The sequence below is a fragment of the Anabrus simplex genome, chromosome 6, assembly GCF_040414725.1.
Source record: "Anabrus simplex isolate iqAnaSimp1 chromosome 6, ASM4041472v1, whole genome shotgun sequence".
Lineage (NCBI taxonomy): Eukaryota > Metazoa > Arthropoda > Insecta > Orthoptera > Tettigoniidae > Anabrus > Anabrus simplex.
Genome location: NC_090270.1, coordinates 97,797,684 through 97,869,772, shown reverse-complemented (window position 1 = coordinate 97,869,772; position 72,089 = coordinate 97,797,684).

Genomic DNA, 72,089 nt, shown 5'->3' with positions numbered 1-72,089 from the left:
TGATCCTGTTACACTTTTGACCCTGTATCGTTCTATGATACGCTCTATGATTGATTATGGGAGATTTTTTGCATGAATGCTCGTGCGTACGTCACGAAGAAACTCGACACCATACAATTTCGGACGATCCCCATCTGTTTGGGTGCTATGAGATCCACACCAACAAATGCTGTGTTAATAGAAGCTGGAGAATTATATTTGCAAATGCGCCGAGAAATGATAGGCAAGAAATTTCTGCTACAAGGTTCTGCTTTTTCCCAGAATCTCCATCTTATTGCACATCAAAGATTGACCATTATCGAGGAGAGACATGGAAGACTCTCACGATACAAGCCACAGATTCTGTTACGCTGCTACAACGAACTGAAGATGATTTTCCCACTAACTCTCACAACACAAACCATGCCCGGATTTGAAGCCAGCTTTCAATGTTCTTCACATCGACTGCCGATATACTATCTACCAAGATATCTGACCACAGAAGCTCATACACAGAACTACATTCTGGATCTGATTCGCTCCATGTGGCCCAATAGTACGTCTATCTTCACGGATGGTTCCAAATTCGAAGACTTGGTAGGCTATGCATATTACTGTCAACAAACGGGAGAATGTGGTAGCTTTAAACGACCGCGCGAAACCTCTATTTATACAGCGGAAATTTTTGCTACAAATGCCGTACTTCGTTTTTGCCAAAACAAGCGATTCGATTCCGCTCTCATCGTTACGGACTCCCAAACTGTTATGAAGAAATTACAAAATCTCCAGTGTAATCTCCCAACGCATGGTTACTTGTATGACATTGCGGAGCGAGCTTTTAACATCTACTCTTCAGGTCGCTCCATAGCATTTCTGTGGGTCAAAGGACATAGTGAAATATTTGGCAATGAAAAAGCTGATGTACTAGCCAAACGTGGTGCATCGGAAGGTCCACTTACAGCTCTGTAACTCCCATGGATGGACTTCATTCCCACTATTCGACAACAAATTCGTCACAAATGGTCTACGGAATGGGAAACACCTCAACTGAATAAAGGTAAAGCTTACGCTCTCGTACAACCCAACATCCTTCCTAAGCCATGGTGTTACTTTTTATGTTTCATCGGTCACGTGGTCCTACGGTTTCAGTAATCCGAATGAGGCTCAATAATGGATCATTCCCTTCACATCTACATCACATAGGGGTTTTGGATTCACAGCGCTGTCGATGTCAGTATGCGGAGGATGGAGATCTCAACCACATTTTTTTTAGGTGTGGCCTTTATGATTGATGCTTCTCGTAGCCGCTTTCTATCTGAACTATCTGATCTATAAGTACCGTTCCCGACAATTGCTGCTTTGGTGTTGCATGGTGAAAACAATTCAGTTCGCAATGCTGTGATGTACTTGAGAAACGCGGATACAAGAATTTGACTCTATACTCTTCGCATTGTTGCCAGTGTTTTGTTTGTCCTCCCCCTCTTCTCCCGGAAGAGATATTCATTGCAGTGTTCAGTACTTGAAGAATGTGGTCGATTTGGTTTTCATTTGTTATATGTACTTTGCACTGACAATTTATATTTTTTTGTATGTGTACTGTGAATGTTCCTTTTTTTTTTTTTTTGCTAGTTGTTTTACGTCGCACCGACACAGATAGGTCTTATGGCGACGATGGGACAGGAGAGGCCTACGAATGGGAAGGAAGCGCCGTGGCCTTAATTAAGGTACAGTCCCAGCATTTGCCTGGTGTGAAAATGGGAAACCACGGAAAACCCTCTTCAGGGCTGCCGACAGTGGTGTTCGAACGCACAATCCCCCGGATGCGAGCTCAAAGCTGCGTGCTCCTAACCGCACGGCCAACTCGTCCGGTGGCTGATATTAGAGACCTATCAATGTCTTATGATTCACCGGCATTTAATTCTGGAGAGAATAACACAAAACTGAAGCAAATCGGTCCAGTAAAAGGGATGGACGGATTTACCAAAACTGTTTTTACTAAACTCTTTTAATGTATATAGATGGTCCCGGATGCAAACGTTTTCAGACTTCCTCCAAATTTAAAAAAATGCCTGCTTTCCGGATATGCTATCATAGTAATATATATACACTGACTGACAGAGCAAATGCAACACCAAGAAGGAGTGGTCAGAACTTTATGCCAATTGCAGGGTAGACTGACGTCACTGAGGTATGCTCATGATGTGAAATGCGCCGCTGTGCTGCGCACGTAGCGAACGATAAATGGGACACGGCGTTGGCGAATGGCCCACTTCGTACCGTGATTTCTCAGCCGACAGTCATTGTAGAACGTGTTGTCGTGTGCCACAAGACACGTGTATAGCTAAGAATGCCAGGCCGCCGTCAACGGAGGCATTTCCAGCAGACATACGACTTTACGAGGGGTATGCTGATCGGGCTGAGAAGGGCAGGTTGGTCGCTTCGTCAAATCGCAGCCGATACCCATAGGGATGTATCCACGGTGCAGCGCCTGTGACGAAGATGGTTGGCGCAGGGACCTGTGGCACGTGCGAGGGGTCCAGGCGCAGCCCGAGTGACGTCAGCACGCGAGGATCGGCGCATCCGCCGCCAAGCGGTGGCAGCCCCGCACGCCACGTCAACCGCCATTCTTCAGCATGTGCAAGACACCCTGGCTGTTCCAATATCGACCAGAACAATTTCCCGTCGATTGGTTGAAGGAGGCCTGCACTTACGGCGGCCGCTCAGAAGACTACCATTGACTCCACAGCATAGACGTGCATGCCTGGCATGCTGCCGGGCTAGAGCGACTTGGATGAGGGAATGGCGGAACGTCGTGTTCTCCGATGAGTCACGCTTCTGTTCTGTCAGTGATAGTCACCGCAGACGAGTGTGGCCTCGGCGTGGAGAAAGGTCAAATCCGGCAGTAACTGTGGAGCGCCCTACCGCTAGACAACGCGGCATCATGGTTTGGGGCGCTATTGCGTATGATTCCACGTCACCTCTAGTGCGTATTCAAGGCACGTTAAATGCCCACCGCTACGTGCAGCATGTGCTGCGGCCGGTGGCACTCCCGTACCTTCAGTTGCTGCCCAATGCTCTGTTTCAGCAGGATAATGCCCGCCCACACACTGCTCGCATCTCCCAACAGGCTCTACGAGGTGTACAGATGCTTCCGTGGCCTGCGTACTCTCCGGATCTCTCACCAATCGAACACGTGTGGGATCTCATTGGACGCCGTTTGCAAACTCTGCCCCAGCCTCGTACGGACGACCAACTGTGGCAAATGGTTGACAGAGAATGGAGAACCATCCCTCGGGACACCATCCGCACTCTTATTGACTCTGTACCTCGACGTGTTTCTGCGTGCATCGCCGCTCGCGGTGGTCCTACATCCTACTGAGTCGATGCCGTGCGCATTGTGTAACCTGCATATCGGTTTGAAATAAACATCAGTTATTCATCCGTGCCGTCTCTGTTTTTTCCCCAACTTTCATCCCTTTCGAACCACTCCTCCTTGGTGTTGCATTGTCACTGTCAGTCAGTGTATATAACCTATAATACTCTAGAAGAAATCAGATTTCTAGTGGTCAAAGAATTTACTGAAATCTATCGAGTACCCGCGATTACCCTCCATATACAAACTCTCGTAATTATTATATCTTTTTATAATACTATTCATATATTGGGAATACAAAACGAAAACATGTACAGTATATCATTTCAAGTATTTAGGATGTGCATTCTCCCAGAATGGTAGTATTATAAGTGAGACTGAATCAAGGTGCAGCAAAGCCAATGTAGTGAACTCACAGTTGCGATCAACAGTATTCTGTAAGAAGGAAGTCAGCTCCCGGAAGAAACTAACATTGCTGTACGGCAGTGAATTCTGGATGTACTGAGGAATCTTGTTATTAATAAGTTAGAAGTAACAGACACGAAAGTAGGGAGAATTATCGCTGGTACAAATAGGCAGGACAATGGCAAGACAGTACTCTAAATGAGAGGATAAAGGCTAAGTTAGGAATAAACTCGATCGATGAAGCTGTACATATAAGCCGGCTTCGGTGACGCCGTCATTTTAGTCGAATAGAGGGGGGTTGATTACCGTGGAGAATAATGGACTCTGTCATGGCGGGTAAGAGAAATAGATGGATACTAGTACGAAGATGGTCACACTCAGTTTCAAATTATTTAAAGATAAGAAGTGTGGATCTAAACTAGGCCACAAAGCTAGTTACAAATAGGGGATTGTGGAGGCGTTTAGTAAATTCACAGAGGCTTGCAGACTGAAAGCTGAAAGGCGTAACAGTCTATAATAAAGATGTATGTGTATAATATTAGTATTTATTTATTTATTTATTTATTTATTTATTTATTTATTTATTTATTTATTTATTTATTTATTTATTTATTTATTTATTTATTTATTTATTTATTTATTTATTTATTTATTTATTTATTTATTTATTTATTTATTTATTTATTTATTTATTTATTTATTTATTTATTTATTTATTTATTTATTTATTTATTTATTTATTTATTTATTTATTTATTTATTTATTTATTTATTTATTTATTTATTTATTTATTTATTTATTTATTTATTTATTTATTTATTTATTTATTTATTTATTTATTTATTTATTTATTTATTTATTTATTTATTTATTTATTTATTTATTTATTTATTTATTTATTTATTTATTTATTTATTTATTTATTTATTTATTTATTTATTTATTTATTTATTTATTTATTTATTTATTTATTTATTTATTTATTTATTTATTTATTTATTTATTTATTTATTTATTTATTTATTTATTTATTTATTTATTTATTTATTTATTTATTTATTTATTTATTTATTTATTTATTTATTTATTTATTTATTTATTTATTTATTTATTTATTTATTTATTTATTTATTTATTTATTTATTTATTTATTTATTTATTTATTTATTTATTTATTTATTTATTTATTTATTTATTTATTTATTTATTTATTTATTTATTTATTTATTTATTTATTTATTTATTTATTTATTTATTTATTTATTTATTTATTTATTTATTTATTTATTTATTTATTTATTTATTTATTTATTTATTTATTTATTTATTTATTTATTTATTTATTTATTTATTTATTTATTTATTTATTTATTTATTTATTTATTTATTTATTTATACCGTGCTGCTGATGGCTTAAATCAATTTCTGTCTTACTCATTAAATGTCTTTTGAGTTATATTCAGGTAAAAACAGGCATGTTTAATTATTTCATTCCTGAGATTCTCTTTGTTATATCCCCTTATTCTATCAAGATCATAGCTTTCTTTTCTATTCTCTTTTCTATTCTCCTACTTTTCTCCGTGGACAATAAGCAAACATTGTGATGATTTATTTAAGAATTACAAGGAAGTTTTCCAGCCCTGATGTTGCAGCTTCATAAAATGCTACTTATGTACAAACCACATAATTAGAAGGCTATCAGATTGTTCTTAGACACGCTGGTGATCAAAGATGTTCGAAGCCCCAAAATAAATCATAACGAAAGTGGTGATTCCTACTGTATTCCTTGTTGATGTTATATTATACTTAAAAGACTGTTTCCTGTTTCGGCAGATGCCATTAAAATGTGTTTTTCCATTATTTAGAATACAGGTATATTCATGACATTAACCGAACTTGGTACTGTCTTTGTACATTCTCTGTCTATTTAATTAATATCCTCAATTTAGAAAATATATGTACCGATATTTATTTTTATGTTTTATTATGTTGTTCCTCATTCATTAGCAAATTTGTGTAATTGTTCTGCTTTTGTTTGTAAACAGACGCAAGCCTACACCCGCACCGAACACTGCAGCAAACACAGGCAAGAAAAAGCTCCTGTCTTCTGTCCGTGGATGGCTGTTGTACAAATCTGCTCTTGATCTTTGGGATGACGTAAATAATCAGCAGGCGAACACTTTGGCTGCCCCTGGGAAAAAGGGTCCAGATGTGTCCGGGAGGCCATTAGCAATCAGACAGGCGTCTAGTGTTGGGCATCTTGCCACTTTGGGTCGGTTTAGCGTCGCCAAGGACCCTAAAGCAACATCACAAGAAGAAGTTGCACCAAGACCATTACCAAGACATACTGATGATAGCAGTGTGAGTGGCACAATGGTAAAAAGAAGCAAATCTCTTTGGAGATTTAAGAGAAATCGTGATGGCATTCTGGAAGGTATGGCTTTATGGCAACATCGTTCTTTGGTAGACGTACACCAGGCAGTGGAATTGGAAGCCATGAGGAAAAGAGATAATAATAGCAGTAAAACAGCTAGCACAAGCACAAAAGGTACGTTAGTAGCAGCAAAAGATGAAGAGGATTTTAGAAATAGCTCACCCGAACAGGAAAAGAAAATGCATCGCAGCTCATCTCAGAATCTCGCAGATTACGAAGAACCAGATAAACCAAAACTAAAGCGAACGCGAGATATCAATGATGACGGTCTTCTACTCCAGCAATCTCTATCGTCTGGTGCTGAGAGTGGTGACACTGACAGCAGTGATACAGAGTCTTGTATTGTGGTTGACGACCATATAGGATCATCCCCTCTCCAGCAGATCAATGGCAGTGACTCCTCCCACCAGAAACAGCAGCAGAAACTTGCTCGAGAGGTCGTTGATGAACATATGCAGTCTCTTTCACTGCTGCAAAAGCAACAGCTTCTAAATGGTACAAGTACGCTCCTACCTAGAACTACGTTGGATGAAAATGTTCGACCCTCATCTCTACAGAAACATAAATCTCTACCCAGAGCCAACGTCAGTGACCGTATCAGAAAACAGAGGAGTGCCACAGACGATGATATACCTCGCACATCTTCCCTGCAAAAAAAGCAGCAGTTATTATCTAGAGCAGTGCTGGATGAGAATATGCGATCATCGCTACAGAATCACCACCATCAGGTAACTAGACCGATGTTGGATGAGAACTATCACTCTACGACACTTCCGCAGTCGTCTGTTGATGATGAGGTTGAAGAGGACAGTCCTCCAAGTTTGCTACCCAGGACAAGACTGCTGAAGTCTCCAGTCACTAAACAAAAGCAGAGGCTAGAGAAGGAAGCCAAGGACAATAATGGCCTGCTTTATTACGGTCGTTCATTGCAGAAACGTTTAAGTAAACCAGACCGAGGATCTCGCTTCGACCAAAAGTCGCAGACGACTGGTAATATGTGTGGGCCATGGTATGATCTTTGGGGAATGGATTCTTCGGTAGTAAAATGATCAAATATTCCTCTGAAATACCCTTCTGAGGAACATCATTTCCCCCCATTTGAATATGTCATCATTGCTTTGAATGTTGCAATGTGTACATACTTATCCCAGAAAAGGAACTGAAAATGTTGGTCTGTATGCTGAGGCAAATCTCTTAATTTCAGTTATTCTGATCGATTCTGAGCAAAATGTTTGTGGAATATATGAAAATAATCAACAGAAATCATATGACTGATGGAAGGCTCTTTTTATCGTACAGTTCTTAACTACTTCTGTTTTAATTTAGTTATTAGCTACAATTAAATTACAAAGCATGGCTTTGGATAGTATCACAAGGAATCTCCTAATATTGCTATCTCTACAAAGGTGGTGGCTGCATACAGGGGGAGCATGACAAAATCTTATGCGTGTTTAACAACAAATTATATTGCACCTATTAATTCTCTACTTCAGGTTCTTCCAGGTGGCAGGTGGTGTGGAACTATGCAATTGTTACGAATATGTAACTGTTAATCTCTTTCCTTTTCAGGGTCTATGGTGCATCTCATCTTCCATAATATTGTCAGTATAGTAGACTTCCTTTAATCGGGCATGTCTAGGACTTGAAGAATGCCGGATTATCAAGAATGTCCAATGAATGAAAATGAATGAAAACCTACAACCTGTTTTCCAGTTATTGACCGGGTCAGGGATGTAATGAATGAAGCAGATATAGGCTGTTAGTACGCTGGGGTCGCCACTCCCAAAGTGATTTATTAATGAATGATAGATGCTATGAAATGAGAAGGGAGAGTGTTGCTGGAATGAAAGATGACAGGGAAAACCGGAGTACCCGGAGAAAAACCTATCCCGCCTCCACTTTATCCAGCTCAAATCTCACATGGAGTGACCGGGATTTAAACCACGGTATCCAGCGGTGAGAGGCCGACGCGCTGCCGTCTGAGCCACGGAGGCTTGTCCAGTTAATATCAGTACTAAAACAGCGTTAAAAAGAGCCGAATTCACGAACAGTAAACCTAGTTTTCTTCCCCTTAACACAAAATATCTAATGATGATTAATAGTAAAGTGAAAGTTTCTTAATTAAATTCTTACTAAATCCATAAATATTGCCTTATTTAAATAATACATTTGTCTAAGGAAGTATATTTCAATAAATCTATTATTTTTCGGTAACAAATTATGCAACATTCTAGCATTGAGGTATAGGTTCAGTGATTTTAATGATTATTCAGATGAATATTATGGCACTAGATCGATAAAAGCAGACGCCATAGTAGATGGTCAGAATTGAACTATGATAACAACCGAAGCAGATGAAGCTGACCGATTAATATGTGATCACGCATATCTGTTTGCTGTTTAAACCAGGTTCAAAGTCGTGCCAGAATATTGAGTTAAAGTGCCTGATTATTGGGAGTTTACTCTACCTTGTTTTGAATTATATTTTCCAAACTCCACTTGCAAAAGCGGCTCTAACTAAAGTATATTTTATGACAGTGATACTAATTTTCAAATATTTTCTGCATAAAATTGTGTATCCTCTTTGTTAAGATTGTTTGTTTCATTTTCTCTATACCAGCCAGCAAAAGCAAAGTCTAAAGAAAGAGTTCTAGGAAAATACTTCTGTAAAACTCATTACAGAAGCGTTCATTTTCTGAGAAATTCTTAATCACATATCTTAACAGCTTTGCAACTTAGTTGATGTAAAGTGTTAACGCAACTCTTCTATTTGACGAGATTCATTATCGAATCGCTTAACACATCGACTGAATATTTTTACATTGATTGTAATAGAGTTTGCTTTTGAACGAAAAGAGGAAAAATTAAAAATTAAAATAATCACCCGGGAAAATGTTGAAACGATTTAGTAAAGTGTACAAATATATCTTTAAAATAAACTCGTGTTTAATGTATGTGGAAAATCAGAATTGAATTATATCTAGTATGTCATGATTTACCACATAATTCACCACTCCTTTCAACATTTCTCATACTGTAGATCTGCTTGTTGGCACCGCATAGCATTAATCCTCATTTCTTATGCATATTTTCTTATGTCCTTTGTGTAACTTAGTATAAGGCTTACTAACAACTAAGAACTTGGCTTGCTGATTGCAGGGCTAACGTGTTCGCCACTGTTAAGCTACGCAAGACGAAGACGAATGACCGTTCCGCACCCTTCATATCGTAAAGCTTGGTGGTGGGATGACGCTCTGGTGGAGGGGAAGGGGCTGTTGTCTTTCTAAATACAACGCTTTCCATTTCTTCCAAGAACTGTATAAACATAAATGTGTCAAGTACTTTGAAGAGATATTTGGAGATATGCGTATAAATTCTGTATTCATGAGCTTACTGTATTCATTTTATGCTGCATATTATTACCAGGCTCGTTGCGTCCACTTCTCAACTTCTCAACCCATTTAGTGCCCAGTGAAATGTACACTAATTTGTGTACTTATTTTTAATGTCTCGCCTGAGTTTGCAGCTTTGGAAATATTTTATGTGTGTCTAGGCTTCTTTGGTCCTGCCAGGTCATATAGGAATTAGAATAATAGTTGAACAACAGCTTGAACGTGTACCGGTACTGCATAAATCAATCACAATCTTACATATTTCCTAAGTAACTACATGTGTTTAACATTCTACGAGAGCGAATCAAGAAGTAAGTTCAACATCCAAGTGATGGCCATTTACGAAACTACCTAGGCAACACGGCTATGAAAACATACAATGTAAGTTCACTTTTCCACAGAGTCCCCTGTAAACATTTCTCGGAACGGCCAACCAACCTTTCGATTCCGGATGCTTAAAAATCGCCTCCAGCGCTATGTAACCACTTGGAAACAGCTGCTTTCACCTCCTCATCGCTTCGGAATCGTCGTCCACTGAGATCACTTTTCAGCTCACCGAACACGATAATGCAAAACCTCACACGGACTGCCAAACGTCCGAACTGCTGCAGCCATTCAAATGAGAGATATGGCAACATCCTCCATACAGCCCAGACTTAGTGCCGTGCGATTATCATGTGTTCGGTAAGCTGAAAAGGGATCTCTGTGAATGACGATTTCGAAACGATGAGGTGAAATCATCTGTCTACAGGTGGTTACATAGAGCTGGAGGCGATTTTTAAGCATCCGGAATCGAAAAGTTGGTTGACCGTTCCGAGAAATGTTTGCAGTCTCTTGGGGACTCTGTGGAAAAGTGAATTTGCATTGTATGTTTTCATAGTCGTGTTGCCTATGTGTAGGTTTCATAAATGGCCGTAACTTGGAAGTGTAACTTACCGTTTGATTCGCCCTCGTAGACCAGATACCCATTTTCTTTCTAGAACGTACGCATTTTATACAACATTTAGCCATAAGTCTTTCAGAGCAACTGGTATGTGAAGACGCACGTTTCCTAAGGATTATTAAAAAAATGTCTTATTTTTTCCATTCAAGAGGCCATATGCAAATATATTCGAAAATATATTGTTTAACTTAGGAAGATATTTCGGCCAAATAGGGTTCATTACTTCATTTCAAATTGTCTAGTCTTACTTTACAAACCCATGCAGTTTAATATCCGTATCCACCGAAGTCAGGTAAAGAGTGAGTGAATGAGTGAGTGAGTGTCTCTTGTTAGTATACCAGGCGGCCCGCGAGCGCCTTACTTTCTACTTACAATTGTCCCGCATGCACTAGTGATGTATGGGATGCCTAATCACTTGTTTTCGAAGGGGTGCTACAACGTGCTGTATTGTGAATGTTGTGAAACAAATAGCATTTTACTGGACACGTTCCATAACAGGGTGCATTTGTAAATACGCCAAAGGTGCAGAAAAAAAGAAAATTTTATAACTTATTAATTTATGCAGGCATTTCACTCTATAAAATAGTCGTTTTTTATGAAACAAAAATTAATAGTGTTCGGCGAAAAACATGTGTAGAAGGCATACGTCTGTTTGGAGCTTCTGCTGCATTCTCATCAGATTCTCCACAGATTAAAATGATGTCTGTGTATTCGTCGTTGCTGAACACACTAGCCATTGCCAATATGCAGACAGCAAATTTAATGCTGCTGTACACTAGTACATGCAACAGCCTAGTACTATGCTGTCGTAAACGAGGTTTCATAATCCAAGTGTATGCATTAGACGGGTAGCGCTGAGGAACATGCTGCCAGCGACCGTCCGGTTGTTATCTCTTATTATTCTGGCGTAAGCTGCGTGCTGGCAGTAGTGTCCCTGTAAAAATCTGTTAGGGACATTTACAAGTAGAAAGTACGGCGCTTGCGAGCAGCCTGGTATATGTAGCTCCAAATATCTCTTAAGTCTAATATTTATAGGGAAGAAAATATTCCACAGTCTGTAAGGGATCTAACGCAGTTTATCTCCTACAATAGAGACCTCCAGTTTTTTCATGTTTGTTCTTCCAGCGAAAGGGTACCACTATGTTACACATGTTGGCTGCTTATTTGAAGTAAGTAATATGGAAAGCCATACTGTTTAACTTCATCATGCTTCTACCTATAACAGGAGATGGTTGATCATTACTACTGATAAGAGGAAAATCACTGTAACATGGAGCAATGGCAGTTACCTTACCTTCCTCCATGGTAGAGAAATTTACCGAATGCAAACTAGACTTATTGGTGCTAGTGTACCTTTGGTGTACACTACGGTACTATGTATTATAATATTTGTATGCAAATTTGCAGCATTTGTTGTTGAAAATTATCCTATATTCACTGTAAATTTATGTAATAATATTTTTGAGAAGTTCCATTGAATTTGAAGTTCATGAGGTAATTCTCATAACAATAAGCAAGTCAAAATGTATATGACTTGCTTTGAATTTTTGTAAGATACGTGAATTCTTTTCGAAAGAGTTTTCATATTATTATTTACACATTTCAGAATATACCATATATTTTTAAGTAATACACTGGGCAGTTATTAAGGCACTCAAAATATATTGATTATATCATTAAAAGGAACAAATTTAAAAATGTGTAAATAGTTAAATTATTACTAACTATAATATAAACGATAATGTTGAGGAACATTTATACAGCTATTGTTAGCGTGTTAATATTGCAACTAAGCAATACCTCATCTTGATGAACAGGGTGTTTACAAATTGAGTAAAATCTTTGTTCAAAAGTAAATATTCTCGCTTGAAGTTTTTTATATCCTTTTATGCGGGATATCTGCACTGTACAATTCTTTTAGAATGATCATGTGTTTACATTTGCCTTTACCCTAAACAAAAATATTCAAATGTCTGTCTGCTAGGCCAATCAATTCTCTCAAATAATACGCATGGTTTCAAGTTTCGAAAATCATTGTACATTAAGTCTGTCAGCAAATGCTCTTATTTTTTTTTATTTTCTAAAGAGTAATATTAAAAGCAAATAATTTTAAAAATTAGTTTTTTTAGCTAATGTGTGAAACTTTCTGTTCCCTTTTTGGGGTAAGAGTTCGTTTATAAACTTATTTCTTCTCTGGCAAGTTCGAATACCCAGTATGCATGGTTTCTGAATCAAATTTGTCCTTAAAATTGGAGAATGATAATTCTTAAATTATTGCATACTGCGCTGGAACCACACATATTCTACATTTACATAAACGAAAATAGTTGGATTTATACTAAATGTTAAATCTTAGTTTATTGTCAATAATATAAACAAAATCGTAATACTATACCTTAGTCTGGCAACTATCGTACATTTAATTACATTAAGCAGGGAGATGAGAGTGGCAGCTTGTAAATTTTCTTATAATACATGTTCCACATGCAAACTTCAGTTTTCTACCTACAGTACTTCTAGATGTTAACACCTGTTCGTTACAAAAGTTCTTCTCAACGTGAATACAAGAAAAATAAAATGTGCGTTTGTGTTTCTTAAGTAACATCATTATATATTCCGATTGATATCTCTGTCCTGCCACAGCCTATCTTTACCTTTTAACAGCAAATATTTCACATATTAAACATTTTGTGGACATTTACTATTATTTGAAGTATTTATTAGTACATAAATACATCTCATCAAAAGAGAGAAGTTTATAACTTCAGGATATCACCAGATGGTTTCAGTGTGATGCATTTCTTTAAGAATCAGAAAAAAATTGCAACTTGCGAGAGACTGAAGTCTTTTGGTTTTGGTAAGTTCTGGATGCACAACATATAAAAATATTTTCTTAAAAAGTCCTTGAATTTCTTCAAAAGTTGTAATTTTAAGACCTATGCATATATATTGCATATATTGGACTCTGATCTTAAAGGATCTGTCAGTGAATTTCAGAACTTCGATAGTTTTGATCTTAAGTTTAATAATATTTCATACCTTAATTACTCATCGGCATGTTCAGTATCAATTTAGATCTGACTAGTTTAATTCGCTCTAATGTTACTACGGTTTTGAATATGGCATTACGAAGTCGTCTATAGCTTCTCATGAATTCCTTATCTTAAACATCGAAACTTCCTTGAAATAAAGTTCATACGCAAATGTTCATGTTCTGAGCTTCTGAATCTGTTTTTTATCTCTAAATGGATTTGAAAAATATTCTAATTTTTAATTTCTCTTATAAATAAATTCTAATCATACATTCTCCCATAAATGTTATGTATTCCAAAACCTAGAGCAAACTGTAACGCCGTACTTTTGAGGATATTATCACCAATTCTCAAGAAATTATCATAATAATTGTTCACAAGAGGCAAGATGTATCTAAGAAAATACTGCAGAACGAATACAAGCGTGTGCTGGGACTTAAAATACCACACTCTGTTCCTTTAATGACATTTAAAATAAGTAACTAAATTAATTTAGGGATAGTTGATAGCTCAGGCATGATTGTGAATAAGATAAAGGGGCAATTACTTCTATCATTGTATATATATTTCAGCCATAAATCACCTTAATCAAACTTTAGGTAAGTGAGCGACAAAATATCAATTCTTAGCACGTTATACATTTCTGTACATAAGAATAGCATGAAACTTAAATATACATCCATTTAAAGTCTCCAATATTTATGATATTTTCCTATGCAACTATTATACATACTCGTTCATAAACTTCCATCTTTCATACTCGTGTCCTCCTGTATTCAATCCTGTTCTTATTCGACTAGAAACATTCACTGATAAGAACTGATTTCGCTGAAGTTCCACTTAGTAACAGAATGTAACTTCAAAGCGTGAATGAATCTACTAAAGTATCGGTCCAACAAGTATCATACATACTTAACTGTTGCCTCGACTACAATACCGTAATTATTATTTTTTCACTAAATGAGCAAACACGCAATTGAAAATAAACAAGAGCTTTCCCAGTTTTATGTGACTGTTATATCTGGTAACATCTGCTCTCACATAGAGTTCGTGGCCGGTCCAGTTCATTCGTGGCTAAATGCAGCTATGATAATGTTAAACATCACTATCGCTAATGTGCGCTTCTGTTACGTAGTCTCAACAGTTTTACGATTTATTTGTTCTGTTTACCATAACATGAAAATAATAATGAGAAAATATTTTTGAAAATACCCAAGGTTTTCTCTGACATTTTCTGCCTATTTCCTATCTCTTCTACTGAATTTTGTGATATTGGTTGCTAACTAAGAAAATTCCGTCTCAGTAGCGTCAATGGTCCGTTACGAAAATCGTTTGAGTACGAAATGTCAACGTTGTAGCATCTCTTAAAACAAAAAATATTTAAAGAGGCTGTAAAAGCAGAGCACTGATACTTCAGATTTCTTATTTCCTTAAACATTTCTTACTTATATATTCATCAATTGATTTGCTCCGTATGAAGAGAAAGTGTTAAAGAGAAATATATTTAAAAGTTCGATCCAGTCATGTAACAATATATTTTCTGCATAAGCATATGCAGTCGCACCATACACCACATAGTATGAACTTCCTACATATTGTTACACAGTCCCCGAACATATGTAAGCAACTATTTTAACGGTGAAACAAAACATTTAACTCGGCAAGAAAGAAATTCGATTGAATTACCTGGTACCGCTTGATTACTTCATAATCAATTCCTAATCATCTTCCACCTAAATACATCTTTAGTTATCCAAAAATAAGTAGTAATCTTGAAGTTGGCATTCTCCCATTGAGCGCTGAGGTGTGAGCCTATATTACTCTAAATCCATACACCTCTTGGAGACGTTGCTGGCAACGTCCTCTTACATCACCAACCGTCAATCTTTGCCAACACTTGCGTTACATTTGACACTTGAAAAGCGTAAGAAAACTCCCCTCGACTTATCCCGGGCATTTCTGGGGTCGCTGGATCCACCCAGGCTCATTTTGGTTTCGAACAGTGGTGTAAAGCCGGATGCACTTCCTGGCACCACGTGATTTTTGAAATGAAAATCTCAACGCAGGATCAACCAGGATTCGAACTTCAGCTTTCTGTATGGAAATCTAACACGTAAGCCGTTGTGATCATCACACCCCATAGCAATAGAAAGGTATCAAATTTAAGAATGGCAGGAGTGCTGGTACGTGGTTGAAATGGTACGTGCAGCTCACCTCCAATGGGGGTGTGCTTGAAAAGAGCTGCATCACCTCGGGATGAGGACACGAGTTTACTTTTACTTTATATTATATTATATTATATTATATTATATTATATTATATTATATTATATTATATTATATTATATTATATTATATTATATTATATTATATTATAACTCGTAATTCATTTTCTTGAGACATTTCTTTGGCATTTGCAACCGATCCGATCTTTACAATCAGATAGTCTAAAGCCCATACACTTTCATTTATTTTTCTTCCTCTATTTAAGGCCCATGTTAACTAAGTTTTCTTTTTTAAAATACGCAATAGTGAATATTCCTCCATGTAGGGTTGGCGTTAGGAAAGGCTCTCTATTTTTGAGTCCAACCCTTCGTAAGGGTGTAGTGGGATCACTCGACAAGCTTTTTGTGATCTGCCGCCAGGAGTCTCTGCTTTGAGCATGGTGACTTGCTTTCTGTCAGCTCATCCTGGTCAAGCTCTTGATCCGGTCCATCCGTCGTAACGTTGCACGTCCTCTAGGTCTCCGCCCGTCGACTTTTCCCTCTATGATAAGTATTTCGATTTCCTACTGTCTTCTGGCAATATGACCAAAATATCTGAGTTTTTTGGTTGATAAGGGTCGACAGTCTTGTTCTGATACAGAGCTGTTGCATGATCGATTCATTAGTACGGTGTGCTGTTCATGGTATTCGCAGTAATCTCCTATAGCATTTCCAGAGTATTAATCCTGCGGCAATCCGCAATCTTCATCATAGTAGTTTCTGCTGTATAGGTCGCGATAGGGAAGATCAGAGTTCGAATGAGGATGAGCTTTGTCTTGGAAGTAATGGAGGTGTCCTTCCAGATGCGAGTAAGTTTTGCTGTTGAATTTCTCGCAGTCGCAATGCGCTTATGGATCTCAGGTTCACAGTCTCCGGTATTTGTGATAATGATACTCGAAGCGACTGACAACCTCATAATCAGCAATTCTTGTTATGGCATGCCTGTTGTTATTAACACGATCTACAGTCATCACTTTGGTCTTTTGATTGTTGATTTCAAGACCATATTCTCTGCTTCGCTCGTCTAAACTCCGTATGATGGCTTCTAATTCATGATCATCTGTTGCTATTATCATAGTGTCATCCGAATTTCTGAGATTGTTAATTTTCCTGCCACAAACTGTGATGCCGTCACTCCAATCCTCGACAATCTCCTTCATAATGTACTCAGTCTATACATTAAAAAGGTGGTGGAAGGGGGGGGGAGAGAATGCAACCCGTCGCACTCCAGCAGTAGTAGAAAGGATGTCTGAGAAGTTGTTCACTGTCACAGTGTTCGAAGAGTACAATTGTTGAATCAGATTCACTAAATGTCTCGGCGTCCCCATCTCAATGAAAGGCATCCAACCGTAAAACTGGGCTAAATTTATACAATTTACCGAACCCATGTAATTCAGAAAAGGCCAGGAGGAATAATAAGATAAGAAGAAGACAACTTGATGGTAAATCTGATTTGAGCTCATATATCAGAATTAATATAAACACATAGCGGGGCTGAGTGACTGGCCTTCTGACCCCTACTTGGCAGGTTCGATCCTGGTTCAGTCCTGCGGCATTTTAAGGTTCTCGATCAAATACGTCAGCCTAGTGTCGGTAAATTTACTGACACGTTAAGGAATTCCTGCGCGGCTAAATTCTGTTACCTCGTCGTCTCCGAAAACCGTTAAAAGCAGTTAGTGGCATGCAATAACAAATAACATTACTATCAGAATTAATGCATTTCAAATGATTAAATATATTTTAAAATTCGGTAATTTATTTCAATAATAAAGACATAGGCATAAACTTTAATAATTTATTTTCAGGGAATATGAAATTATATTCTGGAAAAGAGTAACTGTGAATGATAGTCGGCTATTGTGTAAAAGTGATGGAAACATAGAATTTAATGGCATATAAGGCTGAGTGTCATAATAATGGATTAATCAGTAAGTTACCTCAGTAGTTCCAGCCGGAATCGTGGTCTATTCATGAGCTGCACAGACAAGCAGCAATTATGGCATGACTACAAAAATGTGTGCATCATCTAAGTTGATCAAATTTGCTCGTGCTCGAAGTTTGAAAACAATATGATAAGAAGAAGACGTTTATTCTGAGGAGGATTTTCAAACAACTGCATTCTTGTGTCATATGTTTGAGGTTTTACTGTTTCGTTTTTACATGGATTTATTAATCTAAGAGAAACATTTTTCTCTATTATACTCCACATTTTACTTCTTGGTGTCGTATACAATCAACAGTTGCTCTGCAACTGAACATATCACCCTAGGGCAATCAAATAAAAAGAATCCTGACGTTCAGATTTCAATTCGAACAGTTTCTGGTAATTTTTCCTCCAGAATTAATATCAGGCTAAACTGTGAAGGGAAGAAATAATTTTCGTTTTTTGAAAATTTTAATAAAACTTAAATTACACATATTTGTTCCTAATTGTTATTTCGGGTGGTTTTACTGTTCAAAGTTTTTGTGATATTATTGTGATGATAGTCTATTCAGCCCCTCGTAAGAAACATGTTATCATTCCACAATCTGCTGATAAGGTGTAATCTCCACAGATCTACTCATTGTTCGTTCAGTTTGCAGTATGTTTGCAGTATTTTCTGAGTCAGCACAAACTTATCTCCAACGTTTACGTGTCTAATTTGTCTTCTGCACGAACAATGTTTCAAAACACATTTTCAGTTTCGGAACAAGAGCCCATTAAATAAAAAAATATTTTTGAAGGGATCATTTTATTCACGAAAGGAACTCAAAATGTATTTATTCTCAACAAAAGAAAGACATCCGGCCACAAGCAAACTCTAAATTATTGTAACTACAATATATAAGCATTGAGAACAGTGCACAGTTTCACGTGAACTTTATTGCTCAAAATATTTCAGCATTAAGCTCCATAAGTATTAGTAACTCCTCAACCGTAACATAGTCTCTTTTAATTCAACAGTACACAAAAAATCTGACTATTTCAGCATTCATGATCGGTTAAAACTACTATTACGTACTTCGACCGGGCTAGACCGATTCGTTGTTATTTGTACTCTTAATGAAATTTGCTCACATTTTAATGCATTACAGTATGTACATAGGCATATTCCAGCTAGACAGTGAATATAAAGAGTAGTAAGTCTCATGTTACGGGATTGTTTCCAGTACAAATAATTTAATATTCGTGGCTGGGAAATAGTCAGGAAAGTCTGGACGTTTATTGCAAAGATATGAAATCACAACTAACTGTAATTTCAAACTGCAGTTTCTGGTGGGAGGAAAAACATTCAAGTAATTTACGTCTATACTAAAACAGATTATCTTGATCCATTTTGCGAAGCATTTGTAATCTCAACGTACACCTAACGAGTTTGTTTGCAATAAAACCAGGAAAATATTCAACTATTACTTGGTCATGTTCTTAATTGCCATTATTTTCATGTGTTAATTTTTCTATTCATTATCATTTTCAACCCTGTCCGGCTCCATGGCTAAATGGTTAGCGTGCTGGCCTTTTGGTCACAGGGGTCCCGAGTTCAATTCTCGGCAAGTTCAGGAATTTTAACCATAATTGGTTAATTTCGCTGGCACTGGAGCCATCTTCATCACGACGCGCAGGTCGCCTTCGGGAGTCAAATCAAAAGACCTGCATCTGGCGAGCCGAACTTGTCCTCGGACACTCCCAGTACTAAAATCCATACGCCATTTCATTTTTTCATTTACAACCCCACACAATACTGTAGTAATAATAAGCAATAAATATCAATCGGTCAGTGTAGAAACGAACTAAAGCCATTTCTGTCTCCTTTTTTTCACTTCGATATGTTAAGCTGACCAGAGCACATCTTGCTTTGGTCAAAGAAAGATTCTTTATACAAGAAACATTATAAATCATCGCTTTATTCTGAGGATAAAGGAGCTAAGTTGACGGAGAACTGTGATACTTGCAGGCATCGATTATTAAATTTAACTTTGTACCTCGGGTTGATTGATTTTTAGGCATCGATTATTAAATTTAACTTCGTACCTCGGGTTGATTGATTTTGAGTTACTAATATACTTTAGTTTCTCTCAAAAGAATTCCTATGTTATGTCAAAGCGATACTGTTTGATTAAGTGACTGATTAGTAAAATATCTTTTCTGCACCGACCGATTCAATTACAATAAGATGAAGGAAGGTAGTTAATAGTAAAGTATGCAATAACACCACTATATTTACACCGGACGTTTACTGATATAGCGCCTTCAGAAAATATAAATTTAAGGTATGTATGGTTCCTTATAATCTGTAGGCCATTCCTTATTGCCCTCTCGACTTCAGATCCCAGCCTGAACGAAAGCCACCGCTCTGTCACCTCGGTGTCTCCGAGGCTGCTGACATCACGAGACTGGTGTGGTGCTCCATAAACTTTTGATCAAAGCTGTACATCGTTCAGAGTAGATCTTCCCTTGTACGATCAAACTGAATGTGTGTGCGCTTTGCTGTTTGCTTTTCGATAGCTGAAATTCCATCATTGTGCTGTAGTAATTTCATTGCGATGAAACAAATTACAAAGCTCCTTTAACTCATTAAATAGAGCGCAATATAAAGCGTCTTGCATTCCTCTGCAGTATTTTCGCAAAGTTTTTTTTTTAAATTAAGCTTTTGTTTATGTATTATATAAAATAAACAGGATACATTTTCATTACGTGAATTTGTTTAAAAGCATTTGATAGGCAATCCCTTCAATCCCTGGAGTTCTTTCAGACAGAAAGCGGAATTAGTTCAAATAGCTCTTTCAAAATAATTGGTAATCATTTTTGAGAGTTTACAAATGTTTTTTAATCAACATGTATGAATTCTTTGGTAAAAAATCATCAAGGCTGAGGTTGCGATTCATAACCAATATGCTGCGATTCTTTTTGACGCGGAAATGAATAAATATATATATATATTTTCTAAGTTCCATTTTGTGTAGTTATCGATGTTCGAAATAGAACGTTGTTGTTGCTGTTGCTACTAGCAATGGTGATATATTTATTAGACATAAATTAACACTCTCATCTCTTAATAATGCTTGAGTTCTCTTCACAGAGCTGAAATGTCAAGTTTCTTCTACTTTTGGACAAAGAATAGATTCACTTTGATGTAGGAAAGTTTGAACTACCTCATTATGCAAAATATTTATGACTCTTATATGAAGGAAGACAACGACAGATTTAAATGGTTTTCATTACACTACAAATGTTAATATTATTAATTACACCATTCTCTTGGTTCTTGTATTTCTACATCATCCACTTTCTTACAGCTAAACAGGAACAGTAATCTCCTATACAGAAAACAGCGTGAACCGAGCATGTGAGTGTTCTAGCGTTGGTCGTACTGATAAGTGACTTTTTTTTAATTCGTCGATATCTCGAGCCGTTGTATTTTTTATCGGCTACTGAATTTATCCAATCACATCTCTTCGCGGGCGAATTTAAATGGGCTTTACGAGGCGATGTTGCTAAATCAGCACGTGGCTTGGTCGATCTTGAGAGAAATGAGCATCAAACACTAACACATCGTGGGTTTCAACCAATCCCACCGTAGCGTGCTTGATGTACGTTGGCCCTCTCAGCGGGGAGGTATTTGTTCAAGACCCTCCCCTGGAGAGTTTATTTCTATTTGTGCTCTCAAGCCGGTCATAATCAACGTACAGATTAAGCCACACCGCCTCGGAAAGCCCATCTGAAATTGCCCGCGAGGTGTTCTGATTGGCTAAATTAAGCAGCTGATAAAATACAACGGTGCGGGATATCGACGTAATTTTTTCAAATTCTTTATCAGTATGACCAACCATCTAACGCTCTAGCCGATTCACGTTGTTTTCGACCACCCTGTATATTCGAGTAGTTTCTCTCTTACCCTATATAACGATGTGTCACAACTTAATTCAAATTCTTTCCTGCTCAGTACCCGAGGTATTTCAACAGAACCTGTGAAGATCCTCAGAACGATCTTTTAACGCGTAAAACTCATCATCTGTGTTCGATATGTGCATTCGAACGATATAATTTATTATGTTCATAAATCTTAACTGACATTGCACAAACTTATGCCACATCCATAGCACTTACAAATACTATTTATAAGCATAAACACTATTATTTTGTATTTTAAGAAATGCAAGCTTTCTCTTTCGAATTAGTTATCAATCATAAAAAGTGAGATGAAGTGGTTTACTTTTTTAATTTCCTTGTTCACTTAATACAAGGGTTATCCCTGTAAACTTGATTGGGTATTGCAAAGTTATACAATCCCTAAAAATAAATTGTAGATATTACATAGTACTAATGCAGTGTATATAATAATAATAATGGTTTCATTTTTCTGACTTGATAACATGCATTGATTCATTTGAATATTTCATCTTTCAGTCAGTAAGTAGGCCTATATTCATGATAAATCATTTATAGAAAATACAAAAACTATTTTGTTAAAATATGCATTATAAATTGAAATCATATAAATGTATAAAAATGTACTTATATGAAACATTGTACGATATGTATGTATATATAAATATATAACTGTGTATATTTTTGTTTAAAGGTTCAAAGGGTTATTATTACTATAAATATTATAATCTAAAGAAAAACGTAATTTGTCAGATAGTTCAAAAATAAACTTCAAATAAAATAAATTATGTTTTAAAATCTGTAATAATTAATTTGAATCCTGAAATAGAACGAGTTTTAAATATGTGCATCTTCAACTGTTAAGATAATGAGACATTTTAGAATTCATCGATATGAAGTAAGAACATGACATTCCAATTTTCTTTTCGCGTGTGAAAATTTTCCTTGTAAAAGTTACACCTCTAAGTTCTTGAATGTAATCTATAAGGAAGAAGAAGAAGAATTGTACAAGTGTGCAAGATGGGGTATACCTTTTGAGCGACACACAGTTTTAATGAGTTTCATTTGAGTGAAGGTCCTTTTGAGCAATTTGCGGGTTTTAGCGCAGTAATTTTTGTACGGACTGTACTTTCAGCCGATAGTAAACTGCAGTGACGTAACTCGGAATGGTAAGCAACTCACCCGACAATTTTTAACTGTTTCTCCAGAGCACCTGTGCAGTAGACACACAAGTTTGGTCTTGGTAGTTCTTGATGTTTGATCATGGAATTCTTAAAGGAGGCACGAACAGGGTAAGGACATAATTAACAAAGATGTATCTCATTATCTTGAAGTACATAATCCGATTGATGCGTCAACTAATTGGAGATGAGTTAAAGTTTAAAAAAGCTAAAGAAAATTATTTCTATTTTAATCATGATGTTATTTCAGGAGCACAGTTAACAATATTTTAAAACAAAAGTCAAAACCCTGAAATAAAAGAAAATTATCATTGTCATGCCCCAACGGAAGGACACTGAATAGATAACTCTGAGTGTTTCATGGAAAATAAAGGGTGAATAAAATACGTTCCAATAAGCATCAAAATTCATCAAAGTAACACTCCATGGACAATCAGGACATTTATACAACTTTAGTGCCATTAGATTAGTTCGACAAAGACTCAAACCTCTGCCCGGTATACCACAAGTATACAATATTGTTTATCAACATTTGAAACAAACTTAATGTATTTCAACGTAACAAACATCTATTTTGACCAGTGCGAGTTCTAAATCTCTAAAAATGAAAATGGGAACGTTAAATTTATCATTTACGTACAGTCCGTAGAAGAAAATAATTTTCAATAGTAATATTTCATCACTGAAAAGGAACTTCTAACTTGGCTCAAAAGATACTATTTTCACTCAAAAGTTACGTCCCCGTGCTAGGCAGTCGGTGAGAATATAGAGTGATATATTAGATAAGGTAAGGTACTATAAAATGTTCATTATTTTGTATTAAGAAGATATGATTGAAAATATTTTATAACATTATTTTATGGCAAGCAAGTAGATAATCTAAGCTCTATGTACTGTAAGACTGTAAAACCAATATGACTTGAATAATATAGGGCGTTATATAGAGTTCCAGATTTCAGTCCATTTAAACTGTACGATATGAATTTTTGACTACACCATGAAAAGAGTGTATAGAATGTTCTCCGCAGGCTGTTATGAATGCTACTACAGTATATTATAAATGCTGGTATTTGGCGATTCTTCCGGCCATTTGTTTTCAGTGTATCAATAAAGTAAATTGTTAATTATCTTGGTTTTAACTGTTTATTTGTTTATTTATTTATTCCTGACTTACATTTGTGGCGAAGTTAGGGCTCACGGCCTTCTCTTACACTTAACCACTATAAACAATAAAATTGAAATATTTAAACATAAAAGTAAGACATAGAAATTCTAAAAAGAAATAATATTACGGACAGATAATTCTAAGACTAAGTTAAACCTACATATCAGTACAGAAATTAGTGTGACAATAATAATAATAATAATAATAATAATAATAATAATAATAATAAATGAAGAAAACCCATTCACTCAACATACACACAATGACTCACACAACTCAGTTTTATGTTTCCAGGAAAAACTTTCGGCAGGCAGATTTGAATTTATGAGACGAAGTAAAGTGCCGAATGTCCATTGGGAGTATATTCCAGAGTCTCGATGCAGTAACCACAAAGGAATGATTCTAGGAATTCGTTAGACTTAGTGGAATTTCAAGTAGGGAACCAGAACGGGTACTAATTTCATGAAATGAGGAAAGGAAACGAAAATTAGAAGAGAGGTAAGTAGGAGTGTTCGTCGAGAGCACTTGGTAAACAAGTGTTATTAAGTGAAAAGCTTGTTCAGCATTTAGATTGACTAGTACCGTATCACAATAGTCTAAAATTGGGAATAGTAGTGCTTGGATTAATTTTAGGGTTTTGTGGAAAAGAATTCTTGTGACGTTTCAGGGGATAGAGAGCTGCATGAACCTTTCTACATGCATTTGTTACGTGTTCATTCCAGGTCAGATTCTGATATTTTTTGCTAGGGGCATTACGTCGCACCGACACAGATAGGTTTTTTTTTTGCTATGGGCTTTACGTCGCACCGACACAGAAAGGTCTTATGGCGACGATGGGATAGGAAAGGCCTAGGAGTTGGAAGGAAGCGGCCGTGGCCTTAATTAAGGTACAGCCCCAGCATTTGCCTGGTGTGAAAATGGGAAACCACGGAAAACCATTTTCAGGGCTGCCGATAGTGGGATTCGAACCTACTATCTCTCGGATGCAAGCTCACAGCCGCGCGCCTCTACGCGCACGGCCAACTCGCCCGGTAGATTCTGATTTATGGAGATTCCAAGATTAGTTACATTTTTAAGGTATGGTATAGTAATGTCATTGATTATGATTGGAGGAGGATTGATATTGCTTATTACATGTAATAATTTAGAGTTTCCTATGATAATACTTTGTGTTTTACGAGGATTTAAGAGTAAGTGGTTGTTTTAGCATAGGCGGTAAGCCTTTCGATATCCGAATTAATATGCTGAACTGTTTCATGTAAATTGTTTGTAGTGGTGTGTTTGTATATCTGCAAATCATCTCATTTTATGTTAAAAATGAGAATATGTAGTATTCTCAACCAATCCCTGCTAGTAATATTGCTAGTGCTCTCCTATCAAAACATGGTGGTTCATCTTCCTCCAGGCCCTCACAGTTGTTTATTACCACCAGATATCATAGAGTATGTCTTATAAGTAATGTTCACCATACAATTTGATGTGTTTAATTTAATTGAATTATTCATATGATTTAGCTGGAGCAGAAGAAATAGGATGGAATTTTATTAGACTTTCTCTCTCGAGAGGTTGCTAGCTGACAGAGTATAATCATAAATTCCACAAATTTTAAGTAAACGTTTCATCGTCAATTACCGTCGTAAATACTTAATACCTGTATAACTGATTTTGCATTAATGATATTGAGCATTCCAATGTAGTTGTAACTATATATGATATTAAATTATGACTAATTTTGAGCAGCTTAAAAGTAACAGAAGTTGTACACTTGATCGCTACGTAGTACATAGAAATAAATTGTAAGATAACAGTAAAGTAAAAAACAATTCAAATAAGTGGAAAAGATGTAAGGAATGATCTAACAAAACATAAACGTAAACAAACATACCAATCTACAGTTTTTCCAACACTATAAGAGCAACCAAAAGAGAGATTGAAGAAGGGAGATTATTACACTTCATTTAAATTCTACCAAACTGCTCAAAAACAAGTCAGATGAAAGAAGTACTAATATCAACAACAACTGAATAAAATCAGCTTAGGTAATTTCTGGTCATAACGTGCAACCTGAATTGTACTCGTAACTAACATCAACATTTCTAAACATGACGACTTACATTCATTCACTTTCCTGATTAGAATGATAACAGCATGTACTGTATTTTGAAAGTGCTCTAATATTCAGTGCTAAAAATACGACTCGTTACACACAAGCTTCTCATTCAAATGGTTTACGGAGAAGTATATATTTTATTTTGTCAAATTTCCAAATCGCTAGGTACAGAAATGAAAAACACTTCAAAATATGAAATGGAATAAGATATGAGATTTGACAAACAGAATTAAAATGCTTACACAGTAATAATCTTCAGAGCATTAAATATATACATCATCACGTACTGGAGCAATTTACGGGCAACTCTTGAGCTGAGACGAATAAGTTTGGATGGTGTCTTTAAAAGTAGGAAAGGTCACAATATGAAGATAAAGTTGGAATTCAAGAGGACAAATTGGGTCAAATATTCGTTTATAGGAAGGGGAGTTAGGAATTGGAATAACCTACCAAGGGAGATGTTCAATAAATTTCCAATTTCTTTGCAATCATTTAAGAAAAGGCTAGGAAAACAACAGATAGGGAATCTGCCACATGGGCGACTGTCCTAAATGCAGATCAGTAGTGATTGAGTGATTGACTTCTCATACCGTAAATATAAGGTGGCTTCCTTCAAGATGTGTACATCCTAATGTCGTACAGAACTGGTAAGCAAAATAACTACCAAGAAGTTAACTTTAGTGCCTTGAACTCTGGCTCGAAAGCACATGGTAAGTAGGATGACCCATCATCCAAGGACAAGATAAAGTAAGGTAGGTGAGAACAACGCCAGTCTTTACGTAGTAGAAATGACCATCCACGTGGCTACAACGTCTGCTATATGTCCTTGTACCGTACGAAGTCAAAATTAAACTACCCCGGAAACAAATGTTTATCGAGTGGACATCGGACCATGATTCTGACGTCAAACTGCTCTTTAATGAGAAAATATAAAAGAAAAGCATTCTTTATCAAGACCTACTTTATTATGTAAAAAATTATAATTAATAAATAAATAAATAAATAGAAGAAAGACGCCTTTACATTTAAATAACACTTCAGAGTGAAGCTTGAGGTAGAATTTTGTGTTAAGACGTTTTCATTGTAGATAGAGTATTTAGCGTTTACTCTGCAAACTCCTGAGACTGAACTAATTCTACCTAGTGTATTTGCTCCTATTCGCAGTCTGCACTAGGGGTTCACCTATCATTTTGTTCATTTGACCTTTCAGTTGTTAAGATTCAAGTAACGAGCAAGTGGCGGATAGTATAGCTGTAAATTTGTAATTGTGAGATGGTAGGTTCTAAACCCACTATCTGCAGTCTTGAATAAGATGGTACATGGTTTCCCAATTTTGCACCCCCTGTGGGTAGGGGACATAGACAAAGAATACACCCACGGTATCCTCTGCCTGTCTTAAGTGGCGACTAAAAGGGGCAACCAAGGGACGATTGAAGTAGAACCATGAAACTACTTGTGATTAGTACCATCACGCAGGGAATACCATGGGTCGCCTTTACTTGTAGTAGTACCACAATGTTAAGTACACAATAGGTTTGTGATTAGTAGCAGCAGAGAGTGGTTCACTGTCGGTTTCAAGTACCTGTGATTTGCAACATTATGTGAGAAACACCACGGGTCTGGGCGTTTCCCGTGATTAGTACCACTATAAGAGCGGCACCGTGGTTCCCCCTTCCCCTCTGATGGATGATGAAACTGAGTGAGTTTACTGCATGCTACGAGTCGTGGAGTGGTAAACTTGCATTCGGGAGATGGAAGGTTTGAATATCACCGCAAGCAAATAATTTTTAAATATTACAAAATGAAAGAAAATACGTAATCACTTCCTCTCGTCTTCCTCCTCCTCCTCAATAACCGCAGAAATGAATGCATTATGAGGTATCCTTCGCATGCCTGCATGAAACGATATGGATTGCCAAATGGATTCCGAACTACAAACATCTGACTCTCTATGCTGGGTTTGAACACCATATCGTGTGTTCTAAAAGTCAAAATTCTGCCACTGGTCCATAGAAGGAGCTTACTGAACAATGATATGGTGAGCCGACATATTTGCCCGTTCCTCAAAAGTCTTCACTTGTCGTGATCGGACACGCAATCTCTAAAGTACAGATACTGGATTTTGTTTAATTTTAATTCGTGGAGCCGATAATATGGCGCTACGGCCTTCATAAAAAGAATTAACAATATCACCACCTTCTCTTTAAAAATGCTGATGATGCTTGTTGTTTTAAGGGACCTAACATCAAAGGTCATCGGCCCGTCTCTTTAAAAATAAGCTTACGCTTTTACATAGGCTATACACAGGCATTACAGCGAACATTTCTGTGCCAACCGAATTACAAGGCTCTATTTACCTATATGCCCTCAACGAAAAAGTGAAACCCGTACTATGCTACATCATCGCTCCTAATGAAAGTAGATGCCTTTACATATCCTTTCCATTTAACAGAAGGCTATAGAAAAACGCGCTCTGGCAGATAAGATCGTGATATTGCGTATTCTTACTGGTAAAAGGGTGTGTTTTTTACTAAAGGTTCCACTTTTAAGGGAAACAGATTTTGACATACGACACACGGTTTAGTCAACACAGGGGGATCTATAACGGCCATCTGTGCGAGCTATCTTCTGAAGGCAATATCCCATTTCCGTGCTCTGCTCCTACATCGCACGCAGCCCGCACAACAGACAAAGAATACGAAACAGAGCCGTCCGTTTCACAGTATTTATTCTACACTCCTTCCCATTCTAGACTTTTATTATCAAGCCCTCTTTCGTAGCTTGAGGAGCGTGTCGTCCTCGACGCTGGTGATGGTGGAAAGTTTAAAGCCTCTAATGTCATTCTACAAACCGGCTACAAAAGTTCAGTGCCTCTTAGTGTTGTGCTGAACTAAAAGATTCAGTCCACGACTGACCGCTTTATTCTGTTCTAAGCAAATGTTATGGCATCGTCATTAAGCTGCTGAAAAGTACTAGAATTGCTCATTATTACTAAAGAGAGTCCAACAACCCTTTCTATCCTGTTTTAATATTCTTCTACTGTCAATCGCACGCCCTCGTGTAGATGCGGCCTCGAAGTATGTCCCATATATACAGGTCTCCCTTATAAATCCGCCAACGGCTGTAGCCGTGTTGAAACACCGGATCCCGTGAGATCTCTGAAGTTAAGCAACATTGGGCGTGGTCAGGAGTTGGATGGGTTGCCACGCGCTGTTGGTGGGGGTAAGGGAATGGAGGAGTGGAGGAGTGGAAAGGAACTGGCCACCCTACCGTACGTAAACTCCGGCTCAGGAACACCTCTGCGGAGGTTCGGACCTGCCTTCGGGCAGAACCCTTACCTTACCTTATAAACCCAGACCGTCTAGCGGCGTTTTTACTCTCGGAGACCTGAGCATCTGTACGGGAGGCGCATGTATAGTATTTAACCTAGTAAAAAAAGTGCACGTGTTTGACCTAGCATCAATAGCCAGTCTGAATCTCACCGGTTAACATGGTGAGAGAGTTATCATTGCAACACTGTATTTTCGTAGGTAAAATTTATTTTCAGTACGAATTGGCTCGAGGGGTACGCGACGCATTTGTTCAGCAATTTTCTGGTGAAGTTCCACCTTCATGAGCACCGATTCACGTGATTGTAAATAACTTCAAAACTACTGGCTCAGTTCTCAATAGAAACATGCGCGCACACGAACAGTTTTAACAGAGGAAAAGCTAGATGACATTGGTGTGAATCTTGAACGGTCACGGAATAAATCACTCCCAAAATTAACACAGCAAGTAGTGGTTTCGGTTTCTTCTGCACACCGAGCTACGAAGCTGTTACACATCAAACCGTACAGGTTTACGGTGGCCCATTGTTTAAAAACCTGCTGATCCACCCACAAGAGTGAGATATTGTGAGTGGTATCTTATAAGGGCTTCTGATAAGTTCACCTGCATACACTCCAGCGTAAGTGTGTAGGGTCTGAAACATCCCACTCTGATGAGTCTAACGTCAGACCTAAGACGAAACGCTGGTTAACAGAGCAAACGCCTGAAAACCCTTACATCTGATAAGTAAGATTGTATACAAGCTTAAAGCAGGGCGGCCGTGCGCGACGTAAGTTGGGCTGAAGTAGCTGCTGTAGCACAGAGTATAAGCACCGTGTGCTCGATCTGGGTTTATTAGAGAGACACTCTGTAGATAAGACCCAGGTTTTCGGCCGGATACCCTTCTTGACGTAAATCCTATGTCGAGGGATGTATTCACTATTGTGTGTTTATGTAGCGGTTGGTTGTGTGAGTGTTGTAGGCCTATGTATATTAATAGAAGTGTGTTAACACGAACACAAACACCCAGTTCCCGAGCTAGAGGAATTAGCCTACATAGTTAAAATCCCCGACCCGACCGTGAATCGAAACCGGGACTCTCCAAACCGAAGGCCAGTACGCTGACCATTCATTTAAGGAGCTGGACAATTCCAACACTTAGTCCAGGATTAAAATGCTAGGAATGACTTGGAATCGAACCTGAGGACTTCGTGTAAGAGGCAGGCACGTTCCCCATACACTCCGTCGGTATTAAATGGGCTGAAGTTAAAAATGCGATTAACAGTGATTAAGAAATCAGCGAAATGCCTAATCGATGGTGAAATATGCTGACCCTCAGCTTCAAAATCGTTAACTTCAGAAAATCCCTACTTTAATTCTATACTACTACAGGTGTTGGAATAAGAATCGTATAGGTGTATAAGGAAATCATTGGAGAGAAATTGACAAAACATGTTTTTGCCAGAGATTCAGCAAATAACTGTGAATATGTATCTGTTAATCCAAAATGTGTCACAAATAGATTTACACTCTGCACCATCGATATACGTGAGCCACACGCTCAGAGAATACGGACAAGAAAATCAGGGCCTGGCTGAGAGCTCAAGCGGTCACGAAAGAGTTACAACTCCATGAAAAGACCAAATGAAAATAAATAGTAAAAGTTTTACATCTAAAGTGCATGAGAATGGCTCAAGATAGAGATTTGTGCCGTGAAATAAGAGATAACATTGCAAAGTCCATAATACACTGGCTGGAAAGAAAACTGCAACACCGTGATTGAATACGTTATCCTTAGCCCTTTAAATTGCGGTCACGAGCTCATCATCAGGCAGCTTCCCAATTGTAATCACGTAGGCTAAGTAAACCTCGAATCAGCCCACAGATCCAGGTAACAATCCATGACTTGGCAGGGAATAGAACCGGAAGCCCCTGTGGTGCGAGACTGGCCATTCATAATTCAACCGAGGGGGTATTATAGCTTCATTACATTACACGAACAATAATACAGATCAAACCAAGTACTGTAAGTGCTTACTGTCACATTAATATACAGTGTAGGTCTACCCTCTCGGACAGCCGCACACACTTGCATTCGCGCATGAGACGAATATCAGCCTGCGCTGTAGTATTCCAAGCCTTTCCCGCCTGTTGTCACAATTGTGCAAGGTTGGTAGTGAACGTACAGATAAAACCAGACGTCGTCCCATCATATCCCATACATGTTCAGTGGGAGAGAGATCTGGCGATCGTGCTGGCCAGGGCAGCTGTTGAACACCACGAAGAGCATGTCTCGTAGAAGCAGCAGTACATGGGACCCCACCTGGCTGCCATGATTGTTAAGGCGTCGAGTCTATATGGTCTCACCCTGGTTAGCTGGTTCGAGCCCCGTTGGTTTATTTATTTATTTATTTATTTATTTATTTATTTATTTATTTATTTATTTATTTATTTATGTATTTATTTATTTATTTATTTATTGTTTGTTTATTTATTTCGTACCACGAACAGAAATATTTTTCCAATTACCGGTGGATTAGTCACTATACATTAATTATTAAAGATAACAAATATCATAAAGAGCTTAATATCTAAAAATAAAAATATACAACATTATTAATAAGTAAAGTAGCAAACGGAATTTACAGCACATTAATATTTTCTCAAGTTCGAAGTGGACTTATGACCTAAAATACTTCATAGCTAAAAAATTAATAAAATCAAAGTAGAAATACAGAAACATAGAATAAATTAAGAATTAGTAATCTTAAACTGACACCAGTTAAAGCAACTGACATACACTGACTGACAGAGCAAATGCAACACCAAGAAGGAGTGGTCAGAACTTTATGCCAATTGCAGGGTAGACTGACGTCACTGAGGCATGCACATGATGTGAAATGCGCCGCTGTGCTGCGCAGGTAGCGAACGATAAATGGGACACGGCGTTGGCGAATGGCCCACTTCGTACCGTGATTTCTCAGCCGACAGTCATTGTAGAACGTGTTGTCGTGTGCCACAGGACACGCGTATAGCTAAGAATGCCAGGCCGCCGTCAACGGAGGCATTTCCAGCAGACAGACGACTTTACGAGGGGTATGGTGATCGGGCTGAGAAGGGCAGGTTGGTCGCTTCGTCAAATCGCAGCCGATACCCATAGGGATGTGTCCACGGTGCAGCGCCTGTGGCGAAGATGGTTGGCGCAGGGACATGTGGCACGTGCGAGGGGTCCAGGCGCAGCCCGAGTGACGTCAGCACGCGAGGATCGGCGCATCCGCCGCCAAGCGGTGGCAGCCCCGCACGCCACGTCAACCGCCATTCTTCAGCATGTGCAAGACACCCTGGCTGTTCCAATATCGACCAGAACAATTTCCCGTCGATTGGTTGAAGGAGGCCTGCACTCCCGGCGTCCGCTCAGAAGACTACCATTGACTCCACAGCATAGACGTGCACGCCTGGCATGGTGCCGGGCTAGAGCGACTTGGATGAGAGAATGGCGGAACGTCGTGTTCTCCGATGAGTCACGCTTCTGTTCTGTCAGTGATAGTCACCGCAGACGAGTGTGGCGTCGGCGTGGAGAAAGGTCAAATCCGGCAGTAACTGTGGAGCACCCTACAGCTAGACAACGCGGCATCATGGTTTGGGGCGCTATTGCGTATGATTCCACGTCACCTCTAGTGCGTATTCAAGGCACGTTAAATGCCCACCGCTACGTGCAGCATGTGCTGCGGCCGGTGGCACTCCCGTACCTTCAGGGGCCGCCCAATGCTCTGTTTCAACAGGATAATGCCCGCCCACACACTGCTCGCATCTCCCAACAGGCTCTACGAGGTGTACAGATGCTTCCGTGGCCAGCGTACTCTCCGGATCTCTCACCAATCGAACACGTGTGGGATCTCATTGGACGCCGTTGGCAAACTCTGCCCCAGCCTCGTACGGACGACCAACTGTGGCAAATGGTTGACAGACAATGGAGAACCATCCCTCAGGACACCATCCGCACTCTTATTGACTCTGTATCTCGACGTGTTTCTGCGTGCATCGCCGCTCGCGGTGGTCCTACATCCTACTGAGTCGATGCCGTGCGCATTGTGTAACCTGTATATCGGTTTGAAATAAACATCAATTATTCGTCCGTGCCGTCTCTGTTTTTCCCCAACTTTCATCCCTTTCGAACCACTCCTCCTTGGTGTTGCATTGTCACTGTCAGTCAGTGTATAAAAAGAAAATCATGGGAAGTAAGAAATGAAATATTTGTGTTTGGCAAAAGATGAGTTGTGGCAATCAGTATGAACAACACATTAAATCTTAAGTACAAATACACGCTGTTAATGACAATTTGTTTGCAGTTTTCCTTACATCTTGCTTATCTATATTTAAATTAAATGAAATAAAACACTAATATGAAACACAAACTAACCGGCATAGTGGGACCATTACTTTAACTGTGTGCATTCTTCAATAATTGTACATAATATTCGTATCTAACAGCAAAGTCTAAATCAAGATCAGGAAATTTATGAACTGTAACGCTATATGTAGTGCACATTCTGAACAGTGGTGAGCTTCTGTAAAATACTGTTTTAGAAATCGGAAGAAACAAGTGATGCCTGTGTCTGAAACTTCCTTTCCGGGTATTGAACGAGAATGTTTGTAGAAAGTAACTGTTATCTACCACATTATTGATAATTCTATGGGGGTATTTTGATCATTTATTATATGTCTATTTAATAATGAAGTGAAGTTAAATTCTTTCAGAAGATCTTTATAGTGAATTATTCCACTAGGGACAAACATGTTATATTTTCAAAATTAAAGATAACTTAAGGAACGTTTTTGAACGTTCTTCACGTTGTTTTGATAAGATTTAAAAAGGGGAGACCAAATAACCGACTAAAGTTTGAACCTCACAAGTGTGTTGAACAAACGTTTGAGGGCTTGGATATTATTCAGGTCTATGGTGTGTCAGATTGAAAAGCCAAGTTTTTGTAGGCATCATTAATTGCGTAATAAATGTGTGGGTTAAACGACAAAGTGTTTCTGATGCGTACTCCTGCGTAACCTGCGTCAGTAATTCATTGTTGATAGAGTACACGTGTTTGTTTAGGAGATTTTCCGTGTGTGATTTTTAAGAAGCAACATTTCTTTAGATTGAAATATAAATTATTTTCTTTACTCCATTCGTTTAATTGATTGAAGTCGCTTTGTAGTTTGTCGATGTCTCCATCACATTTTATTTCTTTGTAAAGCTTTACATCATCCTCATATAAAAGACACTTAGAAAACTTAATCTTAGATAGGAGATCGTTGACATCAGAATGTTCGCCAGCAGGGTAGGAGAGGTGATCGTATACAATTTCCAGTCACTAGATTGCGTGTCAAAAGCCTGGGTTCAATTCCAGACCTCTCTGCAGTGTTCGTACGGAGTAGAGCATATGGCCCTGTTGATGATGATTTATCCGTCTGTTGGGACTTTTAGCCTTTAGAAGGCCCATTGGTGGTGTTCAAAAGGAATCTGCTAGATGCCGACACTGGGTTTCATCCTCTCCTTACCTCATTATTATCACCATCGTCACCACACTCAGGTGCGCAAGTTGCTCATGGGCATCAGCTAGAAAGACCTGCACTAGGCCTCTTCGGGGGCAACGTGACATCAATCAAGCAGTACGTAGACGAGCAATATCCTACTGAAACAGTACATCGCCTTCCTGTTACAGTAGTGACAGCAGGACGGGTCGAAAAATGCCCCCAATGTAGCGACCACTGTTTAACAGATCCTGTACAAACACCAAAGGTAGACGGGAATTGTAGCTTATTGCGCCCCGTACCAAGATGCCAGGAGCTGGGCTCGAATGTCGGGGGTGAATACGTACTCTCGACGTGGACGTTGTACACTAAACGTCCATCACCTGCATGAAGGCAGAGTCTTCCCTCATCGTAATAATAATAATAATAATAATAATAATAATAATAATAATAATGTTATTGGCTTCACGTCCCACTAACTGCTTCTACGGTTTACGGAGACGCCGAGGTGCCGGAACTTAGTCCCACAGGAGTTCTTTCACGTGCCAGTAAATCTGCTGACACAAGGCTGATGTATTTGGGCACCTTCAAATACCACCGGACTGCGCCAGGATCGAACGTGCCAAGTTGGGGTCAGAAGGCCAGCGCCTCAACCGTCTGAGCCACTCAACCCGGCGTAAACACAATAGAGCGCCATTTTTTTTTTATGCGATCATTGCGTGACATCACAGGAGACATGCACGACTGTGTTGTGACAAAAGAGGAAACCGGGCCAAAGACACGCCTGTTCGTAGTATTACTGCCAATAGACAGTTCCCAATGGTATGTGCATGGATCTCTGCTAGTGGTGCCTTTCGGTCTGCCAGGAATATCCAAACAACACGCCGCTATTGACGTACTGTACGTCTGTAGACCTATTGCGCCACCGTCCCAGAACCTGATCTACGCGTGTGGCCTGTTCAACAGACCACCGTTGATAACATCACCACACTACGCATGCATCATGATCAATGTTTGCAGCAATCAGTCGATATGTCCATCCCGGAGCGCGTGAAATTCTACGGTGCAATTACTCTTAAACGGATGTAATTGCGCAACAGGGGCACATACTTCTAGACATGGCTATACCTTGACTGCTACACACGTAAACATCATTCAATCTTTCAGGCACACACAATACTGGCTAGTGCCTGGTTCAATCCGGCGCAACGAAGTCAATGGTACCACACCATCTGTCAGCCGAAGTCCTTCAGATCTTCACCATTTCACTTCATACACCTCCAATGATTGACGAAATAATTATAAAATTTCACGTCGTAATGTTCGATTTTTCGTTTAAAGAAAGGAGGCCCTGTTGCCACAATCGAAGTACCCAATGTAACTACGAATCATCAATCACCATTGTAACCACGTTCAACTGGACAGTTGTGGCGTAGAATCGAGTGATCAGCAAGAAAGAGGAAACAAGAAGAAGAAGAAGAAGAATTAAAATATAATTGAAAAGCACAAAGGAAATAACAATGACCATACGGGATACATAACGGGTAAAAGAGATCAAAACTTCACTTCATCTTAAAATATTCTAGGGAAGCTCCTCGAGCGTTCATAGTTAGAACATGCTTCTGAATTTCAAATTTAACAAAGAATAAAACTTTGGAAGTTTGTTATGTAAACAATACCTTAAGGTTTTTGCCTTCCCATTGTCTCAGCAGACGGCGAATGTATAATTTACTAGAAGTTCTCTTGTGAAGCCGAATTGTAAACGACTACATTTTCAGTTCGTTAGAAACTTCCCTTACGTTTATGCAAAGCAATAGCAGCAGCAGTAGTAGAGTATTTACCTCTTACCTGCTTAAGTGCGGCCAGTATCCAGTATTCGGGAGGTAGTAGGTTCGAACCCCACTGTCGACAGCCCTGAAAATGGTTTTCCGTGGTTTCCCGTTTTCACACCAGGCAAATGCTGGGGCTGTACCTTAATTAAGGCCACGGCCGATTCCTTCTCACTCCTAGCCCTTTCCAGTCCTATCGTCGCCGTAAGACCTATCTGTGTCGGTGCGACGTAAAACAAGTAGCAAAAGAAATATCCTAGGTTCGATTGCCAGTTCGTGCAAGGATATTGATCCTGACCTGAAAGTTGAAAAGGGGTTCATTTAAACTCATGCGGTCTACTGAGAATCTACACATATGACATGAGAGGTAACGGATCCGATCAAGAGAGCAAAACAATACATCCGAAGAAATCGTCACACCTACTATATGATATTACGATATCTGAAGGCATTTGACTGGGTAGCAGTCGTCTTGGAAGGCCGAGATACTTAATATGGTATATGTGCCACGGGTGTTTTAGTAATAATAATTTTAACTTTTGAGTTTGAAAATAACTTATTTTAGTAGTAAATTACAACGTAAAAATGGCATGATTATAAATTATCACAACAAGAATTTTAAAAAATATTCCTTCCAAGGAATAATAATTTAATTTTAGCTACATGAGGGTCATAATTTTGCTGTAATTATTGTAATATGTTATTTTTGATAACCCACCTAGGTCTGATACTTTTAGTATTTCATATACTGTATAGACTTTTCTTTTTTTTTTTCTATTTTGCTTTACGTCACACCGACACAGATAGGTCGTAAGGCGACAATGGGATAGGAAAGGCCTAGGAATGGGAAGGAAGCGGCCGTGGCCTTAATTAAGGTACAGCCCCAGCATTTTCCTGGTGTGAAAATGGGCACGGAAAAACCATCTTCAGGGCTGCGGAGAGTAGGATTCGGACCCACTATCTCCCGGATGCAAGCTCACAGCTGCGCGCTCCTAACCGCACGGCCGACTCGCCCGGTATATATAGGCTAATGCAGGTATTTAATTCCGACTAACATCAAAGTTAATTCGCTAGGATTATTATTATTATTATTATTATTATTATTATTATTATTATTATTTCAAGGTTTTTATAATAAGTTGCTTCCGTGGAAGTCAGCATATTCACTTGTGCTGTTAGTTACCGACTTTGATGTTAAAAAATTGGGTAGGCACTTTTTTCTTTCTTATCGGGAGGTCGTTTAGGTAAACTATGGACCACGTTATTCTTAACTTTGGCGGGCTTTTCGTTCCTATGTACATTTCACCTCTAATCTAGCATGCAGTGCTTCAGCTAATAGTGACGGGAGAGAGTCCGATATTCTGAACAGCGTTCTGTACTTATCTCTCTTGTATGTTTCATTGGGGTCAATTTATATTTTTTGCGTATTTTCGAACTAGTCTCGTCTACTTGCCATTAGTCACTTTCCCTATAGACATGGTGTTGAAGATTCTCGAGGTGAGACTCTGGTTGTCCATCCTGACTATGTGACGGTAGAAGTAGAGATGAGCTTAACCGATATTTCAGAATATCGGTGACAGGCTTATCCGTGACACAAAAATACCTGTGATTTTTATCTGTGATTCAGTCACAGGAAACACGAGCATATGATTATCGTCACGGTCAGTATGGAAATAGTTTAGTTGATATGTTGACAAAGTTGGTTAGTATTTTTCGGAAGATTCAGGACATTAGAAGTGGGAAAAATAATATTCACATTTATAATTTGAAGTTTTAAAAATGCATAGGGAAAAGGTTGTTAACATGATACGCAATAAATTAAAAAGCGGGATGTGATTACCCGTGTCGTGTCTCCGGAATAACAATTATTTACAGAACCTATGTAGGTTTAAAAATGAAATGACTAAAAATAATACATTATTATGAACTCAATACAAACGTTCCTCCCATATAAAGGACTATTCAGCAAAGTTGTCCACCTCAAATAACTCGTGAACGGTTAAATGTATTGAGATATTGTATTCACTTTCACCAAAGGGCTAATAATAAAACGTATGATTTAACACCTTTAATATCGCCGTAGGTAACTGGTAAATGAATAACGGAGCTTGAGCTACAGCGAATAACGTAGCCCTGCGAGCGTAATCCAAGCACACAACTTAAACGATATTTTGTCACAGATACTTCCGTGACATTATATCTGATATATCGGCGACAGAAAGATATCGGCTACAAAGTAACAGGCTGTGATTTATCGATCATCTCTACGTAAAATATTAGTCCCCTCTTTCTCTAGTTGTTGGTAGAGTTCTTTATTTACTGTATTTATGTAATTTATTATTGTTGTCATAAGACCTATTTGTGTTAGTGCGACGTAAATCAGATTGTGAAAACATTTATTTATTTATTTATTTATTTATTTATTTATTTATTTATTTATTTATTTATTTATTTATTTATTTATAGAGCTTACTAATACCATGTCTCCTGACGCACTTATTTTAAGAATTAATATGTGCCTGTAAATTGTATTATTGGTTATACTCGTATTTATTATTTGAAGGGCAAATGTATTTTTAATCCCTCTTAAGACAATTAAATGAGGAGGAGTTGTTGTTGATGTTGTAGATGTTGTCTTTTTTGCTCCATGTGAGTGTTCAACGTCGGTTGGGTCTTCTATGCTAACTTGTGTCGATGTCGTGTCTAGATCGATGTGTATTTCTGTAACCAACCAGTGCAAGAAGAAAGTGTGTGCGTGGCTTGTATACTAATGAGCAATTGAATTATGAATAGCTTCTGTTTTGGCTAAATGGCGCTGAGGTCGGTCCGGCACATAAGCTCACCGGACAAAAAGTTAGTCACTCATGGAGAAATCATTACATCATTTAATGCCGTGTAACTTCGCCTCTGGACTAGACAACCACCTGCATTCGGTTAGGCTGTGCACGTACGTCGATGAGGATTTGGTCGCGCAATGTCACCAAATTGCGGGGATGTTGACGTCGGAGTTTTACCCGCTGTTCCAACATGTCCCACAAGTTTTCAATAGGATTTAAGCCAGGTGATTTTTCAGGCCACTCAAGATGTAATAGGGTGGGGAAGTGTTCATAGGACCAGTCACATTTGCATCCATACCGATGAACTTTGCTGTTGTCATCTTGAAAAATCGAGGTATCAGTTGCATACTCGTCATGCAGATGTTGACTAAAAGGCAACACCTGATCATCCCTAACATGTAAATAAATATTCTGGTTATGTTACTGGCCACCTGAGTGAGCGGGCCCAATCCATGATACGAAAAACACTCCGAAAACATCACAGACCTACACCTGACCTTGCACACATCCAGGATAAAATGATTCATTTGGCCCTCGGTGTGCTCGACGACGTGCGTTATTTAGACAAAAACATGATTCGTCAGGCCACAGTCAACTACTGTCCACGTTCGGTGATTTCTAGCCCACTTAAGACGCGCATATTTATGTGCCTGTGTAAGCAATGGCCTCTTGCGATGTGACCTATTCCAAATGCTCATTGCATGCAGTTCCCGTCACAATTTTCTCTCGCCAACAGGTTGGGATGGACTTTCATTCACTGACTGCAAACAATTCCTGCCGGGTTTGGAAGCGATTTTGATTCACAAGCCGTGAAAAGCATCTCCGATCCCTCTCAGTCAGAATCTTTTCCTGACCAGATTTCTGACATCGTATTTTGTGGCCACGTGTAGTACACCACTGCTTGTACACACGTTGAACATTTCACTGCGAAACACCAAACACAATTGCCCCTCTTTGTACTCTGTCACATTCTCACATCTATCCATGTTGACATAAACCGTCCGCTTAAAATATGTCTCACTGATCGCTGCTGCTTTACTGTGGGTCATCGTGTCAAAAGTGTAACACGAGTACGAAAATTCTGGATAAATCACCATCGCATCGGTCAACTACCATGGAGTACAACTTGTATGACAGGGGTCACCGTCGACTAGATTCAATGCGAAGCGCGGGTAGACGGGACACATTGCAACAGATTACTCAATGCTGGATAACGACAAAATACTGTATGAGCAGCCATACCATTCAGCACCACCTCGTCGCAATGAGGTACACGAACACCGCCCCACTTGGGTACCTCTGCTCAACGCACGTCACAAGACACAAAGAATGACAGTGGCACAGGAATATCACCATTTAACTCTCAAAGCATAGAGACAAATGAGTCGTGGTACCAGTTTGAACACGCCGATGGCAGGACACGAGTGCTTCACCAAGCACTCGAGGCAATGAATTGCCCTTGTCATTAGGGTACAGTTCAGGCCGGAAGTGGTTGTATCGGTTTGGGGACTGTTCACGTGAGTTAAAAGGTGACCTCTCATACACCTGACGTCACATCGTTTACAAATATTTAAAACATTTTTAGTTCTTTAAGCCTTTTCAATCGTGAAATTACCTTCGTTTCACCCCAGTGTAGCAATGGGCTCATCAGTTGGATTAAATTAAGTTAAGGGTTCCTTCTGGGAACTTAATTTTTGATAAAAATTCCAGAGGGAGGTGCTTATACAAGTGGAGGCACATGCTTCCCCCAGTGCATCGTCACTGCATTGCCCTACATAGGAAGCTTGTAGTGATGTCTCAACGGCACACCAGCCGCCAGTGTCTTGGGACGGTGTAGCAATCTAATAATAATAATAATAATAATAATAATAATAATAATAATAATAATAATCATAATAATAATAATAATAATAATAATAATAATAATAATAATTTTACAAGTTGTTTTACATCGCATCGACACAGATAGGTCTTATGGCGACAATGGGATAGGAGAGGGCTACGAGTGGGAAGGAAACGACCGTGGCCTTAATTAAGGTACAACCCCAGCATTTACCTGGTGTGAAAATGGGAAACCACGGAAAACCATCTTCAGGGCTGCCGGTACTGGGTTCGAACCCACTATCTCCCGAATAATATATACTGGCCGCACTTAAGCGACTGCAGCTATCGAACTAGGTAATAATAATAAGAAGAACAATAATAAGAAGAATAACAATGTTCATTTTACGTCCCACTAACTAATTTTACGATTTTTAGAGACACTGATGTTCAGGAATTATGATCCGCAGTAGTTCTTTTACGTGCCACTAAATCTACTGACAGGAGCTGAAGTATTTGAGCACCTTCAAATACCACCAGACTGAACCAGGATCGAGCCCCACGCACTTACGCTTAGGTCATCACTCTACCGTTTGAACCCTTCAGTGGTGGTGGTGTTTATTGTTTTAAGAGGAAGTACAACTAGACAACTATCCTTTATATAATTGGAGATTAAAAAAATTGAAGGGCTCCGATACTTCGGAAAATGAAGATATTGGCCGAAGAAAGACAAGGGCCACGAAGGGAGCGGAAATGAAAGACTACCGAGGCCTTGAGTGCTGTAATACCTTCGTGGTCGGAAAAGAAAAGGAACTGAAAAAGGAAGGTGGGATCGGATAGATGAAAGTGGGGAGCCAGGCACAAGTAAATGGAAGCAATGCCAGGACTAAGCTAAGGGTCCCATGGTCGCCAACCCACGCTCCCAATTTCAGAGCCCCTGAGGAGTTGGAACCCTTCAGCTCGATTCTTACTGTTGATGACGAAATACCTACTACACATAGAATGTGGTTTAAAACACTTGATCATTTTTTTAGTACTATTATCTGTACATTTGCTTGGCTGTAATCGAGTGGGTGTTTAATGGCTTCTTGTTGATGCGACTGTTGTGTTTGGAGGGACCACTCAGGCATGGGTCCAGCCAGCTGAGCCAACACATTCGGCAACTATCACAACAATATTACCACCGCAGATTATGCCTTGACATGACTGTAACTGCGTGACATCCCACCTCAATTAGTGGGAAATTAATTTGCTTGTTAAGATTTCCCGTTCAATTCGATTACAGCTGGCTAATATTTATCATCACTTTCCATTGCAATTCAATCCAGCTTCATGGCTAAATGACTGGCTTCTGGTCACTGGGGTCCGGGTTCTAGGGAATTTTAACCATCATTGGTTAATTTCGCTCGCATGGGGGCAGGGTGTTCGTGTCGTATTCACCATCATCATCATCACCATCACGACACGCAGGCCGCCTACGGGGGTCAAATCATAAGACCTGCACCTGGAGAGCCGAATATGTCATCGGTCACTCCCGGCACTAGAAGCCATGGGCTACACCATTTCATTTCATTGCCATTCATTATTATGAAATGTAATCCGCTCATTATTTTGATTGAACTAACTTCGCAATATTATCCAGTCAATGTAAATGACAACATTCTTCTTGAGGGTGATTATGTTCATAAAGTGCAGGCATAATTCACAAAGCCTGTGATTATGTTCCCTACCAACTTCGCTAGCTGCGTCGATCGACAGAGTGTATTTAGACTCATGATTCCAAGTTCGCGGGTTCGATTCCAGCCGACGGAATCATATTTTGAACAGTGATCAGAAATTTCGGCACTGGTCATTGTTAGCATGTTTAAGATCTCTGATGGCGCACTCTGAGTTAAGCATCACAACAAAATCAGCCGTAGCAAATGTTTCTTACAAGACAGCAGCACGATCGCATCATGAAAATGGGTGCGCAGGCCACCTATATAGCACCACTTCAGAAAATGTAGTAGTAGTAGTAGTAGTAGTAGTAGTAGTTTTTTTGTTATGGCAGGGGAAAATCTTTTAAAGACACCACTCTGTGTGGGAGTTGGATTTCCACCAACTAAAAACCCCTGCCCTCTTCACTCAGACCATTCTGGAACTGCTTGTCGGCATGACATCAGAATGGAGTGATGTATGTTATTAAGTTCTTCCTTTCTCTTCTTTCTCCTTCATCCCCATAATGCTTGTTGCCATTGCCTTTACTGTGTTCCAGGCAAACGGGCTCTCTAACATAATCTGAACCAGATTCCCTGGCGTGAGTTGTCGGCCAAGTTGTTGGCAGGCTTTTCTTCGTTCTTCTTCCCATCGAACACAGTAGAAAAAGGTGTGTTCTACTGTATCCCTTTCAGAACAGTACCAACAACCATCTCCCTGCGTCTTTCCCATCTTCATGGCGTATACGCCGAATCTTCCATGTCCTGTCAGGATCTGCGAGAGATAGTAATCTACCTGCCGATGTCTACATTTAAGCCAGTCTCCTATGTTGGGTATTAGCTTTTTTGTCCATTGGCCAACATCGGTTGTGCCATCCCATCGGACTTGCCAGTCTAGTAAGAGTTGGTTCCTCGAGGCTTTCTTTTCCTCAGCAGATATAGTTGCACCCCTTTCATGGCAAAGTTTTCTCTCTACAACGAGGAGGTCAATGGGAATACTGGCAGCTACAACTTGTAAAGCTGCTATCGAAACAGTTCGATATGCACAGGTAACTCTGAGCAGCATTTTCCTCTGTACTCTTTCCATAGCTCTTCTGTGAATCTTCCTCCTGAGTGCATTGTGCCAGATAGGTGCAGCATAAAGTAAAATGGAATATACTGCAGAGCACATAATCTGTCTCTTAACTGTTCTTGGTCCCCCGATGTTAGGCATAAGTCTGGCTAATGCCGATGCCTTCTTCTCTGCCTTTTGGGTTACTGCCTTCACATGTGCACCAAATGTGCAATTCCTGTCAATAAGAACCCCAAGGTATCGTACAGACTTTCCTGGGATAATCACTGTATCATTTAATAAGAAACGGACATTTTTCCAATTCCTGGAACCTTTCAAAATTACAGCCTCAGTCTTATGTGGAGCCAATCTCAACTTATTATTTACCATCCAAAGGTTAACTCGTCTCAGTGATTCATTTACTCGGAAGGTCAGTTCTTCTACATTCTCTGCTATTACCACTATTGCAAGGTCATCTGCATAACCAATAGATGTTGTCCCTTTTGTCAGCTGCAGGCGTAAGACACCATCATATAGAATGTTCCACAAGGTGGGTCCTAGGACAGATCCCTGTGGAACGCCAGCACTCATTTCAAGATCTTCTAAATCATGAAATCGAATTCTTCGTCCTTTGAAGTACTTAACGATTATTTGTTGTAGATACTGAGAAATGTTCATCCTAAGTTCTCTCAAAATAATGCTCCAAGAAGCAGTGTTAAAAGCATTTTTGACATCTAGCGTTATCAAGGCAGCCCATTTCTCACTGCTTTCTGCCTGTATTTGAATCACCCTCTCAATAGCTTGGGTTGTGGTTCTACCCTTTCTAAATCCAAACTGGTTCGAAGAAAGTCCTCCCTGTTGTTCAAGTTCTTTCTCCAGTCTAGTTTTAATCAATCCTTCGTAAAGTTTGCTCAAGGTGTTTAATAAGCACAGTGGCCTGTATGCTGATGGATCTAATGATAGTTTCCCTGCCTTCAATAACAGCACTAGCTTGGCTACTTTCCACTCATCCGGGAATTCACGCTTTTTTAATAAATAATTTAAGACTGATAAGATCCAACCAGGTGCCACCTCAACTGCATACTTGATGGCTTCTGGTGGGATTCCATCTACACCTGGTGCCTTACCAGTCTTCATATTGCGTGCTACCTCTTGTAACTCAACCACAGTGAACGGTTCTGCAACATAAAAATCTGATTTCGTTTCAAGTCTGTCATTAGTACAAGGGAACAACTCCATTGCTATGGCTTTCCTTCTATCAGCTGGGAGCTGAACTGGTACCCTGTTGATTATTCGACCGGTCACTATCTTATATCCCGCTCCCCAGATATCACTGTCTAGATCTTCGCATAGCTTTTGCCAGAGATTTCTCTTAGAATCCTTTATTAGCTTCATTAGTTGCCTCTTTGATGCCTTATAGTCAGCTTCTAATGGTATTAAGTTGACCTGGCTGATTTTTTTCCTAGATCTTGTAAGAATTCGTCTCTTGCGATTGCAGTCTTTCCTTTGCATGTCTATTTCATTGTTCCACCAGTAAGGGACTCGTGTTTTATATTTTGTTGATCCCCTCAATCGGCTGGTCCTACAAGCATCTTTAAGAGCAGCAGTTACATCTTTTAGAGTATGTTGCACTGTATCTGCAGTTTGTGACATCCACTCGATTGCAATTTTAAAGGTTTCCCAATTATAGTTCCACACCGTTTTCGTGATATCATTAAGCTTCTTCGATCCCTTAACTTGAAAGTAAATAAAACGATGGTCGCTGAGACATTCATCTTCCATAACTTCCCAGTCAACAATGAATGATGCTATACCCTGCGTTGAGCAGGTGACGTCTATGAAAGACTCTGAGTTCCCTCTGGAAAAAGTTGGTAAGATTCCAGTGTTATGAACCACCAAGTCTAGGGTCGCTATCCATTCTGCCCAATATTCTCTCCTACGATCTGCAGTTGGTGCCCCCCACAGAGGCGACTTGACATTTAGGTCTCCGAGAATGATAGATTCAATACTTGATGCCATGCAGTCCTGAACTATTGCATCTACTTCAGCTTTGAAAATATCAAAAGGGATGTTAGGAGAGATATAGCAACAATAAATCTGATATTGCTGAAGTTGAATACACAAATATCCTTCTTCTGCCCTTATGCTTAGCACCTCCAACTTATCATTTAAAAAATATGCAGCTACATCACATCTTTTGTCCGTGAACCAACCACCTTCGGCTACTCGCCTTCTGTTTGGCTCGCTAACAAGCACTAAGTCTACTTTCTTTTCCAAGGCTGTCGCATACATGATGTCATGACTGTCGGATTTCCTCATGAGATTCGCCTGCAGTATGTCCATTATTGGTCGTTTAAATTCAACTTCCTTGCCTCTAATATTAGCTTCCTGTAAGTAGGGTATTTCATTTGATCTGAGCGGTGGCCCTCCACTTGGCACATGGTGCAAAACGAAATGTTCCCACAATCCTTCACCAAATGGCCTTCTTGTCCACAATTTAGACAGCTCCGTGACCGGTCATCCTTAACGTCGCAGTGTGGCGCTTTATGTCCAAATCCAAGACATTTAAAACACCTTGCAACTGTAACTTTTTCCTTCACCATACAGGTTGCCCATCCCACATTTATTTTCTTTTTCTTTAACAGTATTTTCGATGGTTCCGTTGGCAATATTACGGTAGCATTCAGATTTCCGAACCTCCCCGGTCTTACGGACGTAATATTGATCTGAGATTCTTCGACAGCAGCTTCTAAGGAGAGTGCTGCTCTGAGATAGTTTTCATTTAAATCCGGATCCGTACCGTACACTAGAATTGTTGTCTCCTTCCTTTTTGTTGAAACCTCTATTTCCTTGACGTTTTTAGTTATCTCACGTTGTAATACGTCAGCCTTTCCTTTTCCTTCTACAGTAAGTATAAGGTCATCCTTTGCTGTTTTCCTTATTCGTTTTATTTTAACGCCAATTTTTTCGATGTTTACTCCTTCCTTTACTGTTTTAAGCAATTCGGCATACGTTTTTCCCGCAGCTTTGCACGTAACTGTTTCCTGAGTATTGTCATTTAAGGATTTCTTTTTCGATGTTAATCCCACAGAAACAGTCTGTTTTACCTGCGTTTTACCCGATTCTAAGCACCCTATTTCAATATCACTCTTACGAAACATCCATTCCAAGATTTTCCTTATATAATTCCGATCAAGGGAATCCGGGATAGTTATCAGCACCTTCTTTCTTGCATGAGTCAATTATCTCTCTCCAGTGGGTGAGACATGAATACAGGCTCTGCAGGTCATTTACTCCATCTTGATTAAATGAATATGGTATTACATATACATATCGCAGCTTCTCCCGCTCTCCTCCTCGACTCGTGTAGGTTTGCGTAACAGTGCGCAGGAATTCCGTCTTACCTTCCTCCAGATTAGAGTTCAGCAAGTCAGAGATTTCTGTATGCATATTCTTCATGCTTCTCATAATTCCATCCTCCTCTGTAAGATGTTTGGGATTTACAACCATTGATATATCCCAATCAGTCAATTTCCCTATATTTCCGGAGATGACGTGCGTGTTACTGTAAACACAGTCAGGCCATTCCTTATCCAATAGCTTCGCAAACTCGTCAAAGCACGTAGCTTCCAAGAGGGTCTGCTCTATATCTAGCACTCTGTCACTGAATTGCGCCTGTGTCCCAACATCACGGGTTATTTTCTTACTGGAGGTAGTGCCCTGTTCCAAATCACTCCTAGCCTTTGGATCTTCATTCACATCAAATTGTTCCCATTCCCACGAACGACTACGGATTATTTCTGCCATTTGTCCCATTTCTTTAATACCTTTCTTTATCTCCGCTTTGGTATTGGGAGTCATCTTAACTAATGCTAATAAGTCTTCACTATGCTTGACTAACTTATCAATTTCTAGTCGCATCTCTTCTAATCCTACTCTTTGGTTTATAGTCTTCGTACTCTGTAGTTCCATGGTTACGTCCAGCTCCTCATCCGACATAGTATCTCTTTGGTTTTCTACGTCTATTTCAACCTCTTTGGATTTGACATTTCTATTCTCAGTACCTCTACTCTCTTTTCTCTTTGAAAACATAACCTTAAATCATTTAAAGCAATATAAATGGCCTATTTACCTTGTCAGAAAAGGGATGCCTCTTTAGCTCATCAAAGAGAGATACTACCGCGTTCTGAAGTGCAGCACTTCCACTTATAATCGCAATATGTTTTAACCATACACAGCCTTTAAAACACCACTTAATTAAGCAAATACGCGGAGCACTAAACAACACCAGCCATTCAATAGCAGCAGCAGCAGCAGCAGCAGCAGCAGTAGTAGTAGTAGTAGTAGTAGTAGTTTTTTTTGTTATGGCAGGGGAAAATCTTTTAAAGACACCACTCTGTGTGGGAGTTGGATTTCCACCAACTAAAAACCCCTGCCCTCTTCACTCAGACCATTCTGGAACTGCTTGTTGGCATGACATCAGAATGGAGTGATGTATGTTATTAAGTTCTTCCTTTCTCTTCTTTCTCCTTCATCCCCATAATGCTTGTCGCCATTGCCTTTACTGTGTTCCAGGCAAACGGGCTCTCTAACATAATCTGAACCAGATTCCCTGGCGTGAGTTGTCGGCCAAGTTGTTGGCAGGCTTTTCTTCGTTCTTCTTCCCATCGAACACAGTAGAAAAAGGTGTGTTCTACTGTAGTAGTAGTGGTAGTAGTAGTAGTAGTAGTAGTAGTAGTAGTACCACCCCCACGATTCCTCAATTGAAAAATCTTAAAGAGCTTAAATGTCTTTAATAATTTACAAAAGATGATATTAAATTATTGTTTCCTTCTCTTTCCTATTTCCTGTTTTGAATTTATTTTACGTCGCACCGACACAAATAGTCTTATGGCGACGATAGGATAGAAAGGGGCTAGGAGTGGGAAGGAAGTGGCCGTGTCTTTTATTAAGGTACAGCCCCAACATTCGCCTTGTGTGAAAACGGGAAACCGCGGAAAACGATCTTCAGGACTGCCGACAGTGGGGTTCTAACGCACTATATTTCGAATGCACGCTGATAGCTACGTAAACCAAACCATAAGCCACTTGCTCGGTAATTTTCGGAATTATTATTATTATTATTATTATTATTATTATTATTATTATTATTATTATTATTATTACCGAGCTCGATAGCTGCAGTCGCTTAAGTGCGGCCAGTATTCAGTATTCGGGAGATAGGGGTTCGAACCCCACTGTTGGCAGCCTTGAAGATGGTTTTCCGTGGTTTCCCATTTACACACCAGGTAAATGCTGGAGATGTACCTTAATTAATGCCACGGCCGCTTCCTTCCCAGCCCTAGCCCTTTCCTGTCCCATCGTTGCCATAAGACCTATCTGTGTCGGTGCGACATAAAACAAATAGCAAAATTATTATTATTATTATTATTATTATTATTATTATTATTATTATTATTATTATTATTATTATTACGAAGATATTATGGCGAGAAGAGGTGAAAGAAGGTGCGGACATGAATGGGTGGATATACGAAAATCGAAAGAATGAATTAAAACTTTAAAATTGCCAGTTTTATTTCTTTTCTTAACCTTTCCCCCCTTTTTTCTTTTCAAATTTTCTACTTTGCAATTAAAATGTCAAAATCAGGTACAATTTTAGCTCTTGAGCTAGAAATAGAAATCTAGAATAATCAGATAATAATTTTACAAGCTGAGCTTGAAGCTCCCAATTACAATATTTACCTGAGCACTACTGCACCTTTAAATTAATAGTCAAGGAGACGTATCTCCCAATTTCTTTTACATCAGCCGTGAGAGCATCTTTGCTCTATCAATTTACACTTAGGAATCTATTTTCTAAAATTCACGCTTTTCATGCCTATCAAATGCACAACCTATATTTAACAAAATTAAACATTATTCACTGTCTTAATTGCTCAACTGTCTGATACCCCCAACATGAAATAAATGGAGTTAAATAGGGGTAAGAAGGACCCATCCTAAATGGACTTTGGTAAAAACAAAAGGTAAAATTACTGGCCCAAAAACCAAAATGGTAAGGAGGCGACCTCTTGCACTCCTACAAATTTACATTAAATGCAAAAAAAAACCTATTTGGGCTTATGGTCCGACGTTACAGAGGCTAAGCCTATGCTACTGAGGTGACTAGATGGGGACAAATATTTAAGTTAAAGAAATTACAAGATAGAAAATGTTATAAAATCATAGTCACCACAAGATCAAGTTGGGAGGGAATGCGAGAGGGTACCTCACTCCCCATTCCCTGATTTCGGTTAAGTTCTTTCGGCTGCTTTGAAATTTACATTTAGAGTTTGAAATTTGCGTTTTAGAAAATGAAGTTACATTACTAAAGATTTGAAACCTTCCCCTCCAGCTAGCTTTGAAAGATTATCAGATTTTTGCTAAATCTGCCATTACCTTGAGCTGGTGGACCTCCCGAAGATGGACGAGGCGCACCCACCTCCGTTACGAACACACACTAGACTGTAGACTAAAACGATCACAAAGGCAACTTGGTTTGAAAAGTGCTAGCTTTTATAGCAGAGAAGAAAGTTCCAGAAAACTCTGGGCTAAGGTTGTGCTGGTGGTGGTGATTATTGTTTTAAGAGGAAGTACAACTAGGCAACCATCCTCTACATAACACTAATCAGGGGGGAAAATGGAAGGGATCAGACACTTCGAAAAATGAATATGTCGGTCAAAGAAAGACAAGGGCCATGAAGGGCGTGAAAATGAAAGACTCCCTAGCCCTCACAAGCCTAATAGCGTCGGGGTCGGAAAAGAACAAGAGTTGACCAAGGGAGGTCGGATAGGATAGATGAAAGTGAGCAGCTTGGCACAAGTAAGTGGAAGCAATGCCAGGACTCAGCTAGGGGCCCCGTGGTCGCCAACCCACGCTCCAAAGTTCAGAGCCCCTGGGGCCCCTTTTAGTCGCCTCTTACGACAGGCAGGAGATACCGTGGGTGTCTGGGCTAAGGCCCGACACACCCCCAATTCTCACTGGATAATCAAATAAATACCAGAAATAAATGTATAAAACTTTTCACTGCCCAACATCTTAACTTGGCGGGAAAAGATAGCAGTGTTGTAAATTTTAGCACACCAAAAACAAAGTATAAACAATTCAATTTAGGAAACCATAACGTACAAAATTACTCTTGAATTTTAATAGTTCATCTTCACACCAGAGGACACAACATAAGTTTATAGTAGCGTCATCTGTTGAGAAATGTTCAAACTTCTTGTACTAGTTGGTACAAGCTTAATATTTCGGATGGCGTTCTGCAAGGCGCTTAATTTAAATGCGCGGGTTGGGTGTACCTCCGGTAAAATTATTATTATTACATCCATTTAGGAAGGCTCGGCTTGTGCCGGTAACATAATGGGCTGACTCGGCCTAAGCAAGCAGTCACCCTCTTGATTATGAAACTATACATATATCTACAAATATTTACAACCAGGGGCGGCCGTACTGTATGTGCTGAAGTGCTGCAGCACATTGCCTATTTGAAAAATAAATTACTTTAGAAACGTTATCTGCACTCAAATATAGTGCATTGAAAAAGACGTCGGCCAAAGAATAGGAATTGATTCAACTCCCCTCACAACCAGGTAACTAGTCGTGTGCTCCACGCCGGGTGAATGTGCTGGGCTGTGCGATCACAGCTCAGCGAGAATTTCTAAGATTTTTGTCAAAAAGCAGGAACTCTGCCTTTTGCGCATGCGTGCCCAACCTTTCCGATAGGCTGTGGAAACAACAGCCAAGACCGGCAAGGCATCACTTTACAGCGATTCTTCGTTCGACCAAAGAGTGGCAGCACTAGTCACAATTGTATTGACTGAGCGATAGTATTTAAGAGGGAATCGCTCAAAGCAAACGGGAAAACAAAATACTGCAGAGCTATTCCCGCCAGGTCTTTTAATACCAAATAGGATAGAATACTCTCAACTTGCCTATTCCATAACCACTTGTGTGAATCGATGAACTATAAAAATTGTACTTTTTATGTTGTCAAATAAGGACATGATATTGTGATTTTCTTTAATAAAAATGTCTAGTTTATAAATATCACTATAAAAAACATGTAATTTTGCATTACGACATTGCTGGTTTTATTGCCGTGATTTTGGTAACATTGAGAAGTTCTGTTTTTGCGCGCTCACACCAAGTGCTTGAGTTAGTGAATATTTTGCCAATTGCAGGTGTTATTGTGTGTTTAATTATATAGTTTTATTATGAGGAATGTGCATATGTGTTGGGGTTGTTTGCGTGTTTGTTTAGTGTGGAAAACTCAGTGGAGAGCCTCTTGAAAAACGCATAACGGTATACCTCTACCGCCTCAATGGCAGTGTCCTGGAGCGTGAGACATTGGGTCGGGGGATTCAACTGGGGAGGATGACCAATACCCCGCCCAGGCGGCCTCACCTGCTATGCTGAACAGGGGCCTTGGTGTGGGATGGGAACATTGGAAGGGATAGACAAGGAAGAGGGAAGGAAGCGGCCGTGGCCTGGAGGAGTAGTGGGAAACCACGGAAAACTACTTCAAGGATGGCTGAGGTGAGAATCGAACCAACCTCTACTCAGTTGACCTCCCGAAGCTGAGTGGACCGCGTTCCAGCCCTCATACCACTTTTCAAATTTCGTGGCAGAGCCGGGAATCGAACCCGGGCCTCCGGGGGTGGCAGTTAATCACACTAACCACTACACCACAAAGGTGGACGGTTTTTCTATTTTATTTTATTTATTTATTTATTTATTGTTTTTGGAGGGTGGGATGGGTTACGGCGCACAACTGATTTTCTGCAACAGCCGCCTCTGTTTACATCAGAATAATTACAATATTACATATATGCAATAAGACAAGAACTGCGGCGTGGAACTTCATGTTGTTTGGTGTAACTCAGAGGAAACGTCGTTCCTAGAAACTTTCTCACTGTGTGGCAGGTGCTCAGAAGGGTGGCTTCTGCAGTTCAACGTACAGTACGTGTGATGATGCAGGTTTAATGCGGCCAGAGAGCTGCGCAAGCTTTTCAGAATAACACCAGTACATGATATTACTATTGGAATTGTGATGACTGATTCTGGTTTCCACAGGCGTTGTATTTCTATTGCCAGTTTGCAGATTGAAGGTGTTTGGACAAGCAATTCCTTAGGGTGCGGATCTTGTTGACGTATCGATTAGAATAATATGTGGCCTAGAGGTGTGTATTTCCAATACGAAATTGATGACTGAAGAAATTAACATTTTACAGAAAGTTTCTAGTGAATGATTTTCGCTACCTGATCATGTCGGTGCTTATAATCAGTGTTGGCCAAGTTTGGGCAGCCAGAGATGACGTGCTGTATGCTCTCTGTAGTTCTGGAACAGCAGCAGCAGCAGTTGCCTGTGGTAAGTGTTGAATCATTCGTGATGATTCTACGGCAGTTCCGTGTAGCCGGGCTGAGTGGTTCAGACGGTTGAGGAGCTGGCCTTCTGATCCGACCTTAGCAGGTTCGATCCTGCCTCAGTCCAGTGGTATTTGAAGGTGCTCCAATAAGGCAGCCTCGTGTCGGTAGATTTAGTGGCACATAAGAGAACTCCTGCGGGAATAAATTCTGGCACCTCGGCGACTCCGAAAACAGTAAAAGCCAATTATCGGGACTTTAAGCCAATAACATTATTATAATTATTTATTAGTTCCGTGTAGCAATTACTTGATTTTGGATTATTACTATTATTATTATTATTATTATTATTATTATTATTACTATTATTATTATTATTATTATTATTCCACGAATCTACTACGCTGGCGTAGTAGGGGGAGAGGTGATACTCCCGCGTGGCGCATCCCAGGTGGCGGATAGAGGGGTCCTAACCAGCTTGCCGGCGGACTTGAGGGAAATAAAATACCTCTCGCGGACCAAACACACAATCCCCTGTGGGTGGGGGACTCAGACGAAGAATACACCCACGGTATCCCCGGCCTGTCGTAAGAGGCGACTAAAAGAGGCGACCAAGTGATGATTGTATTAGAACCATGAAACTACTTATGATTAGTACCACCACGCGTGGAACACCATGAGTCGCTTTTACTTGCGCGTAGTACCACTATGTTCGGTACCAAATAGGTTTGTGATTAGGAGAAAAGGAGTACGTTGCCGACTTTTACAGTACCTTGATTGGTAGCACTATATGAGCGATACCATGGGATGAGCGACACCGTGGTCCTGGCTTGCCTATGATTAGTACCCACCATAAGTTTGCGTTACTTGTAAATGACGCCGCAATGTGCGAAACCTCATAGGTCTGTATTACATGTGCGAATTTCATTACCTGTGATTAGTACCATAATGTGTGGAATACCGCGAGTCTACACTACTTTTGATTAGTACCGCAACATGACAAATACCATGGTTCTACTTTCCTAGCGATAAGTACCATTATGAGGGGCCGATGACTTGGATTTTGCATCCCTTTGTACTAAAAGCATCATCTATTCAGTATTATGCTATAGACGCAGTCCCTTGGTCAGTAATACTATTATTTCACGTCAGTTTCTGTGAATGCGAGACATTGCGTGTCGGATTCACTGATTGTTTTTAAGTTCATATCCATCCATTCATTCTTCGTCCTCACGTTTTGAATTCTGGTCAGTGGATGATTTTGGACTTTTAATTTGTCATTCCATTTCGTCTCATTTCGTACCATTAGGGACTGATGGCCTAGATGTTAGGCCCCTTTAAACAACAAGCATCATCAACATTACATATTTAAAAAATTATGAAGAAATCAGTCAGTCCGGCCATTCTATCCGGTCGATTTCTTTTATTCTTCTTTTAACTGAAAAATGTTCATGCGCAGATTTGTCATCAGGTACTATAAATCATTTAACTATCAGGTACTATAAATCACTTAACTTCCGCCTTCCTCAAATTATTTGTTTTTTTTTAATTTTTTGTCTCATTGAAGCACTCATATCTTTGATTATAATTGAGGTACGGAGTTCGTTTTGGCCTAGTAACACTCAGTGGATCAAGCTCTTTCATTTCGGCTCTTAACTATTCAAATTGGTTGTTCCTAGGGAAAGTTATGAGTGCACATTCAATTTGACGTCTCATTTCTTCAACATCTTTTCTCATTGTAGCAATCGTATCTTTCGTTCTAAGTGAGGTACGCAGTTCGTTTTGGTCTAAAAACTTTCATTGGATCAATCGCTTCCTTTTGAGGTAATAACTGCTTAAATTGGTAGATTCTGAGAGAAGTTATCAGTACATTTGTCTCCATAACGAAGATCTTTGAAGGACTTTTCAACAGTTCGGCGCGTAGTATTGTTCCAAGGAACAATTTCTTTGTGTGATATATTTTCAAGTGTTTTGTTGACATAACATTACATTCTATTACCACAGCAGATCATGTGCTTTATTTCATTAACTCTAAACTTTGCAAATACATCCGTGAGGATAGTAACGAACAAAGCCATACTTTGTACATTGCGGGCGGAAACTGCTAGTTATTATTATTATTATTATTATTATTATTACTATTATTATTATTATTATTATTATTATTATTATTATTATTATGTTCTTTTTCTGTGCGTTTTGTCCTCAACCCTAAGGCCGGATGGATTCCCAGCAGTTCAACCGTCATATGTTTCTGCAGTCTACCATATCCCAACCGATTTTACGAGCTCTATGCTACTCGTACTTTCACACTATTCATCACAGTAACTGGCTGAATGAGAAGTATAATTAATGACACGACTCAAACCTCAATCCCTTTCACATTGTCACAGTCAATGATTAGGTTCAAATAGGTAGACTAAAATGTCAAACTTCATCAAAATCATATCAGAAGACTGTATACACTACATTTTATTAAATTAATTTCTTTTTAACTAAATTCTGTCTCAATAATTCTCCGTGGCTCTTATTATTCAGCGATGACCATTCAGAGCTATTCTCCGAGTTAAAACCTCAGTGACTGTATGTAAATATTTTATTGGACGATATGGAAGCAAGGCAGGTTTTCTCCGGAATGTCTGGGTGCCCTTGTCAATTTCATTCCAGTAACAATTCGTAATCATTAAAATGGCATCGTCACGGAGATCTATGACTGGCCTTTCCAACCTACATGTTCCTGTACAGTTCTTGCTAGAGCTCCATCACCTAGCTCCCCACGCGTTTGGAAACAGCTTTAGTAAAATATTATAGATGAACCTTTGGAACCATAGCCTAGTGCTATCCGTATTTCGTCGCATATCTTGTTGTAAGAGATCATGTGCGACGTTAAATCACCATCAAAAAAAAATGAAATTAGGTATATTCGAATTAAGGACAGTATACTAGGAAGTTCCGTGACAAATTCACAGCCAATCACAAATAAATACCTAATACATCAACACTCGAACGCCTGTGCTCCAACTTTGCGTCAATAATTCAATTCTCGAAAGCGAAATTTGTACGTAATTTCCAACCCACTGATGAGAGCGCTGCTTTAGTCTAGCAGTGCTAAGAGAGCTGTAATCCACTCAGAGATGAGTTAACTAGCGCTCTCTCTCGCTCTCTCTCTCGAGGACACTATTGTATCTTCCAAACTTGTGGAGTCTGAATGCTACTTCGGGGAGTGACTGCCTGGCCCGTCACTCAACGCCTCGCCACAGACAATTTGGCTCAGTTGCTGTCTGTAAAAGCGAGACTATGTTTATTATTCATCGTACACGTGACACTCTAATCCATTCCAGTTCTCTGTATGGATTTGGAGAGTTTATGGATAGGAACAATTTCATATTTTCCCCCTACTTTACTAAGAAACTCCTAATAAAATCCTCACCAAGATGACCATGCTTCAGATTCCGGACAATACAAATGGAAGTTTGAATTAAAAAGTCGCATCCCGCTGGTTCGCATTCCACACAAAACTACGGGGCCGTATAACACTCACGTATAAACAAAGGCACTAAATATTATAAATGTTATACAGGTCCTACCAGAAGTTTATGGACACCTTCATATTCATGAATATTATTCCTGTCCTTAATCTTTTGGTCTTAGGGATACAATGTTTTACAGAGAAGTAGCACATTATTTACAGGAACATTCGTAGAATTTGTCATTAAAATATCTCTCTTTGTTTTGAAGTTCTTAAATGTTTTGTTTATAATAACTGGAAATAAAATAGCTATTTCTTAATACTTGAAGAGGTCTGAAGAGTACAATGTGGGGATTACATAAATAATTTTTGTTATAGAGAAACAAAGATACCTGTAATATATTTATAATTGTAATAGAGAAACAGAACATGTTTCCATTAAAAGATCCTCCCGTTTCATAGTTCGCAATAAAAACGCAGAAAGTGTTCACAAAACAAACATTCCTTGGCCTTGACTGGACAGGAGATCTCTCAAGCTAGCAAGATCGCTTGTGTGTGACGTTGTATAACGTGATGTATCGTGCTTATTAAGTCCAAGGATGGCTCCGTTTGCGGTGAACTACAGACAAAACAAAGAGTTATATTAAATTATAATTTCAGCAAATGTTCCTCCAGTTATGTTCCAGTCCCCTGTAAAAATAGTATGCCTCAGACCAAACGTTTCAGGGCAGAAATCATGTTCATGAAATATGCAGGTTTCCTTAAACTTTTGGTAGGACCTGTAGCTATCTCTTGGCACAGGTCAGAGAAAAATGCAGTTTACACTAAAATCCCAGTCTCATTCATGACTGTGACAATATGGAAGCTCCTGAGGTATAATTGGTGCTGGTCGGAGTAGAATCAGTGTGTCTGGTGTTATCAAAGATACTACTCCTACGGTCAGCCGCACTACAATAGCACTTTCTGGCCTAGTGAGGAAAGCGATAGCAAACTACCACACTGCTCATCATGCCTTGTACGCGTCATTATGATGCTGCTGTTAGTCTTCGCGGTTTTCCTATAACTGCATAACATTTCGTGGTGAGGATCGAACTATCCTTCGGGCTGAAAACTTAGTAAAAAGTTAATATGACAGAAATACGGAAAGAAAGAAATAAAGTTGGTTAAAATCCATAGAATTTAAGCAAGCAAGAAACAAACAAACAAACAAACAAACAAACAATAAATAAATAAATAAATAAATAAATAAATAAATAAATAAATAAATAAATAAATGATGAAGTCGTTTATCTTTCATTCTTAAATGACTTCCAATATTCCAACAGTTTAACACAAAAACTAAAACACACAGACATGACTTTCTACTTTGGGGACTTTAAATTCATTCGCCAGGAATAGAACCAAGTTTCTCTTGGCAAGAAACCAGAAATTATGTCAATGAGCTATAATATTCAATAGAAAGGAAATGTACAATCAAACAAATAAATAAATAAATAAATACATCTAAAAACACTAAAAACAAATATAGTAAACACAAAAAGAGCACATAGGCTACGTAGCTAAAATCCAGTATCCGGTAAATAATGGGTTCAAACGCCATCGTCCGTAACCCTTAAGATGGTTTTTCAGCGTTTCCAAAATTCATACCAGACAAATGCCGAAATAATGTTACGACAGCTACCATCCCTTCGCTAGCCTTTTTCCATCCCAGTATCGCCAAAAAAAATGTGTCTTAGTGCGACTTTAAACCGTTTGCAAACATAAGAGCACATACGAAATAAATAAAAAAGCAAACAAACAACAAAAGAGTTAGTCGATCAGGTTATCAATATAAAAAACCCATAAGAAAAATCTGAAAAGCAGGATATTTCTTCCAGTTTTAGCTATCAGTTGGCAATGCATGAATACCTTGTTATAGGCAGTATACCTGTTACATTGTTATCATTAGAAAGAAATCCCAAACTCGGAACTCCTGGTCCATGTTAAATTCCCGCATACAGTATTTATTTAGCTCCATTATACTGCGGCTCCAACTATGTTTACTCTGCACTGGAAGCCAGCCCGTTGACAGTGACACGTTAATGAGACTTCAATTGTTTGTCAAGATAACAGAGCTCGCTCACAAGCGCAGATTCCCCGCCTGAGTACTAGCGAGTTTGTTGCCCATCGTGAACCTAATATTGTAACACAGAAAATAACCCTTTGGACTAAACCCCCCTAGTGCGGCAAATCTCGTTCTGGAATAATTTCGTCAACTTCAAAGTATTGAGCACTTAATGCATGGGCGCTTAATAAGAATAAGGTAACAACAGCGTACACGGAGAAACTTTATTTTACAGGCAGATATAAGGATACACTCTTAAGTATTACTGTTCAAAGTCACCATTCTTGTCCAAGCACTTGCTCCAAAGATACACTAAAGCAACGATTCCGGCGTGGAAGAAATCTGTATCCAGTCCCTGAAGCCATGCCATGACGGCATGCTGAACGGCTGTATCTTCGATGAATGAATTTTAAACCTAGGCGCTTCTTCAATGGCCCAAAGGGATGGAAATCCCTATACTTCGGGCCACTTTTGAGCAGACTAAAGCGGAAGAGGAGGTATAGGCCAGGCGAAGACGAGGGTGAGGGGGGGCTGCATCCACGGTGTTGTCTACATGATAGGAGAGGGGCAAGGGGGCGCACGTTTCATGCCACCTGTCAGCACGACTTACGGCAATAGTGTCGTCAAAGCGGAGCTGCCATACTTAATAGATATCTTGAGCACGTAGGTGCAGTTACTATCATAGTCCGTTTCAAACAGTAGTGAGAGAATTTTCTTAGTGTGCTTTGCTATGAAGAAACAGTGTATGCGCGTATTGTATGCTAATTATTAATCCTTCGAGCACCGAGCTCGATAGCTGCAGTCACTCAAGTGCGTCCAGTGTCCAGTATTCGGGAGATAGTGGGTTCGAACCATACTGTCGGCAGCCTTGAAGATGATTTTCCGTGGTTCCCCATTTTACACCTGGGAAATGCTGGGGCTATACCTTAGTTAAGACCACGGACGCTTCCTTCCCACTTCTAGCCCTTTCCTGTCCCATCGTCACCATAAGACCTATCTGTGTCTGTGCGACGTAGAGCAACTTGCAAAAAAAAAAAAATCTTCGAGCCTCTTGTACGTTTGTTGGTTTATTATTACTCTTTCTCGTTTTTTAATATTATTGTGTGTATATAGACCTTCGTGCAATGGATCCGAACAAAAACTCACCAGGCTGCTTTCGGCTTAAAAAGAAACACAAGATTTTTACGTTCGGGAGGAGAGACTAGAGCCGGCCCCGTGGTGTAGGGGTACCGTACCTGTCTCTTACATGGAGGCCCCGGGTTCGATTTCCGGCCAAGTCACGGATTTTTACCTGGACCTGAGGGCTGGTTCCAGGTTCACTCAGCCTACGTGATTAGAATTGAGGAGCTATCTGGCGGTAAGATAGCGGCCTCTGTCAAGAAAGCCAAGAATGACGCCCGAGAGGATTCGTCGTGCTGACCACACGACACCTCGTAATCTGCAGACCTTCGGGCTGAACAGCGGTCGCTTAGTAGGCCAAGGCCTTTCAAGGGCTGTAATGCCATGGGGTTTATGTTTATGTAGGAGAGACTAGATTCTGTCTGTTAATATGCATTTTCGAGCGAAAACTGTTGTCGGCGTGATTACTACTCTTCATGAAGCAGCGAAATTTGTGAAATTTTTCCCCGTGGCAGTTCTCTCACGTGCCGATTATTTATTTAGCATATGGCTAATACACATTTTTATGAACGACAAATGAGATATCACTTGACGGCAAATCTACCGTATCGAAAAAAAGTCGAAATATCTGAGGACTTTCAAATCGGTGTAGAATATTACACGATGACCAAGATCAGGATTTTTAGGCACTAAAACAGCTAGATTGGCACATAGGCACTAAAACAGTTAAAATAGGTTGCCATATAGGCATTAAACAGTTAAAATAGGTCGGAATATTGGCACTAAAACAGTTAAAATAGGTTGGCATATAGACACTCAGTTAAAATAGGTAGGCATATAGGCACTAAAACAGTTAAAATAGGTCGGCATATTGGCACTAAAACAGTTAAAATAGGTTGGCATATAGGCACTAAACAGTTAAAATAGGTTGGCATATTGGCACTAAAACAGTTAAAGTAGGTTAGCATATAGGCACTAAAACAGTTAAAATAGGTTGATATATAGGCACTAAAACAGTTAAAATAGATTGGCATATAGACACTAAAAAAGTTAAAATAGGTTGGCATATAGACACTGAAAGTTAAAATAGGTTATCATATAGGCACTAAAACAGTTAAAATAGGTTGGCATATAGGCATTAAACAGTTAAAATAGGTTGGCATATTGGCACTAAAACAGTTAAAATAGGTTGGCATATAGGCACTAAACAGTTAAAATAGGTTGGCATATAAGCACTAAACAGTTAAAATAGGTTGGCATATTGGCACTAAAACAGTTAAAGTAGGTTAGCATATAGGCACTAAAACAGTTAAAATAGGTTATGAGCACTAAAACATTTAAAATAGGTTGACATATGGGCACTAAAACAGTTAAAATAGGTTGGCATATAGACAATAAACCGTTAAAATAGGTTGGCATATAAGCACTAAAACAGTTAAAATAGGTTGGCAAATAGGCACTAAAACAGTTAAAATAGGTTATCATATAGGCACTAAAACAGTTGAAATATGTTGGCATATAGGCACTAAAACAGTTAAAATAGGTTGGCATATAGGCACTAAAACAGTTAAAATAGTTTGGCATATAGGTACTAAAACAGTTAAAATAGGTTAGCATATAGTCACTAAACCAGTTAAAATAGGTTTAGGACACTAAAACAGTTAAAATAGGTTAGCATATAGGCACTAAAACAGTTAAAATAGGTTGGCATATAGGCACTAAAACAGTTAAAATATGTTATCATATGGGCACTAAAACAGTTAAAATAGGTTATCATTAGGCACTAAAACAGTTAAAATAGGTTGGCATATAGGCACCAAACCAAACCAAACCCCATGGCAATACAGCCCTTGAAGGGCCTTGGCCTACCACACGACACCTCGTAATCTGCAGGCCTTCGGGCTGAGCAGCGGTCGCTTGGTAGGCCAAGGCATATGGGCACTAAAACAGTTAAAATAGGTTATCATTAGGCACTAAAACAGTTAAAATAGGTTGGCATATAGGCACTGAAACAGTTAAAATAGGTTGGCATATAGGCACTGAAACAGTTAAAATAGGCTAACACATAGGCACTAAAACATTTAAAATAGGTTGGCATATAGGCACTAAATCAGTTAAAATAGGTTATCATAAAGGCACTAAAATAGTTACAGCCAGACTGAGTGGCTGAGACGGTTAAGGTGCTGGCCTTCTGACCCCAACTTGGCAGGTTCGATCCTGGCTCAGTCCGGTGGTATTTGAAGGTGCTCAAATACGTCAGCCTCGTGTCGGTAGATTTACTGGCACGTAAAAGAACTCCTGCGGGACTAAATTCCGGCACCTCTGCGTCTCCGAAAACCGTAAAAGATTAGTTAGTGGGACGTAAAACAAATAGCATTAATTAATTAATTAATTAAAACAGTTAAAATAGGTTGACATATAGGCACTAGGCGTTACTAGAAAATCGTAAAATTAGTGGAACGTAAACCAACATACAGGGTCTCTCATGTAAACTCAGCCGAACTTACGTCGTGCACGGTCGCGCTGCTTTAAGCGTGTATGCAATCTTATATGAAATCTTACCTTATAAACGATGCTGGAAGCGTCATCCTTCCTGGGTTATACTGGTAACCATATTCTGGCTGACTCGAGTGAGTTCTGCCACTGTAATGTTTCTGATTTCATTCATAGTGTTTTCTTTCAATTCCTTCAATGTGTGAGGATTTGTTCGGTACACTTTTCCTTTCATTGTACCCCACAATTAAGAATCACGCAATGTTAGATCTTGAAAACGAGGAGGAAATAGATCAGCACTGATCACTCCGTTCCAAACACTTCCGAGGTTGTAAGAAGGGAATCGTCTGTATAAACACGGGTTCAATCTTGCTGAAACCTCCCACGCGATTTTTCTTCTTCCGTTTACTCATGGAAGAACGCCGTCAAATTGTCATCTTAGTACCTCTCTGCATTTACTGTCGTCTCGAAAAAATAGGCCCAATTATTCGTCTTGCACTAACAGCACACAAAACACCAATTTTCCTATCATAATGAGGGACTTCATAAACACCATTAGGATGTTTGCACACCAATAGCGAAAGTTATGACTGTTCACACGACCATTAAGATGAAACCAGAACTTTTTCATATGAAAATATGATGTTGCAATGATAACGGTCTCGCCATGTTAACAGCTGAGATTTACACTGGTGACTGATACTTGCCAGGTCGAACTGTTTCAGGCTGCTTGCAAGGTCAAGAACTATGCGCGCGTCTCCCATATTGGATCTTACGTATCGGAGAGTATAAACGCCGCTTCGATTGTCTTAGTTTATATGAGTGACTCTGTACAGTACGTAGATACAGACATTCATCTTCATGTATAGACGGATATGCCATTCAGAGCTGAATGTGTGAGTTAACTAAGTGCCTCTACAGTCCTATATGTTCCACTAGCTCTGTTGAGCATTTTTTAGGTCCAGACCTCTTACGTTAGATCATTATCGACCGAGTGTAACCACCGCCCCTCTGTTTCTGTTACTCACGATAACCTCCGTTGAACTCACATGACTGAGCATGAAAGCTTGTTTTTAAGCACAGTATAATTCATTTAATGTTTACATTGAGGCTTTCACGGCCCGTAATTGTAGACATGACATAAGATTTTGGACTTTTTGACTTGTCAAGTAAACAAGGTGAAATTCTTCACGTTTGGCAGAGAACTTTACTACGCGGCGTCTTCAGGATAAAATTTCGACTCTTCACGAGGAAGACTTCTCCATGTATCGGTTTTCTCCGATGGAGAAATGTTTAGAAGGACCTATTAGTCCATACACTTCACAACTCACAAAATAAATTTTAAAGAAATCATCATTCCATTCAAATTAAAAGACATAATGTTTTTCTTTGGGGGTTTTAATATTCACCAGTTGAAGCAAAAGAAAGCATTCTATCATAAAATGCCATGGAATTGGCAGGATGTCCTTAAGGTACACTCAGTTTATCAAGGAGACTCTTAATATCCTTTCAATACGTTGCCCAATGGTCCTTGTTTCACTTAAAGAAACGATCATTTCGTACCTATTTTCAGAAGAATGTCGCTGCACCAGCAAAATCATGAACGAAAGAGAAGAGTCCCGCCACAACTGGTAAGCGGTCACTTGATATGTGCACGCCGGGCTGTTGGTCATATGGAGTTGCGGCACTTTGGAAATAAAACCAGCGTAGAATTGCGTTACTTTGGAAATAAAAACAACTTTTGGATGCCATTTTAACAACGATATATTCCACTTTGGAAATAAATCTTAAATGGATCTTAAATAGATCTTAAATGGACATTACCGCTCGGAACATCTTGTTTCTCTCTTCTCTCTCCGCGTTCCTTCCCGCTCCACCAGAACCAAAGACCTCCTCCACATTCCCCACACTCAGCACTCAATACCTCAACGATCTTTCCTAATCCGCCTCCCAATACTCTTTAACAATATTAATAGGAGACAAGAGCTTGATATAGCATCAAATAAAAGTGTATTCGAGAGGTGTGTAAATAGTATCTTAAAGATAAGTTGATGTGAAGAGATTATACCGCCATCTTGACCCACGACGACTTGCCTATGAACATGGACATTCTCATGGTTTTCGATTTGGACAGTTATTAGTAGGATGTGTACCTGATCTTGTTATATTTTGTTATGTTTGTTATATTTTATTATGAAAGTTTACGTTTGTTAAATAGTCTGTTGACAGTGCAGGTGAAATTTGCTCAGTGTAGCTGTATCTTGTGCTTCGTGAATAAATAAATAAATAAAAAATATGTTTCCATATGATAAAAGTACTATTTTGGGAATGCATTTGCACGTTCAGTTTGGAATCCGAAAAAAAGTAGAGTTCCATCAGTTTCGAAATAAGCCCTTCATTTCGGAAGATTTGACAGAAATGGGCTGATTTCCTGCGTTTCACATTAGTTCAGACTACTTGATTTTCCTATTAGGCAGAGTACTTCCGCATGATCTAATCACGATATTTTCAATGGCTCACGACAGCTCTCATCAACCTGCGAGAGACTGCGGGCCGGTCATTTATTTTTTCTATAAGACGAGGGCCCGGTCCCAGCAGATTTACTCGTAAATAGTTTTCTAACAAGGATGTTATTTCAATACGTTTTCACAACGTAGGATTCACTGCCCATTACTGCAGTCGGTTTCTAAGCCATTTTTAAAACCGATCAAAATCAGAGGTATTCCCTTTCCCGAATATTGAAAGATTTCCATGCCTGAACATTCCAGATCATTCAAAAATAAGTTGCACGGTCACTGACATTTGCTATACTGATGTTTTATTTTATAATTTAGTGTTTAGGCACGAGCTTGGGCTGCAATTTTCTACACGTTTCACTAACTACGCCAAGATGCGGAATTTAGGTGTCATTAAATCTACCGACACTAGGGTGACATATTCGAACACCTAAAAATGAGATCGGACTGATCCAGGATCGAACCTGCCAAGTAGAGACCAGAAAGCCAGCGCTCTACCGTCTGAGCCACTCAGTCCGACAACCGGTAGTTGGAGGCACAAATGGACAATAAGTGCATTGGCGGTTGCTGATTCTTATACTACAGTGAATAAATAATGAATTACAATATTTTGCTTGTAATTACATTTCACACTTGCAATTATTTCACTAAAATCTAAAATCAGCTCGTCACTGACTGTTGTTCAGGTTTTTGATACGGATACTTCACCCCGTCACAGGATGAAGTTAGATAAACCCGCAATACAGTTGTGTTAGAATGACTGCCCGCAACACGGCGTTTGCCAGCAACTCTGACTCTTGGAGATTCTGTATGTTGGTTCCTCTTAAAGCCGATCTTAAAATTAGGCCAGGATAAGGATAGTGAATGACTCCACCTCTCGTAGATTGCGCGAAGGTCAAGAACCGCTTGATTTCGTTGAAACTTGATGCTGCTACTCACAATCATTCTATTCTCATGGATGCCCTGGTAGAAGATTCGTTTAAAATCCGTAATCGTTTTGTTTTTCAAATGTTATTAAATGTTATGTACTACCTCTATTTTACATGTAGGATATTAGTTTTTAAGATGTTTTCCTTTAATTATGTCTAATTTGTTTCATCTTAATTAAATATCAACCCCCTGCGGGTGGGGGACGCACATGTATCCCCTGCCATTCGTAAGAGACAACTGCAAGGGGAGACCAAGGGATGATTGAATTAGAACCATGAAACTACTCTTAATTTGTACCATCATGCGGGGAACACCATGGGTTGCATGTACTTGCGAGTAGTATCACTAAATTGGTACGAAAGAGGTTTGTGATTAGTTGCAGTAAAAAGCCTGGCCTGGTGGATTCCAGTACCCGTGCGTTGTACCCATGTGGGCAACACCGCGGGTCTGGGCGTAGCCTGTGAGTTATACCGCTATATGAGCGGCACCGTGGGTCAGCGTTGCCTGTGATTGGTACCCACTATGTGAGGAACACCACGGGAATACCGGCGCCCGTGACTAGTACACCTAGGTGAGGAACCTTACCGGTTTGCGTTGGCTATGAGTGGCGCCATTGTGTGAGAAACACCATAGGTCTGCGTTCCCTGTACGAACTGCAATACTTGTGAGTAGTACCATCTTGTGTGGATCACCGTGAGTCTTGGCTACTTTTGATTAGTACCCCAAAATGACTAATACCATGGTTCTACTTTACTCGCGACATGTACCATTCTGTGGGGCCTTAGACGTGAATTTATCACCCATTCAGACATCAAGCATCATTGTGCTTTATAAAGGGTCCCTTGGTCAGTAATACTCTAATTAACTACCTTCTTTTTGAGTCTGATCCACTGTTTTTGTTTGTTTGTTTGTTTGTTTGTTTGTTTTTGTTTTTTTGTAGGGTTCATGTCCATCCATTCATTCTTCATGACATTTTTTATTTTATTTTGGTCAGTGGATGAATTTGAATTTTTTGTTATTTCATTTCGTACCATTAGGGGCCGATGACCTCGATGTTAGGCCCCTTTAAACAACAAGCATCATCATCATCATCAATTAAATCTCATCATTCTTGTATTATTATTGAATCTGTATTTAATCTAATTAGTATAAAGTAATACAATGAAATGTATGCATATTTCAGTGCCTGGTTATATGAAAGAGAATGCCTGAAGGCCTTACTCTTGCCAGGTAAAATAAAACATTACTGTATCTGCCAATGCATGTTGTAGCAGGTCGTCGGCAGCGTCTGTTTAGTTGATCACTTGAATAGAGAGGTATAGGCTAGTGCCTAAAAATATGTATTTGAAATAGTTCTGAATTGAATGCAGCGAAGTGATTTATTCATCATAGGGATGAAGTCGAAGTTACGAGAGCTTAAATCACGAAAATCAGGTGGATGGTAGGACACTTTCAAGCTCCATCGATTGAGCAACTCAACCACACTTCTACAAAATGCTGTCTTAGGTTGTCACGGAGAATGGTGGGTGAGAGTTACTTTAAATTCCTAGAACATGATCAGCGTCGCGTTCTGAAAAATGGAAACCGGACATACTTTCTGAAATTACACGAGTGTTACATTCTCTGAGTAATAGAAAACAAATTATAGACTTCGAATAAATAGCAAAAGAGCATCGACATGTACAGAAAGAGAACCATTTGACATTATTTGTGCATACGCAATGTCATAACGGTGATATTTTTTTAACAATGTGTGTTTGTGCTGCTCATTTCACAACAAATCGATTAGTCTTAAACCGCTACAGGGTGAAGTTAGACGAACCCGCAATACAGCTGTGTTAGAATGACTGCTCGCTAAGTTTGTAACACGGCGTTTGGTAGCAACTCCGCCTCTTGTAGGTATGTCAGTTCCTCTTAAAGCAGGTCTTAGGCCAGGATAAGGAGGACAGTGAATGACTGATGATTTAGCCCTGAGGGTTATACTAATGACCAGTAGATAAATCCGCTAAAGATCAAGATATGCCTTAACAGACCGACCGTGTCAGTGCTACCAGCAAATCTGAACCTTAGGGGAGGGATTGCGAGAACATGGTGCCTTAAAAATTGGTCCCCTCGGTTAAGGTAGAGTAAACCTGGCAGAAGAGTCCCTGGTCCTGCAAATAGGTTGTATGGAAGGTTGGTAACCTCGTACTACATATCCAAAAAGAAAAGAATACTAGGACGCATCTTTACCTACGACAACCTCGTAGGAAAAGGACAAACCACTTGACCTCCCTTCGTTTATGGTAAGAGAGACCTACGAAGACCAAGTAAACGATGGATTAAAGCCAGAACAGGTCATCAGACCTAATCCTTATCAGGAAGAAGAAGGCGTTTACTTGCATGTTTGCATGGCCACTACTGCAGATGCATAATAGTAACGTTAGTTGTTGTGCAGGACCTGTGTTCTCGCGATCGTAGCTACGAAAACTCCAGTTATGTCTGAAATCCGGACCACAGACACTTGTCTTTTCATGTCGAAAATCCCACTTTCCTTGTGGTCACCTTAGTGAAAAATCAGTAAAACTTCCATTCGGCTATCACCACATGGTAGAAATTATTATTATTATTATTATTATTATTATTATTATTATTATTATTATTATTATTATTATTATTATTATTATTATTATTATTATTATTATTATTATTATTATTATTATTATTATTCCTTGCCCTCTTATACCAGCACTAGGAGTGGACGACCTGTAATTAGGCCAGATGCCACTTCTGACACCAACGCTATGTGGAATTATGTGATGGCTGGTAGTATTCCGTGTGTTGTGTTTATGAAGAGGTGTATGTCAAGACCACCGCCGTCTCGATCCTCTTATACTGCCTGCTCTATGCCACTAGTTTAACACAGGAAGGCGCGACTACCAATAGTTCTCCAAATCGCCGTAAGAGTGCAGCAGTAGACGCACAATCTTCGCTGTCAGTGTGGGTGTAGCACTGTATTATTGGTGCATGAATATGTGTGAAAACCTGAGTTATTTTGTAAAATGAGTAAACGAGTCTGATCACTTTCGTTCGTACAAGATATATTTTGAATAGAACTGTGAAATGAATTAATCATGTTATTTTTATAGATATTTCAAAAGTGATTTTAAGGTGTTGGTACTTGTTTCTTTCCGTTCGTGCAAGGTATATTTTTCATAGAACTGAAACTTCAGATTCTTTCCCCGAAATATTCAACTGTTGTATACCATGTTGCCAATCTCGGCAAGGTTGTTCGCAGGCAGAAAATATACGACTCCATGAAATACCGTCTAGAAGAGAATTGAGAGAAAAGCGGCTGTCGGCTTTATCTAGGCAAGGACCTAATGAAGGAAGTAATTGGATATCCTTAGATTACTCTCGCATCTGTGCCTTTACACCTTATTTCAGAATTTGATGGAGCCTTCGCGGCTCAGGCGGTAGACGCCGGCCTCTCACCGCTGGGTTCTGTGGTTCAAATCCCGGTCACTCCATGTGAGATTTGTGCTGGACAAAGCGGAGGCGGGACAGGTTTTTCTACGGATACTCCGATTTTCCCTGTCATATTTAATTCCAGAAACACTCTCGAATATCATTTCATTTCATCTATAATTCATTAATCATTGCCCCGGAGGGGTGCGACAGGCTTCGCCAGCCGGCACAATTCCTATCCTCCCTGCTAGACGGGGGCTTCATTCATTCCATTCCTGGCCCGGTCGAATGACTGGAAAAAGGCTGCGGATTTTTTTTCCAGAAGGTGATTAAAGCCGTGGAGGATAGTGGATTCCTTGTGATAAAAATTGTGACGGACAATCACAAAACGCCTTCATGTTTAGACATTTTGGACAACCTCAGATACCCAGACGATAATATTCCAATCAAACTAGAAACAGTAAATCAAATCCTAACTTGCGGGCACTAGGTTCGTGTTGTTGAAGAGAGAATGGAGTGTGACATGTATGTCAGCAACATCTCACTGCCTAGAGCTTCGACACCTCTAAATGGAACTGATTATACATCAGGACAGAGGAGGAGTTCGATACCCAAAACCTAGTTTTGTTACTCTGGTGAAGCATCTCCAGGAGTTCGTTTAAACTGATGTGCCCTATTGTCGAAGTCATTCAAGCGTATGAGCGTAATACGAGGACTTGCGACGTCTTCCCTTTCAGAATACCGGGCGAGTTGGCCGTGCGGTTAGGAGCACGCAGCTATGAGCTTGCATCCGGGAGATAGTGGGTTCGAACCCCACGGTCGGCAGCCGTAAAGTTGGTTTTCCGTGGTTTCCCATTTTCACACCAGGCAAATTCTGGGCTGTACCTTAATTAAGGCCACGGCCGCTTCCTTCCCATTCCTAGGCCTTTCCTATCCCATCATCGCCATAAGACCCATCTGTATCGGTGCAACGTAAAACATATATTTATAAAACTTTCAGAATGTGTTTTGTTACAGTGTAAGGTCAAAGAACATCAGCAAAATGTTAGCGATATTATCCTAACCAAGTTCGTAAGACCTCTATTATTTGATATTTGTTATTTGGCAAGAACACAAAAAGTACGGTACCACTCCAAGCCTTCGTCCAGGAAAATCTTTAAATTGTGCATGAAGAGGCCAACTGCTACTTCGTGCAGGTAATATTGCCGATATTTAATATTACTGATGTAATTTACGAGCTTCAGTGAACATATGACCACACTGCATAGTGTTTTGTAGGCTGTCGTCATTACAATAAGTTTAGACCATTGTGCGTCTATGTCTGCCATCTAGCGGAGAAATTTTGTTGCAGCGTAGTCGCAAAAAGGATCGCATAGAGCAGGCAGTATAGGAGGATCGAGACGGCGGTGGTCAAGACGAACATACACGTCCAGTCTACACGGGAGGAAAATTAACCAGGCGTGGCTAAATGCCTCTTCCGGCCAGGAATCGAACCTCGAGCCCTCGGAACCGAAGATCACCACGCTTACCATTCACCCAATGAGCCGAATAATAATAATAATAATAATAATAATAATAATAATAATAATAATAATAATAACTAAATGACCCATGCTGCTCTGCAGCATTCCTTATAAATAGATCAGATAACTCGTCTTAATATGCCTCTCATAGTGATATTGCTTTGCCTGGCCTTTTCAATGGTTTTATGAACATTTAATGTCCGGCTCCATGGCTAAATGGTTAGCGTGCTGGCCTTTGGCCACAGGAGTCCCGGGTTCGATTCCCGGCAGGGTCGGGAATTTTAACCATAATTGGTTAATTTCGCTGGCACGGGGGCTGGGTGTATGTGTCGTCTTCATCATCATTTCATCCTCATCACGACGCGCAGATCGCCTACGGGCGTCAAATCAAAAGACCTGCATCTGGCGAGCCGAACTTGTCCTCGGACACTCCCGGCACTAAAAGGCATACGCCATTTCATTTCATGAACATTTAATAAGAAGCGCGTTCTGGTATGCTGCAGTTAGTAGTCCGAATTCATCCATTTTAACGTCATCGTGCCGTCTGTTTGGTAAAAAAAATCTATCCATATATTCGCTGTTTTAGCCTAGAGTTCTTTATGTAATGATTGGTATTATGTCATAGAAGGCAATGGTATTGTAATCACAGTTCTTCTATATAGAACGGTTACCTTTTAAGCTCATAGGTTAGTCTCGGAGGAGCGTTTTTTGCTAGGCAGAGAACTTTTCTTTGATGCATGACCTCCACTCTCTCTAGAGTAGCAAGGTTATTCTTCGATAGGTGTTCTCAAATAATGTCTAAGGCGTATGTAATGATGGGGTCTGTTTGCACGTAGACTTCTCTCTTTTTGCAGAGTTTAAGTTA